This window comes from Diadema antillarum, unplaced genomic scaffold, assembly GCF_040938485.1.
Source record: "Diadema antillarum isolate AM-2024a unplaced genomic scaffold, OU_Dant_1.0 scf00000091, whole genome shotgun sequence".
Taxonomy (NCBI): domain Eukaryota; kingdom Metazoa; phylum Echinodermata; class Echinoidea; order Diadematoida; family Diadematidae; genus Diadema; species Diadema antillarum.
In genome coordinates this window covers 1,623,702-1,695,790 of record NW_027270980.1, presented here as the reverse complement: position 1 = coordinate 1,695,790, position 72,089 = coordinate 1,623,702, and the positions used below count along the sequence as shown (strand labels likewise).

Here is a 72,089-nt window from a genome sequence, read left to right as displayed (position 1 = left end):
ACACCGTAATCCCATCATCATTTATCACTTGTTTTCACTCAACCACGGACTCATATTGCTGACTCTGCGTATGATTGTCTGAACAAGGTAAAATGTAATAATGTTGAGTGGTCGTCATTGACGAATCATATCGACCAATATTGCTTTTTAATGCATCCGTACTCTTCTCTCATTACATAGGAGATACCATAGGCACATTTAAACTGTTTCACTGGCCGTTGGCAATCTAATTACGATGCTACATGAATAATTGGAAACGGTGGGATGATGACACCGGTACCTGCCCTGACAAAAAAAAAGTGTTTCATGAGAGAATATTCTCATAACAGGTACAACAAAATATTTGAAAATAAACAGATAAAATGGCTTGTTTTCAATGAGCTAAAGCAACCATGGCAACCGACCGGACAAAGGATTTGATAAGATTACCCAATATCGTGTACAAAAATTAACTATGAGTGAAGCTAATTTTCCTCTTTGACGGAAGAAAAAATTGACTGCATACAACAATTGTTATGATCAGCAATTCTTTTTTTTCAGTTATGCAATATAACAGGAACAGCTAGGGCAACATCAGTTATAAAATGTGTTCATTTCGGTTGTTTCCATAGTATGTAGCTGTAAATATCGCAGCTTTATAATCAATATGAAAAGAAGAAAACTGTGATATGATGTTGAGTATTATAACTAGAGATGCACTTTTAGTCATCACCGCATGTGTATTTATATACCCAGCGGCATTTGGTTGCAATCTTGTTACTAACTCACGTGAAGGTAAAGGCTTCATGGGGAGCGGTGCGTATATGATGGGACTGCCCGATGGTGCCATTAATTGAGTGATGATCGGTTTCAACTTGATTATGTCAATGAAATGGCATACTCAATATTTGTCCTTCAGTGCAATTAATCAAACTTAATGTACAACATGGCGAGACTTGATCGAATATTCTCCATACTGCATTGAGGCCACAGGATTGTAGAGCATGCAGTTCAGTCGTTAGTATGATTAGATTGAATTCAAGCATACTTATTTTTTTTCATTTTTCAGCTTTTTTTAAAAGATGGCGTTATTAACCCTACCACATGCAGAAGTGTTCTATTTGTTTACAAACAAAAACACACGAAAAACAACCAAACAAAAGACCTGGAGGAGGCAGGGCATTTTACTGACGAATGTTCAGTTCTAGATGGTATCCCTGAAGTCATGAGGCATGGTAAGACAAACAAGAAAATTAGTATTGAGTGATGAAAGTAATGAGAATTTAAAGGGACCGCATAGTTTTGGTTGAGACCTAATTTCAGGTTTCTAACATTTCTTGGTGAGATAATGAGAAACCTCGTAGAGCATGTAATTCCATGAGGAATTCAACGTTTATTTGATGAAAATTAGGTTTGAAATGGTTGAGATATCCAAAACAGAGCGATTCTAATAAAGTGTGGGACCCACCTTTTATCACGATCGCTTTGTTTTACTTTGTTTTTTTGATGTTTCAGCCATTCCAAACCCGATTTTCATCAAATAAACTTTGAATTCTTCTTAAAATGGTATGCTCTGTACTATTTCATAAGTGTTTTCTTGGTATCTCGCAAAAAGTCAAAGGGCCCAATTCTCATCTCCACCAATACTGTACACTGTAAAAACATCGGTGTTAGATTTAACACCATGGGTGTTAAATCTAACACCGATCAAACTTCAATAGAGGACCACACCCACAGATGTAGAAAATGCACTGTGATGGTGTTGAAAAGTGTTCACCTGACACTTCGTGGTGTTAATTTGACACTGTACCTGGTGTTATTTTGACAAGGTACTGGTGTTAATTCAAAAATGACACCACATGGTATTGATTTGATATTTGTTGGTGTTAATATCAATAAGAGACCACACCAACTGGTGTTACTGTAGTGTAAATTTATTTTCAAATTTTTTTCAAAAATCTGGTATTTTAATGTAAAATTCTTTATCGTCTTGTTTAAATTAAAAATCAACAAGAAGTGCAGTTACTAACAAACTCTTCAAAAAACAGTTTTATATTTGGAAATGACACCCGGACGTGTGAATTTAACACCATAAATGAGCACCGAAAATTTAACACCAGCTCGGTGTTCACTATTTAACACCGGACTTTTTGCAGTGTACCATCCGCTTAACCTCTATCGAGTGTAAACGCAGTTTAGACATGTCTCGCGCTTTGCAGTTGCAACATGGAATTTGAGCTCAACGTATTGTATGTAATAATGCTAGAATTAATACACTCTTGGTGCCAAAATCCAGAGTTTGGACTTTACCTTGTTTTGCAGTCCGCCAAATGCCCCCCCCCCCCCCCCCCACCATGGTTTTACCCTCTTCCTTGCTATCTAGAGTGAAACTCGCATAAATCGATCTTCTCGGGACTGAGCAAAACACATCGACTTAGGCGATTTTCGACTTGTGCGTAAGTCGAAAAAAATCGACTTACAGTTACACCACGCGTACATAATGTACATGTATGTTGTCTACTCTGGAGCCGAGAGCTGGAGCGGTGTGCCCGATATTTGCCCTTCAGCAAGACACTTTATCCACATTGATGCAGGCCACGGCTCCACACTAACTTTTAGTTTGGTGGCCCGATCGGGCCACCAAAATGATTGATTTTTATTTTCTGGTGGCCCGAAGAAAAAAACCCCCAAGCAAATCTAAATCGGTCCTACTAAACATAGAAAAATAAATATTAAGTATTACTGAAGTGATACAGGACGGTACTCACGTCTAGAATAAATGAATAGAAAATTTAATCATCTTATACCGTTATTCTGAGTTCTAAGATTTAGCAAATAGGCTTATAGATTATTATTAAAGTTGATGCCTATTTAGGTGGTCAAAATTTACGTTTGAAATGAGAAAATGGGAGCATTTGCAGACATTTGTAAACATCCGACATTAATTTTGTTTTAGCATCGTAAAGACCCAAAAGTTACCGTTATTCAATTTTGATTGTAAAAGCAATCATCCACCATTTTAACACCTTCCGGAGCCGAATGTTACCGTTAATCATTTTCAAATGTAAAAACAAGTAACCTACATCCATTTTACGACCTTACTGAGCTGAATATTATCCTTATTCATTTCCGAACGTGAAAGCAAACATCCGCTTTTTATTTCATCATCTAACTGAGCCGATTGATACCGTTTATCATTTCCAAATGTAAAAGACACAATCTGTTACTTATTTTAGCATCGTACGGAGCAGAATATTACCGTTGTTCGATCTTCAAATTCAAAAGCAAACACCCGACATTTATTTTATGATCGTAAGGAGCCGAATGTTACTGCTGTCCACTTCCGAAAGTGAAATGAATCATCTGACAATTATTTCAGCATCGTAAGGAGCCGAATGTTATACTGTTTTTCATATTCGAACGTCAAGGCAGACATCCGATATTTACTTTACCATCAAACGCAGCTGAATGATATTGTTATTCATTTCGAATGTTAAATAGCAAATGTCTGATATTTATTTCAGCTTCTTGATTATGGAGCAGAATGGTACTGCTATTCACTTCCGAACGTAAAAGCAATCATCTGACATTTATTTTGGCATCTTCCGGAGCCGAATGTTCCATGCTATTTACTTTCGAACGTTAAAAAAAAGCGAACATTCGGCATTTATTTCATCATCGTACGGAGTAGAATATTATTGTTATTCATTTCAGAACGTCAAAGGGATCATTCGACATATATTTTAGCATCTTCCGGAGCTGAATGTTATTGTCATTTACTTTCGAACGTAAAAGCGAACATCCGGCATTCATTTCATCATCGTACTGAGTTGAATACTATTGTTATTCATTTCCGAATGCCAAAGCAAACATTCAACATTTGTTTTAGCATCTTCCGGAGCTGAATGTTATTGCTATTTACTTTCGAACATAAAAGCAAACATCAGACATTCATTTTATCATCGGACGGAGTTGAATACTATTGTTATTCATTTCCGAACGTCAAAGCAAATATCAAACATTAACTCGCGTGAGTTCTTGCGTTACCTATAGTTAATGTTTACGAAACATCGTTAATTTGCGCTAGGGATCGTTACTCATCGTTACCATACAAACGTTAATTTTCCCGGTCGTTAGTTTGCGTTACTAACGATTCGGGTGAAATCGCTTGCGTTAATGAAACGTTAATGTTTATTAACGCAAAGTTTCTTTTGGTATATACTGTATGTAAACAAAAACTGGCGTCTCGTGATTTTGACAGTGATTTATTACACAATAAAATCTCATTCGACTTAGGCACAGTGAATTCAATGGTTTTTCCGTGAAAGTGTTCTTAGAATTTCATCGACTTAGGCGAGTATTCGACTTAAAGAATTCGACTTGTGAGTGAATTAATACACGTAAGTCAATGGGGAAAAATCGAGACTTTTTAAAATCATCGACTTGCGCGCCTGATTATTCGACATACAGTGACATATGCGACGTCGACTTAGGCGAGTTTAACTGTATTATGTATATATATATATATATATATATATATATATATATATATATATATATATGGAGAGAGAGAGAGAGAGAGAGGAGAAAGAGAAAAACAGTCTCAGATATTGGCAAACCTTTTGGCGGCCATTTTGGAGGCTATCTTGAATACGTCAAACCTTCAAGTTTCCAAGAGCTGCATCTTCCAGTTACGGATTCAGCACTCATTTCCACTTCCACTTTCAATTTATTTCTACAATTTTTGGGTTTGAAGAATACAAAGTACGAATGAAAATATAACAATTCCTTTGGAATTTTAGCAAAATAAGATTTTCTGAGGAAAATGAATTTTACGAACAAATTCACTAAATCATTCAAATGCAAAGTACAGTAGATTCTTGCATTTTTTCTTCCTCGACATGCTCCACGTTTCAGTTTGGGGCCATGATAACTCAATTCAATTCTATTGTATTGTATTGTATTCTATTCTATTCTATTCTATTCTATTCTATTCTATTCTGTTCTATTCTATCTTATAGTCCATTAATGAAAATTTGTTTTGTTCGCATCCATACACATTACATCGGTACATAACGATATAGAATGCATACATACAGAGTAATGAATACATGACGAACAGCACATAAATATGGTAGACATACTTTTAGAAATAAACAGCAATATAACATCGAACTCAATATCAGAGTATACATAATGCATGATATTCAAGGAAATTTCATCTGTATACATAAATCATAAGTCATGAGGTTTGATGAGATGACATCCCTTTCCGTGTGATAAAACCACGACATATATGAACTGAAGGATTCTCTAGGATTAACTCACATTTATTTCAATAAAGGGGGAAAGGTGAAAGTGCAGGGGGGGGGGGGAGGGAGGGAGGATGATAAAAATTGCAATGCATTCTTATGCCTTCTCTACTAAGTATTCCTTTCGTTTGTATACACCCGCCCATGTGATTGACATACTGTTTTTTGTAGCGTTATTACTGAACTTCTTACAGCAGTCGGTTCTAAGATCAGTGATTATGATCACGGCAAACTGGTATATTAGTAGTGTTCGTCTGTTCATCTGAAAATATCAGTCAAATATCTTTACGCAATTTGAAAGTGCCTACATTAATTATTTGAAATAAGCTATGCATTTGGAATGATGGTCACTTCACATAGAGCCATTATTTATAAAGTAACTCGTTAGATTTTTTTTCCTATATTCTAATATATTTCACAACAAAAAGTGATGCTCAACTCAAAATGTTTAAGCAGAGAAAGTGCACATTAAAAAATAATCCCATTTACCAGGTGATGACAATGGGTGATGTTCATTATTCTGAAGGCTCGTTCAATATTCCGAAACACACAAATTCCCTATACCTATACAGATTTTTTGATCCAAAATTGAATTAGGGTTCGTTAATTCCAACATTCATGGCGTTATTCCTAAGATTCGTAATTCAAAAAGAAAGAAGAAATAAGGTTCGTTAAACTGAAAATGCAAAGAAGGTACGTATATACACTGACGAACCTCCGCTTGATTATGAATCTTATTTCGTTTGTCCAAATTATGCACTCTGCTTATAATCTGCAGGCTGTTTCACAAGCTTGAAATACAAACATATGCGTGTTTTACAATCCAGTAGGCATTGGCGTGAGAACCCGATACTTGTCATGAATGCTTGTTTTATATGTGTCAGCTTCATTTTCTGCCCCCGAGAGGCCCACACTTGATTCCATCCAATTTCGTCGCTCAGCCGGATACTATGCCAAGATAATTGCAAACAGGAGCGTGTTAAAGTTATAGGATTGATTAATTATATTCTGTAGGAACATTGACTTCACATATATATACACAATGGAAATGTACTGTTTCGCTCACAATTTATGACCATGGTATAGCTCTACATTTTTGAAGAGAACACAACTGACAAAGCCTATAAAATTCATTAATAAACTGAATTAGTGATATTAATGTTTTGTTGATTAGAACTATTCAAAGTCGAAATTATAAAAACACAATTGAATTACTTAAAGAATCCTCAACCCAATCAATATCACAAATAAGTCACATTGATTATGTATTTGTAAACCAAGTCAAACCAATCAATATCGTTACAATATCGAAAAAGACTAAAGATATCATTCATACATGAATAGCATAATATATTATGTTCAATAATTCAATAATGCGGAGAGTACTTCGAATTCGAAATAAGAAGTGATAAATGCGATGATTAATAATGATGAAACGATTGACAACATTAAATTATTCTATTGATAATAACGATCAAGAAGTAACAAGTTCCGCTGACACTGCAAATGGAAAAAATGCAACAAAGGGATTGAAACCTGAATATACATGTGGATGAGTGAATGCATGCAGAATTGTTAGAAGAAATCATCAGCGAATTTTGAGGAAAATCAGACAATCTCTCAAAAACACTTTAATATGATTTAGTGTGAAGGTGTCTGCACAGGATGAGTAAGTCTACTCCAGTTCTTTATTTCACTACAGGAAGTTCTTTATGTCATTACAGGACAACGATATAAATAAAATAGGAAGATAATTCCGCAAAATCTAAATTCAATGAATGTTACACATTTCCTAGAATTGTTACTGACATTTCTTTCTTTCTTTTTTCTTTCTTTATTATCTATTCTTCTTGCTATTTAAAAGCAGTAAGTCAAGTGCTCTTTAATCATACAAGAAAAGTGATTTCATAATTTTCCTATATATTTTCTTTAAATCGTGTTCCATGCATGGCGTCACTCTTCCATAAATAAATCAACTTCTTATCTAACAAATTGACGTGAAAAAGTAAATATTGCGCAATAATCAAAATCCAAGACATTACAAGAATATGATGGAATCAAATATGAAATTGTGTACGCCGACTTGCGTTGATCTAGGCCTACATGATATCCGGATCATGACTTAAAGCCCAAACAAAGTTCTGGTACGCCTGCAAAAGTTGTCAAATTTCGCTCCCAAATGTGAACGTATGCTTAGGAAATGTGCAGGATAACGATATCATAACAAGATATTGGATGGGTAACGACGAAAATGCGAAATATTAACCAAAAAGGTTCAGTCTCAGTACTTACCCGAACGGGGTCAGGCTAGACTCGGACTCGGGGATAACTCGGCTTCGCTTTGACAGCGGGATGAGTTGTAATGGTTGTCCCTCTGATTGTACAGTGTTGTCCTATGGGAGCGGCCTGTATAAACTAGCGCTTCGTGTTCTGGCTACTCGCAGTAATGGTCCGAGTTGTTACAACGCGCGCATCAAAAACGGCTTGCGCGCATGCAAAATTAGTGTGCGCCTATCAAGCACCTCTAAAACAATCAAAGGCGCTTGATAAACAACAACAAAAACTCCAAAGACCGCGCGTCTCAGCATCGAGGACCGCGCGCTGTCATTTTTGTTTTGTTTTGTACAGGATTACGTTAGCACGCACTTTCCTGTCCATTCAGTTAGGCCTCATTTGGTATTATGCAGTGGCCAGTTAGAATGTGGCGATCACGAACTGCGTGTGAATTGTCTAAAGCAGGGTCGATTTTTCCCCGAGACCGAGTTAGTCTGGAGCCTTCTGGAATAAAAGTCGGTTTTCCTACTATTATTATTTTTCTCAAAATACTCCAAACCGACTCATCATTCCGGCCAACCGCGTCAGCCAGGTAAGTTTCTTAGTGGACTCTTTCGATATATTGCAAGAAAAAATGAAATGGCGCTAGACGGGTTCTCAAGCACTTACCGAAACTTAGTTTTCACTTTAATAGTGCTTGGTAAAAAGAATATGTAAATATGTCCAATATAATTATTCTACAATAATTCTTCTGCTGTTACTTTAGATGACGTGATACACGCGCTTACGCACGCACACGCACTCACACACACACTCACACACACACATACACATCTCCCAAATCGATATCTGTCGTTAACATAATCTGTTAATCACCGCTACTAAATTCATTATTAAACAAAATGTGTTAGAATGCACTTAATTCCCTTGAACTCAGCATGCATAACTTGTATGTTTCCATGCTATAAGGGTTGACGAGTCAATTGTCCACTGGTTGAAACCGAATTTCAGAGCATATAGGCATTCAAAGTCAGTTCAGCTGAACGAGTGTCCAAAATGGAATACGGATATCAGTTAACGAGGTTCTAATATTCATGTGGGTAGGAAATGTCCACATATCACATGTAAAATGACTGGCGGTTCAAATGTCGCATAGCCTAATAAAACAGTTATTATCATCATTGTTATTATCATATATATATATATATATATATATATGTATATATATATATATATATAATTATATATATATATATATCATTATATATATATTGTAACGAAATTCGGTGGAACCGATTCGATTTTACTGTTCGATTAGTATTTTTATGATCGATAGTGTCTATAACATAGAAAGGGGCACAATATCGAAACGTTGGACAAACGTTTCAAGGTGGTAGTGCATCATTATGAGTTTAAACATTTATTATTAGATATATGGTTACTTGTTTGTCATGGGCAAGTTTGGATTATTTTAATACCAACTCCGGTTTAGACCGATGATACATGCCGAATTATAGTAACCATGTACAAGAAATACTGTTAAAATATATAATTCTTGTACGAATTTTGTAACCACGTCAACATTGTAAATAATTTGAACGACTACTGCGGGTATTTTCCACATTTCTCACGGCCGTGCGGGATTGCCTCCTTACTCCGCGATAGGAGGAGAGGCATATAAAGTGGCCGTTGTGTGACATAGTCCGCAACAAGTAGCCCGTGTATGATACATTTCCAATGTGTTGTTATTGTTTGCTTCTACATGTAATAAACTGTACATGTGTTCCTGTAATGCTGACTTCACTGTGTCTTCTTGAGTGTTCTACCACGATACAACAGCTTGGAGAGTAGACGTACATGTTCGATCCTGAGAAGACCAACTAGCAAGTCATTGGATTTCGGGTATATTGGTAATGTGACTTGTCGCATAGTCCGTGCCCAATCCAAGTTCCAGTCGTCGTCATTGGATTTCGGGTATAATGGTAATGTGACTTGTCGCATAGTCCGTGCCCAATCCAAGTTCCAGTCGTCGCCTGAGGAAGTTGGTAACGGTGCGATACCAGCACTTTACCCCGTGCCATCAACGACACCTGTGCCACCATATGGTTGTGAAAGGTGTTCCACGTTAGCGTGACTGAGTTGGTAGCAAAAGTCGGTAGCAGAATTGGTAACAAAACTTGGTAGCAGAACTTGGTAGCAAGAGTTGGTAGTAAAAGTTGGTAACAAAATAAGTGTACCAATTCAACATCCTCTACAAAGTGACGCTTGGGAGTGACATACTTTAAGTTATGCTGAACTTGGTATGTGTGCCGCTTGTGTTGGTGAGCTACTTCTGACACAACATGGTAGCATATAGACTAGTAGTTGTAATAATTTAAAGGGATCGTTGTAAACTGCAACAAAACGAACCCCGCCTACTCGGCCATCCTGACACGGCTCGCGGAGACATTTGTACAAACAGTCAAATACACTCTCTTACTTCACGACGAGAAGGCGAGTTCGTCACACATGGTGTCAGGAGTGGGATCCCTATTTGTAACTTTTGTATGAATTAATGTAGTTAACTGTGTTTTCATTATGGCACGCGAAACGCCATTGTTGGAGTTGTCACTTTTGCTGGAGAGCAAGATCAGCGAAATCGACGACTTGATTGCTCAGGTGTCAGAGTCGGTTCGCAAACAAACTGGAGTAGCACCAACTTCGGTTTCTAACTCACGCTGCTCACCGATGACATTTGGAGGGCGCCTTAACCAGTCGTCACTGCCACCCTCACCAGTGGTGTCACCTCAGCTGTTTGGAGATGCGAATGGAGAGGTGGAGTTGTCAGCTCCGCCATCGGCAAAGCTACTCTCTCAGCAGCATCAAACTCCAATGCAGCAGTCGCATTCATCTCGTACAAGTGACCAGCCTGTTACATTTGGAGGACAACCAGATGTAATGCCACACCAGTTTGGCCTGAACCAGCGACGTCGAACAGAGCTCCGGGACCAGAGACGTCATTATGATGTTCAGGGCAACGGAACCAGCAAACCGGCCGTCATACCAGATAGATATGATGGCAAAGGACCTGTGCTGGACTATCTTTGTCATTTCGAAGCTTGCGCTGGAGTTAACCGCTGGACGGAAGTGGAAGCTCTTCAATATTTGGCTGCCAGCTTGAAAGGAGCTGCTGTCAAAGTACTAGCACAGCAGACGGGACGTCAGTTGACGTACCAAGAACTCGCGAACCGCCTGAAGCACCGCTTTGGACCTGTTTCGCATTCAGAAGTATTCCTGGCTGAACTGCGTACCAGGCGACGCAGACCGAAGGAAAGTTTGCAGGAGCTAGGACAGAGCATTCTCGAGCTTACATCCATGGCATATCCTGAATTCGAGGAAGCGGGCCAAGATAAATTGGCTCGAGGTCATTTTCTCGATGCAATAGTTGACCGGGATATCAGAATCGGCCTCTTCCGGGCTCAGCCTCGTACGCTCGACGAGGCAATCCAAGCTGCTCTCAACACAGAAGCCTTCCTGCGGATGGAGAGCGACCGTCGACAGTATAACCGAGTCTTGTTGTCACAGAAGGAAGAACAGGATGTGGCTGTGAAGGATGAAGACACTGCTGACAAATCCATGGGGGTGTGTGAAAACAACACCACTCTCATGATCGAAGCAGTCAGCGATCTAATAAAGAAGAGGGAGAAGGAGCAACCAGCGCCAGTGCCGAGAAACGACTTGGCATTAAAGACTAAGACACTCCCTACAAGCGAACAGGAGGAGGACAGTCAGCCTTCTGACAAGGAGGACACATCCAAGGAGGGTACGAATCCTCCAGACGACGGGTGCACACCAGCCAGAGAGGCATCCGAACCAGAGATATCTCACCCGCCACTACCTAGTTCCCCAGCTCCACTTCTGTCATCCACGTTCCAGAAAGGACTGTACGTGAAGTTGAACGTGAATGGGCAGGAGGTGAAGTTTCTGGTAGACAGTGGTGCATCGCAGTCATATGTCTCAGAAGGAATGTACCTGAGAATGAGACCCGAGCGAAAGCCACCACTTGAACCAGTGACAAGCATCGTTCGTCAAGCAGATGGATCTCGGTTGAAAACAAAGGGACATGCAACCATGGAACTTCAGCTTGGCTCCTGCTTGTGCTATGTCGACTTGGTAGTAGCTGACATAAGAGCTGAGGGCATCCTTGGTCTGGATCTCCTGATTGGTCTGGAAACCACGCTAGATTTCGAGAACATGCAGTTGCATACTCCATGGGTATCTCTCCCATGTATAAACAATGAGAGACAGAAATGTGCAGCAACGACAGCACCGACGTTGGTAAAAGGGACAGCGCCAGCCAACCTTACCAGCCTTGCTGAGGACGACACAGAGACCACGCCTCTCGACGAAGGTATAACTCAGAATTGTGTGCCGCCACATCTGGTGGACTTCTGTCAATGCAGTTTGACAGAAACTCCCCCAGAAAGCAATTCATCGGCATACCAGCTTCTGAGAGATGACTTAGAGGTGTTCTCTACAGGCCGAGCAGGGACACGTGTCAGCGTCAGCGCGACAGCACCAGTGGTTGCGGGAAAGCTACCTAGTGGACATCGCCGGTGTGACGACTCTTCCTCACCTGCACGCTATTCTCGGTCACCGGGAAGGCCACCTGATTATCTACCCCGATCGAGGAGCTGCTCACCTTTGAGGCACGCCCGTTCCTCTCGTCATACATCGGCTTCATTCTGGCACACCATGCCAGGGTGAAATGTGACATTCCTCGTGTCGACCTGTCTGCTGCAAGGGAGCAGCCAAGTCAGAAAATCAAACGAAGAGACTGTTGAACTCTTAAAAGATGAGTTTGCGACGAACAATTATTAGTCTGTGACAGTTGGACAGCTTTGAACTAAAGACTGTAGTTGTCTAATAACGTTGTTATAATCTGTACGTAGTTTTGTACAGAACAAGCGTACAGAAATGTTTGCAGTACTGTAGTACATTTTTGTTGTCATTTTTTGCTCTCTATGTGTTTCGGCTCCAGGGACGAAGCCTGCATGGGGAGGGAAGCCATGTAACGAAATTCGGTGGAACCGATTCGATTTTACTGTTCGATTAGTATTTTTATGATCGATAGTGTCTATAACATAGAAAGGGGCACAATATCGAAACGTTGGACAAACGTTTCAAGGTGGTAGTGCATCATTATGAGTTTAAACATTTATTATTAGATATATGGTTACTTGTTTGTCATGGGCAAGTTTGGATTATTTTAATACCAACTCCGGTTTAGACCGATGATACATGCCGAATTATAGTAACCATGTACAAGAAATACTGTTAAAATATATAATTCTTGTACGAATTTTGTAACCACGTCAACATTGTAAATAATTTGAACGACTACTGCGGGTATTTTCCACATTTCTCACGGCCGTGCGGGATTGCCTCCTTACTCCGCGATAGGAGGAGAGGCATATAAAGTGGCCGTTGTGTGACATAGTCCGCAACAAGTAGCCCGTGTATGATACATTTCCAATGTGTTGTTATTGTTTGCTTCTACATGTAATAAACTGTACATGTGTTCCTGTAATGCTGACTTCACTGTGTCTTCTTGAGTGTTCTACCACGATACAACAGCTTGGAGAGTAGACGTACATGTTCGATCCTGAGAAGACCAACTAGCAAGTCATTGGATTTCGGGTATATTGGTAATGTGACTTGTCGCATAGTCCGTGCCCAATCCAAGTTCCAGTCGTCGTCATTGGATTTCGGGTATAATGGTAATGTGACTTGTCGCATAGTCCGTGCCCAATCCAAGTTCCAGTCGTCGCCTGAGGAAGTTGGTAACGGTGCGATACCAGCACTTTACCCCGTGCCATCAACGACACCTGTGCCACCATATGGTTGTGAAAGGTGTTCCACGTTAGCGTGACTGAGTTGGTAGCAAAAGTCGGTAGCAGAATTGGTAACAAAACTTGGTAGCAGAACTTGGTAGCAAGAGTTGGTAGTAAAAGTTGGTAACAAAATAAGTGTACCAATTCAACATCCTCTACAAAGTGACGCTTGGGAGTGACATACTTTAAGTTATGCTGAACTTGGTATGTGTGCCGCTTGTGTTGGTGAGCTACTTCTGACACAACATGGTAGCATATAGACTAGTAGTTGTAATAATTTAAAGGGATCGTTGTAAACTGCAACAAAACGAACCCCGCCTACTCGGCCATCCTGACACGGCTCGCGGAGACATTTGTACAAACAGTCAAATACACTCTCTTACTTCACGACGAGAAGGCGAGTTCGTCACAATATATATATATATATGTATATATATATATATATATATTTTTTTTTTTTTTTTTTTTTTACAAAAGCGGCCCTTCTTGTACAACTTTTGTTACAGTTTTGGTGCAGTTCGTATATAGAATAGATGTTAACTTTTAATTTATATCAATGTTAAAATATTTCTCAAGTGTAAGATTTCTGGAAAAAAAAAAGAAGAAGAAAGAATACGGCGACTGATATGCCTCCACCGTAATGCATGGTTCTCCCAGTGGGTCTATAGTACGTCTTGACAATGTGTGACGACAGTTTCGATACTCTGCAAAATATTAAAATGACATGTTTGTCACATTTGTGTTGATTGTTTACTTTCCTTGAACTAGGTTTAATTGGATGAATGGCAATATTTAAGAGAGCATGTACTGTATTTGGTGATTTGAGGATTTGTGCTTGACGTTTGGCCCTTTTATGAGTCTTTATGCATTGGGTAATTTCCAAGGTATGAAGAAAAAGTGTAATTTAGGTATTAAAGAGTAAAATTTTAGCATCTTAATATGGCTTTTGACCCTTGACCCTATAAAATTCCCAGGGAAATCTCTATCAGGCAGGACATGCATAAATATGTACTAAGCTTAATCATGATACCTTGAGCCACTTCCAAGATATGAAGGAAGAAGTGAAATTTAGCATTTTCACTTGACCTTCGACCTTTTGGCAAAAGCCTCTCCAAGTGAATCTCTATTGGGTAATATATGTACATGTAAACACTAAGTTTCAAGACAAATCATGCAAGCATTGCACGGATATGAGATGAGGGAAATAGTAAAATTTCCAGGAGTTGACCTTGACCTTTGATCCTTGACCTTTGCCCACATGATCCCCAAATTCCCAAGATAATAATTGCCAGTCAGTACCACAGAATTCTACACATGTAGAGTTCTATGGTCAGTACATGCATATGTACTAAGTTTTATGAAGATACCTTGAACCATTTCCAAGATATGGAGGGAAAAGGTGAAATTTTAACATATTTACTTGACCTTTGACATTTCCCCTTGACCTCATGGCTCGAAACTTTCTCTAGAGAATCCTAATCAGGGAGTACATGTAATATACTCTGTCTCAAGAAAATACCTTCAGGAATTGCATAGATGGGGGGGGGGGGGTAGTTAAATTGTGAGCATTTGATCTTGACCTGTGACCTTGGCCATGTGCACCCGAAAGTTGATAGGTACAACTTCACCCACTCATACATAATAACAGCCAAGTTTCATCAGGATACTTCATACTTGTTTTGCCTTTTTTTTAGTTACGCTGTCTACAAAATTGATAACGGATGGAAGGACAGAAGTACGGACAGGCGAACAGACAACCTGAAAAAAAAAAAAAAAAAAAACATAATGCCTTCCACGATACTTACTGGCGGAGGAATTAAAAAAAAAGTTTCTCCATCTTTTAGTACTCGCTAGAGAAAAATATCAGTGTCCTTCAGAAAGGGACAAAATCAACAAATAAACTTAGTTATTTCTGTGAATTCATTAAAGATTATCTTTTCATGAGAATCATGTTGTCTTCACATGATAACGTCTGTCAGCATCTGATATTCTTGAATGAAGCATCTTTGCTGTGTTCTAGAGTCATCTGATGTTTGAAATGAACTATATACGACATTTAAACTACCTATGATCGACGTGATACTCTCATTGACATAAGGTGACTTAACAATTTCTGCTGGGTTGATGTCTTACTTGGCTATGTATATATTGGTCTTGGTTGGTTGACGTGGTTTCCCTTCTGACATTTCAATTGCAAAATGGACACTTCTTCTAATATATCGGACATTATTTTGAGCTAAAAAACAAACAAACCTATAATTTCGAAAAGACGTGATGCGGAAACATGCAAGTTATACTCATTTCAGCTGCCATATGATAGGCCAACTCATATAACATATATATAATGATACTTGTAGTCCGCGTGTTGGTACCAGTAGAGAAAAGATGACGAAGTAGAGTGGTAATGCATTTTGACAGTCCAACAGTGCTATTTATTCAGACCAAATTTTCGACGAATACATTCGTCTTCCTCAGGGTCGAATTGTCATTGTCGACCCTGAGGAAGATGAATGTATTATTTGAAAATTTGCTGTGAATAAATAGCACTGTTGGACTGTCAAAATGCATTGCCACTCTACTTCATCATCTTTTCTACACACACACATATATATATGTACTGTATATATATATATATATATATATACACACACACACACACAAAAATACTAGATGTTACAAAAAACATTTCCCACTTTTGATCCTTAATAGGTCGAAAACTATATATCAGATAACGCTGTCATTGATACGAGTACATGTAATAACTGAATACTGTACAATTTAGTTGAAGGTGATTTAAATAAAAAAGCATAAATCAGTTTCATTAAATCTATGATTAATTTCGAAGTTAACTTCCAGATTTTGGCCAAATTTGAGCCCTCTGTACAAAATTGAACTTTACATAGGAACCAATGATGTGTATGTGAGTGTGTGCTTACAATGACCCTTAACAATAGACATGAATACCACGAATACCACATTTTCAGAGCTCTGCTGACTAGGCTTCTGGACTCTTGCTCCAAGGCACATGAATGCTTTATTAATAATTCATGATGGATCACCCTGGGCACTGCTAGTCTGAATTCAGGGTAAAGGGTAAAATGCATTCTCATGAAAAACGTAAGCACATGATTTCATGTGCTTGCATACACTACATTTCAGCATGAATGAAGACTAGCTGTGATAGTGGAATTTCTCATGAATATGTAATAGAGCATTCAAACCATGGCTATTGTTCGGGACCATTGACTGGGTGTTAACCATACACTCCCATACACACCAATTGCCCCCTAAATCGGAACTCAAAAAATAAATCTTGAACCTAATGAAATTGAATTAGGGTTTCACTTTTGAATTACCTCCTAAAAATTTTTAACACTATTCAGTTATTCCTCATAATTATCAATGTCAGTGTTATCTGAGATATAGTTTTTGAACTATTAAGGGTCAAAAGTGGGAAAGTTTTTTTGTAACACCTATATAGTACAATGTATGCATAAGCAGCTTGCCATGCAGAGCCAACTGGTACATAGGCACCAGCTATAAATTAAAAATGCCTTCATTCATCACAAAAAAAAAAAAAAAATACAAAAAGAATGACAGTAGTAAAATTTTATTGATCTGTTTTACGTAATAAAATAGTTTAATATCAAATGAAATAATTCCACATGAATTCTTCGGCGTAAAATTAACATACATGTACATTAAAACGAATGTGAACTATACAAACACTTTCTCTGAATGTGAGTTAAACATCGCCTGTTGTCCAACCCATTTTTTTTTCTTTTCAAATACAGTACGGTCAAAACTGTCTACAGAGGCTACCCAAGGGAGACAAAACAATGGCCATTATAGATAGGTGACCACTGTAGACAGGGTCATTAACATAGTCTTTCACCCAAGGGAAATTGTTTTTGGTGGCCGTATGCAGCAGGTAGCCACTGAATATAGGTAACCACTAAGGCAGGTTTGACTGTAATTTTTTTTTAATGTTCTTTGTTGTTCCAATACGAACTGTAATATGAGGAATGTTCGCATGCATTTTAATTTTGCGAATTTTGCAAGAGCCAAGATTCACAAATTTAAAATGCACATGAAAGTTCTTGTCTACACTAAATACATTGACTGTTACAGGCAACTCACGAAAATTTCATGCCGCGAAAAAGGCTGTTGGCTCTAATTCACGAAAATTTCATGCCGCGAAAATACTGTATCGTGTTTTGTAATTGTAATTCGTACAATTCAATAGAAAGTCAGGCAATCCACAGGTAAAGTAAATTGTACTCTTAAAAAAATGTGTGTGTAGAAATACATCCTGTCTACCAGGAGATATGCCCCCTCCACATGAAAAAAGCTGCCCAACCAAAGAGAGAAACAAACAACAATAACAGCAGCATCAAAACTGACAATTACTCAACCCACAAGCACAGCCTAAGGTTGAATTTTCATGTAGCTGATGAAAAAACAGCTGAAAATTTGAAGTAACTTCCTGATGGTAGAATCCAGGCAGAAAAGAAGACAATGGTTTATGTATTTCTGTGTTTATAATTTGTCGATGAAAAAGCAGTGGGATGTGAAAATGTGCACACTCAGAGGCATGTAGTAACTTATGGACATTTGTATTGTCTGTCAGAACATTATCTAACAAGGCATTCTCTGATTACTTCACACTATGATGGTTTACTCATGGTCACATGACATTACAACATCTAACTCTCACTATGACTGTGCAAATAGAAAAGTATTACATACATTTCATGGCATTCATCACCATTTCTTTTTCTTTTACTTGCCAAGAAAGATGTGCAGTAATAAACATCCCTTGGAAAGAGGAAAGAAGACATTATCCCTCAATGAATGTGTGATATTGCATTTACAGGAGAAAGTAGTAGTTCCCCTCTAAAGTGGTCACATGAGGAGTCATGTGACAGACACAGCAGTCACATGACAAAGACAGGTACACCTGCATCAGTAGGAAGTGGCTGTAGCACGTTGATTCCCGAGCCTCAATATGTTACTACATCTGTAGTACAGTTGAGTGTATTATGGCCAAGTGCATGGATGCCAACATTCTAAACAGCACTGAGGGCTGAAAAGGTGTACTTTTGGCACAAAAACAGCATTTTGCCTTTCCTGCAATGGATACGTGTAGTCATATAATCTGGAAAAACAGCATTTTCCACGGAACCTGCAGTAGTCTTGGCAACAAACAGTACAAAATACTACAAAAAAGTAACAGCTGGCATCTCTGCACATGTCATAATGTACACTGCATTTGGTCACTGAAAATGCAAAGAATGAGAACAAAGGAGTAAAAATGTACCCTATAATCAAATTCTTCTGTCTTGGAAAGAGAGACTCCCACAACCTTAAGAGTAATGCACAGTTTGCTAAATCTTAAACAGGCATGCAGCTGCTCAGATCATTTCATTCTGTTTTTTACATGAAATTTGAACTTGACAGCCATGCAAATAAATATATTTTTTCTAGGTTAATGAATACAGTTATGAACAGCTACTCAAATTTTCTTTCACCATCATGGAAAAAAACAAAAACTATCTCTCTTGATTATTGCTGTACATTACATATGTAGTACAAAATGCATGAAAATAACATTACATTTTCATATCATTACATTTCCTACAATAAGAACCCAGGTATGAGAACTCGTTGAGACTGCCCTCCCCATCCCCCTGCCAAAGAAAGGTAGATGTATTTGTTATATAAAGCATCCAAAAGGTTTTTATAGTATTAAGTTACCATTCATTCTATCAAACTGCAAGTATACAAATTAATGCACATACAAGGCACTAACTTATGCACAGTAAAAGTATCTACACTCTGATGCATAAATCTTCACTCATAGAAGAGTGGGGTGTCACTCCACACCACAAAAGACTTTCACTTGCACCCCTCATTACCTAAGAATGGCCTGAGATTGAATTGGGCACTCGAGCAAATACTTGAAACCATCTTAAACACTTCCTCTCAAATTCTTATCAAGTTCAGCAGTTTTAACTTATATTGTTCTTGTACTTGTAAGCACAATAGGAACCTATCATCACATTTATTTCAACCATGCTAAATTTTGAGAAAATCAGTTTTGAAGTTTGTATGCAACCTACCATGCAGGAGATAAAGCATTCAAACACTATGATCTCAATTCACAAAGGTAGTTTAGATCTAATTCATGGAATATGCACATTTTTACTGTTCAACTGTAATCCTGAATGCATGCCAACATGTGCATGTGTGTGCCGTTTTTGGACCACAGACTAAATCTAAACCAAAGATTTGACTCTAACTGCCTAGAGTTGGGCCCATTGGGTCCATTCAAAAACCCACAGCAACTTGCTTCACAAGAGAAAAATTATAAAAAGTGTAGAATTTGTTATCATTTTAGGCTGCTATTTGGACCAGAAGAGAATATAAATCCTTGGAGTTTGTGAACAAATATCAAATATCAATTTAGTTTTCTGTGACTTTATTGGGTAACAGGGTGCTGGAAGGCTCTTGTTTGAGAGGGAAAAGCAAAGTGCATTGCAAATAAAGAGTTTGAGCACAGCCTTTGAATACACAAAATTTCAAAAGCAATAAATCACTGTTATTGCTGGATTTCCAAATCTGGAAAAGGATTCTATTTTTCAGCAATTTTTTCACATTTCTTGCTGAAGGATTTGTGAAAAATAGAACTAAGCAAATGTAAAGGCACCATTCCACTAAAAAATAGGAGGTGGGGATGAAAAGGAAAGTAAAATCAACCAATCAAAGTTAGTCCTGCAAATCACTGTGTTCTCAGACAGCATCTTAAAACCTCTTTAAAGTAGTCTCTTGAGTTACAGTCATGAGCCAAACAAGTTATCTTGTTGAACAGGGGACTTGAATTTCATAACAGACCCTACGTATACTGTTTAAGGGAATATGAAACCCAAATACATGTGAATTGAGTGAATGAAGCAATATTGGTAGAACATCAGTGCAGTTTAAAGGAAATCTGACAATCTGTTGACAAGTATAAAGAAAATATAAAGAAAATTCAACACATGTTATTTTGGCTGACATAATGAAAGAACACTTGATTTACCTCTTTCAGAAAGCAGGTGGAATTGAATTGAATTTAAATATCTTATCATCATCCTTTAACATAAGTCAGTAACAAGTCACGGAATGTGCTCTTTTATAAAAAAACAAAAACAAAAAACGAAATGTTGGGGAATTCTCTGTACATTTTCTTCATTGTTGTACATGCATAACATTACAACCTCTTAAAGTCTTCTCATCCAGTGATGGCGTCACCAAAACTTTAAAAACCCTTCCTCAAACTTCGCTGATGCATTCAACTAATATTGCTTCATTCACTCCATCCACAAGTTCATCTGGGTTTCAATCCCCTTTATAACATGGCCACATTTATTCCTTTTTGCCAGCATTTCAGGCACATGGAAGTACAGTCCAACCTCTGTTATCCGGCCACATCAGGACCAATGCCCGTCCATATAAGTGGTTTGGCCAGATATGGGAGAAACAATGCTTGTGAACATGTATACATGTACCTGTCGACCCAGTGGTACATACAGTTAAGTAGGTAGTGTGCACAGCAATAGCGGTGTAATCTGTGCAAACCAACTTAAAATCATCATGCATCTATTTCGCAAATTGAAACATTCAAATGTATAATTTCACAACATGTATCTGTAGGGAATATCAAGGTAAATTGTTTGAGTGTTGTAGGAGTTTTTCAATGAGTTTGAAATCACTTTATTTTTGTCTTCACACATGAATACGAGCAGATGGTAGCGAAATCCTCATAAGAGATGGCCAGATAATCGAGGTCGGACCGTACAAAGCTACCACAGCTATGAGGAATGTGTAAACATGAAAACTTTTTTTGAACTAATCCTGAAATTTTTTACTGCTATTTCTTCTTTTGTCTCTTCTCCAAGCCCGGCGTTGTCTGAGTACTGGAAGACTTCATCTTGCTTGGATTCGTCCTTTTTCTTCGCTCTGTCCGGCTAGGGGTGGACGTACCAGCTGCATCATGAAAGATAGAGAGATCGAATGGGTGGGAGGGCATTGGCCCCTCCTGATTCCCAATAGCACAATTTTGTTCCAATGTTATCTCTCCAACTCTTGAAAGGCCGTGGTGGCTGGTGGCCCTGGTGGCCCAGGGCCATCAAAGGTTGATGTCAGGCCACCAAAAATGAAAAAAATTATATCTTTTGGTGGCCCGATTGGGCAACTAAGTTTGAAATTGGCCTGTTATGTTTCCCTTTTATTTAAGGCTGTATCTCACCAATGGAAACGTCTCCGCGACATCTCCAACTTATCAGTCACAGCAGTTGCGGAGATGTCTCCAACATAAAAATGGCTTGCGGTCTCACCAAGGAGACGTCTCTGAGACGAGTTATGGCAGGTGTAAAAAAAATTCAAATATGAGGGAGCCATTGCAGGATCACCTGACTTGATCTAGGCAGGATGTCAGCACGCAGCCCCCCCCCCCCAAAAAAAAAAAAAAAAATTGAACATGTTTAAATTTCTTGCGACTAATTGGAGACTCCGTAATTTTCAGGAGACGTCTCCATTTTCAGGAGATGTCTTGGAGACGTCACGGAGATGTCTCTGCAACTAGCAAACTCTGGAGTCGCGAACTAGTTTCAAGCCTGGTGAGATACCCCCTTTAGCACCGCTACACTTCTTTTTCAAGCCACCAATATTTCCCCTTTAATTCTAAGTGTTCAGCCCTGCCATAGAATTAGTATCTGGGTATGCACACACTTATACACACACACACATACACACCATTAGCTGCTGTATAGTGAAAGTTTTGTGTCTCTCTGGATTTCTTTACCTCCTGCCACATTCTTTGGAGCTACACCTTTTCCAGTCTTCCCCGATGCCATATGTGACGACCTCGTGCCACCGCTCGCTGCCTTGGCTGCAAAAGCACACATGATCAAGAAATTGTTCAACAGCCTATCTGACCACAACCCCAAATGCCCAGTACTGTCTTGTAAATGACTTGGTGTTACTGGTATCACAGATGACAAGTGAAATATCATCAGAAAATTCAACACATTCTCACTTGTCTCAGGGGTGGATCCAGGAATTCTGTAAAGGAGAGGCGCCTTTGCGAAATGAAAGGGGGGGCACAAGAACACCACCCTATTTACCCACACCGATGAAAATCGGCAGGGGGTTATGTAAAGGGTTCCGTATGTTTGTTTGTTTGTTTGTTTGTTTTTTTGTTTGTTTGTTTGTTTGTATGTTTGTTTGTTTGTTTGTTTGTGTACAAGATAACAAGAGAACGGGTAAACGGATTTGCACGAAATGTTCAGGGAATGTTTGGATAATGACAGGAAAGAATCGATTAGATTTTGGTGATAATCGGTTGACCCTTGCAAATTCTGTGTGACCTTGAAGTTTTGACCCCATGGTATAGTGACCACTCCGAACATTTTCCGTTTCTTTGCGATTTTCCGCTACCATACAAATATGGCGCGCCATTTGATCAATAATGCCGATTAACTGTTCATCGCCGAAAAACACTGTTTATCGGCGATAAACAGTGTTTATCGAACGAAAAACACTGTTTATCAAGTGATAAACAGTGTTTATCGAGAAAAACTATGTTTATCGACCAAGTGATAAACAGTGTTTATCGAGGAAAAACTATGTTTATCGATCGACCGATAAACAGAGTTTTTTGTGATAAACACTGTTTATCGACCGCCGATAAACGGTGTTTATCGAGAAAAATTCAGATTATCAGTTGATAAAGGTGTGATAAACAGAGCTTCATCTTGATAAACAGAGTTTATCGCTCGATAAAGTGTTTATCGCTGATTAACAGTGTTGTTGGTCGATCGGCGCGCCATATACAAAAGCGTATCTCCCAAACGATCCGACTTCGCTGCATGCAACTCTGTTCGTAAGACGATCCAACTTCGCTGCTCAACACCATTCGTAAGAATTTCGAAATTTACGTTTATTTGAGGAACTATGTCCTTCTTGATTTATGAAAGTTCGGGGTTCGCTCTCCGTCGTCACAAACTGTCCCGTATTTGGTGATTTTTCAAATTAACATTGATTCTTTTTTTGTTTGTTTGTTGGAGGAGCATTCCTCAATCATGAAATAATTTTGCTCGGTCCCAGTCACACTGCACGATATGCGCACTCATTGTCAATGCGTGTTCAAGGCCGGTGAAAATGCATCGCGCTCTACCCTGTTGACGCAAAATTGCATCGCGGACGTTGCGGCGCTCGTTGGTGACCGAATACTGGTGCAGTAGATATTTGCATTCAACCCTTGCATTGAATAATTGCCGTAGGGGGCTAATTGCCCAGGGGGTACGTAAATTTTGTTTTTCTTTTTACCCACGCTGATGAAAATCGGCAGGGGGTTATGTAAAGGGTTCCGTATGTTTGTTTGTTTGTTTGTTTGTTTGTTTGTTTGTTTGTTTGGTTTTTTTGTTTTTTGTTTGTTTGTTTGTTTGTTTGTGTACAAGATAACAAGAGAACGGGTAAACGGATTTGCACGAAATGTTATGGGGATGTTTGGATAATGGCAGGAAAGAATCGATTAGATTTTGGTGATAATCGGTTGACCCTTGCAAATTCTGTGTGACCTTGAAGTTTTGACCCCATGGTATAGTGACCACTCCGAAAATTTCCCGTTTCTCACTTTGCGATTTTCCGCTACCATACGAAAACATAAAACTCCCAAACGATCCGACTTCGCTGCTCAAATGTTCGTAAGAATTCCGAAATTTACGTTTAGGCCTAGTTGAGGGACTATGTCCTTCTAGATTTATGAAAGTTCGTTCTCCGTCATCACAAACTGGCCCGTATTTTGATGATTTTTCAAATTAACATTGATTGTTTTTTTCATTGGAGGAGCATTTGCTCGGTCGCAGTCACACTGCACGATATGCGTGCTCAATGTCAATGCGTGTGCAAGGCCGCTGAAAATGCATCGCGCTCTACACTGTTGGTGCAAAATTGCATCGGGGACGTTGCGGCGCTCGTTGGTGGCCGAATACTGGTGCAGTAGACATTTGCATTCAACCCTTGCATTGAATAATTCCCGTAGACACTAATCATAGGGGTAATTGCCTAGGGGGTACATACATTTTGTTTTTCTTTTGCGCTTTTGTGGATACAATCGTACCATCAAAGATCGTACACTCATACGACCTTTGATATCATCACACTCTCGGCTTGCTATAATCAAAATATCCCGCAAGAAAACGGCGTATTTCTCGATTTTTAGCGCTTTTTCCGCGACCCGTCGCGTAGACAATACTCTTAAAACTGGACTTAATTCGCGCGCGCTTGGAAAAGTTCCGATTCTGCACTTTTGACTGTGGAATTTGGGATTTTCGATGGATTTTTGGAGGAGACTTGAGGACTTTCCTGTACGTGAATGAGTGTTAATACCGTATGTGTAATGATGTGATTTGCGTGTGATGTGACTGTAGAACCAAAGATCGTACACTTCAGTGTACGATCTTTGGTAGAACTCACTGGCTGGTGATAAAGCACACTGGCAATTAAGTGGCCGAATTCTGGTAGATGACCGAATGCACATTATGTTTACCCCAACTTTGTACTTAGGCGTGGGTCTGCCGCCTTTGACGGCCCCTCTCTAGTTTTTTTTCCTTTTGTTTTCACCAAAAATAACTGATCCGCCACTGCTTTTCTGGCATAATATTAGAAGACTTGCTTCTCTCAGAAGGAAGAGGGAATAACATCACCCTTAACGTAAGTCATAAATCAAGGGAACATATACAAGTCCTTTTCCAAAACAAAAACAAAATGGGATTTTGTGAAATGCTCTTTATATTACCTTCACTTGTTCTACGCATGATGACATCACAAAGTGAAATAGTCTTCTCATTTAGCGATGGCAGCACTGAAACTTAACAAATTTATTACTTTTAGGTGGATAGTTAGATTTCTGTCTAACTTTCACTGATGTATTCTACAAATACTGTATTGCTGTATTCACTCAATTCACACATATGTTAAAGGTGAACTTGTCATTTAAATACAATAAAACGGAGATCTTAGGACACATACTTCATCCGTAAAAACAAACAAACAAACAAACACACACAAATAAAAAAAAAAACATGTGCATTAGTCTTTGATTTTTTATTTTTGTGGATGCATGGGGGGGTGAGAAGATATCTTGTCATTTCTTTGACAAGTTTAATCTGTGAAAGCATAATTACATATGATTCAAAAAGATAATGGCAGTCTTACCCAAAGTTTTCTTCGGAGCTACTGTCTTTCTGGCAGGAGAGGGCGCGGCACCAGCCGGGCCTGCTGCATCACCCCTTGACTGTTTCCTGGCCCTGGTTTGAGATGTATCCTCCTTGGAGGGTTCCCTCTTTTTCTTTGCCGCGGCGGGCGCTTTTCGCGATTGGGCCCTCCCCCGGCCTGGAGACTGTGGAGCTCCATTCACAGCGGCCGACTGCGCCGCGCCAAAGTCAAAACAGGACCCTTCCTTGAAACCCTCCCTCTTCAGGACCTGCCGGCACAGCTTGCGCAGCTTGTTGTAGTCGGGTTCGGCCTCGTAACCCAGGTCAAAGGCGTGCTGGAAAAAGTCCCTGAGTTCAGCTGAGACCACAAGACGATGCAAAGTACATAAAGCAAGATGGAAGAGAAGTGCATGATGAGCTCCTGGGCGCCACAAGAGCTCTGGCTGGAAATCCAGCCATACTTCCAATGTTTTTGGTATGGTGTTTCCCCACGGTGAATATAAAAGTGATTGTGTCATAGTGACAGAGAAATCACAAAAGCGTGACACTCTTGAGGAAGCCCTGTTTACCTAACATGAAAGCATACATAGTTCCTAAGCAGCTGTAAATCACTTAGGGCATATATTGCCAGCAACAAACAACCTGCTGCATTGTTTTATTCCAAGTCACAACACAGAGATACAAAAACGTCCTTGAAACAAGCATTCTCAATAGCTGTATGTACAGCTACTTACAATTTGTAGCTTCATGATGCGGGTTCCATGAATCACTAATGGAAGGATAGTATGGTACTTAAACTTTGAGTCAGGGAAAAGATTTGTGGCAGTTCAAGTTATCTCAGGTCCGTATAGACAAGCTATAAACCAGAGAGGTTACGTAGCTTTTGAAATAGCAAAGAGTGGCTAAAAATTTTGTGGGTGACACATTATTTTCTCTAGCGACAACTGCTCCGGTCTTATTTTCTCCAAGGACTTTATAGGGTTAGGGTTTTGATAGGTTTTTAGGTCTCGTTTGATGTGAGAATTAGGATTAGGGTTATACAATGTATTTGTGGATAGAATTTATGTCTGGCGTAGCATGCAGATACATTGTATTTCATGGGAGCAATTGTTGCAGGAGCATATGTCATGGAACCCACAAATGGAGTGACAGCAATAGACCGGAATAGAGAATACGACTAGATGACTTACCTGGGTATGATGCACCTGCAAAACAGGTCTCCAGGAGGCTTCTTATATCCTTAGAGTATCTGCAAAGAGTCAATGTGACCAGTGTAAGAGTCAAGCTGGCAATGACAGACACATTCCACAATAGACAGAGTCATATCTGCCCCCAATAATATTAAAGTGAGCAGGTACGAGAAGGCTACATAATTCATTGTGTGCCCAGAAGAATGATTAAAAAGCATGCTATTCAAGGAAGGTGTGCCTGAAAGGACGATGCGTGTATGAACGGGAGGCGCATATTATATTAATGGGGCTTGCCAGCATTTGCATCATTTTTCTTCTTTCCGGCATGTGACAAATTTATTGGAAATTTAACACCAATGAAGAACAATGCAATGTTGGAACATGACTTGGTTGTACAAGGAATCACTGACAGCAGTCAGTCATACTTCCAGCATTTACAGCCAGGATTTATACAGAGGTAGATAGATACATAGATATAGATTGATATAGATATATAGATAGATAGATAGATAGATAGATAGATAGATAGATAGATAGATAGATAGATAGATAGATAAATAAATAAATGAATAAATAAACAAATAAATAAATAAATAAATAAATAAATAAATAAATAAACAAATAAATAAATAGAGTGAGAAAGAGGGAGGAGGTTTGCCCAGTAAGGAAGAGCTTAAGCGTTTGCTTTCACTTCAAAGTGACTAGAAAATGGAAAGTGAAGCACTCACTTCACTTTTTGAGTCATGACGTAGTTCAGATCAGTGAGTTTGTCCTCCCATGGCAGCTTGGCACACAACCACTGCAGCATCACGTAGGCCAGAATCTGAATATCGCCACGGCGAGATGGGGCTGGAATTAATGGAAAAGGAGGAAAAGGTTTTGGGAGAATGGATTGTCGTCCTTTTAGCTGTGACTTCCATACATTACGTTCATAAACATAACACAATAAATCAGCACGCACAATGAGAGCATTCAGGCATTTGAAAATGTCAGTACTAGTAAGATTTGACAGCATATTTCTTTCAGTCATCATGGAAACCATGTATGTTACCTGTGAACTTTTATGCACAGGTAACCATGAATAAATCATTATCATTCTATGAGTCAGAAAAAAGGGTTGACTTGTTCCAAGTGCATACCTTACCAATCCAGGACAGCAACTTTTTCCAATGCATCGCTGCACAAATCAAATTCTACGCATCATGTTTGTGGCAAAACATTCATCATGTGCTGAACAAATAGCCTGCATTAAAGTTATAAAGTCTAACTTGATGTGACTTGCAAACTGCCACTGTACAATGCTACACATTCCAAAGTCACAGCAAACTCATGAACATCTTGTTTTTCATGGAGACTACTACAGTTATGAACCACTTTTCCCTAAATATTGTCACAACAGAGGTCTGTATATGAAGGTCTTTACTGTACAAAACATAATGATCTAAAACTGATTACAGTAAGAGAAGCTATTTTTTCCTATTTCCAAAGGGGTAATAAAAAGAACTCTTATGGACACTGTTGTGAGGTCTGGTTATTTGCTATATCAATAATCTTTTTTTTTTCTTCTTCTAATTCAAAGAAAGGAAAAAATCATTGCTTCATAGTTATTTCCAGAGATTTGGGCACTAAGATGTGACTTGTCACATGTTACTGTATGTTTATACCCTGCACTCACTGCAACGTCAACAGGATAGAATAGCTGATATGAAACACGTGTGCTTATTTTCCAATAACATCTACACAAAGAACAAATAGCCTGCATTAAAGTTATAAAGTCTAACTTGTACTCACAGAATGGGCCTACACTTCACTGCCTAGTTTATATCTGGGAAATATCTGTTGAAGATTTGAGAGTTTCTTGCACTTGTGACTAAATATACAAAAATGCACGCCTGCACAGTCAACTTGAGCTATTAATTCATCATGAATATGAGCTCCTTTGCAACATCAAATTGCACCTTATTTCATACAAATGCACGTATAGTTCTCTTAATGAAGAGAAGATTTTCACTTGCAGTATTCTGCCCCATATACCCTTATCCTGTCAAATGATCATCATTTCAGATCACAGTCTTTTCAGATGAAACATGTTTTTAATGCTTGTTCTCAAGTGAGACGTTGAACAGCAAATCTTAATTCAACCTTGCATTGACCAATCTCAAAGAATGCATGTCAGTTTCTCTTGTTCCTTTTAACGCTTTTGTCTCTACACAACGAATAACACACTTTATGGTAACGGCGCGACGCTGACATACCAACTCCTTTGTGGGCATCAATGCTAGTAAACTCTGGTGTACCGTTGTGACCCTTCCGAGGGTCTTCCTTATAATCTTTGTGTTTTCCTTCGGGCCTGAAGCGGCTCGCCAGACCAAAGTCAACGAGGAACACCTGGGTGAGAGGATACCAGGAAAAGTATAAAGTATCATACAATAAAATGTATCAATTCATAGAAAAAAAAAAAACCTGTGTTAATAGAAAGATAATAATAATGATAATGAATAACATTTATATAGCGTAAATACTGATGTTTCTAAGCACATCGATCCGGGAAAAAAAAAAATAATAATAATTTTTTTAAAAAAGTATGACATTAAAATAAAATACAGCAATATGTAAATATAAGTATTATGATAAAGATCTTTCATTACAAACAGCTGTTAATAAACTGTTACTATGTTAACCATGTTAACCCGTTAATTGTAGCTGGGGGGGGGGGGGCACCTTGGAGGCTCATCTCTGGATTTTTTCCCCCCACTCTCTTGCAATAGCCTCTTCTTTCACCTTCCATCTTTCAAAACTTTCTTCTTTGTAATCTTCTGCGCATTTTGATTCCAAGTCTGTCGGGGGTTGGGCACACAGTTTGGGTGGCAGATTGCCATCACTGGTCACATGTCTACCAAATCATGCATTTCAGACATTTTGTAATTTGTTTTGCTATGCAAAGTGAGATGTCCACTTCTCCAATTTCATAAATCCTGGTGCAAATTGTGATAATCCCATCAAATGCTTCACAAATTACTATGAGGATCAATGACTATGAGACTATGACATAAGATACTTAGGCACGACCACATTTGTGATGATTTCCATCAATTTTGCCACAAGTGTGAATTTGTGGATGCACATGGATACTGAGAAATGGTTAGACAAATGAATTGAAGCTGGTAATGATAGATAAAAAAACAAATATTACTGTATTAGAAAACTGGGTATTTGTTCTCACTTTGTTTTGGTCTCTGCCATCCAAGCCAAGGAGTAGATTCGCACTCTTGATGTCTGCATGGGCATATTCACGGCAGTGTAAGTACTCCAGGGAGTCAAGCTGGAATGCAAAGTGACAGAAAGTAAGAACATCGGGTTAAAAGAAGAAAAAAATAGAACAATAACTAGAAATGTCGCTATGGCGACTGGTATGCCTCCGCAATAATGCATTCATTCTCCTAATAGGTCTAGATAGTACATGTGGACAATGTGTGATTACATTTTCACAAAACTGGCAAAATAATGAAATGACAAGTTTGTCACAAATGTGTTGAATGTTCACCTTCCTTGACCTTGGTTTAATTGGATGAATAGGAGAGCATGTATTTGGGGATTTAAGGACTTTAACTTGACTTTGACCCATTCATACATTTATGCATTCAGTAATTTTCATGGTACCGGTATGGAGAAAAAGTGCAATTTCTGTACTGAATAGTAAATTGTTACCATGTTCATCTGGCCTTTGACCCTAAAATTCATAAGATAATCACGTTCAGGTAGAACATGCATAAATATGCAGTAAGTTCCACGATAAATTGAGCCACTTCCGAGATATGGAGGAAAAAGTTAGTTCAGCACTTTCACTTGATCTTTGACCTTTTGACCTTTGAGGCAAAAAAAAAAAACTCTCTAGAGAATTTCTATTAGGTTACACATGCATACACCAAGTGTACAAAAAAAAATAATAATCCTGCTGGCATTGCATGAACATGAGGGAAATAGTAAAATTTTGAAGTGTTGCACTTGACCTTTGACCCCTGACCTTTGACCCCATGAACCCTACATTCTCTAGATAATCACTGCCAGTCAGTACATGTATATACTATGTTCCATGAAGATACCTTGAACAATTTTCCAATTTACAGAGAAAAAAAAAGCAGTTTTAATACTTTTACTTGACCTTTTGACCTTTGACCTTTGACCTCATGACCCAAACTTTCACCAGAGAATCTAAATTGGGTAATACATGTATACACTAAGTTTCAAGAAAATATCTTCAGGCATTGCATATATATGGTGGAAATAGTGAAATTTTATGGATTTGACCTTGACCTTTTGACCTTTGACCTTGAGCACGTGCACCCACAAGTTGATAGGCACAACTTCACCCCCTAATACACATACATGCCAAGTTTCATTAGGATACCTCAACAGGTTTTGATAGTTACCTTGTCCACAAAATTCATTACGGATGGACGGAAAGACGGACGGACGGACGGACGGACGGAAGGACGGACGGACGGACAACCCGAAAACATAATGCCTCCGGCACCACTTCGTGGCGGAGGCATAAAAAATAAGTAAACACAGAGGAACAAAGAGAGAGAAAATAGAAGCATAACTTACTGACATCATAGCTGCATGATCAGGACAACTAATTCTGAAGTGCTTAGGAATGCAGTATTAGTTTGGTTGATTTAGTGGTGGTCAGACATAAACACGAAAACTCTCACTTGGTGTTCAACTCTCACTTGGTGTTTCCATTTTACTTCTTTGGATGGTACAATTACCAAGCGTATCATATGCAGTGAACTTGAACATTGAAGTTACAATAACAACCACAGGTACACAACATGTTTCTACATATCCTATCATTTACATTTCACTGTGAACCAATGACATCATGATGTCATTTACTGTACATTCCTATCAATAACATCGTTTCCATGAAAACACATGGTATTCTACAATGTAAGATGCAATACAGTGTAGGTTCTTAGTTTTTGTTTGTTGTTGATGTTCCTCACCACCTTAACATCTTTTTCATAAATAGGCATACTCTTACAAAGCCACTATCTTAATATCCCTATAAATGTGCATTTAAATAAGTGGTGTTCAAAATGCATCTTTAATGGAGGGGGCAAGGGAAGGGAGAGAGGAGTTGGGGAGAAATAGAAGAAGAAGAAGAAGAAGAAGAAGAAGAAGAAGAAGAAGGCAAATAGAAGGAGAGGAAGAGGAGAAGAAGAAGGAGGAGGAGGAGATGGAGGGGGAGGGGAGATGACATGGCATTTCTGACCTTAAATCTGTGGAAGATCTTACCACAAGTCTAACAAAGGTAAGAATAGAGGAACCAACCACTGGTCTACAAATTGAGGTGAAGCAGCGTAACTATGCCCTTGTGTTATAGGATTTACTATCTTCATTCACAATATCTAAATATGATTCTTTGACAGCATACTAAAAATGCAAAAGTCATTTCAGCGTAACAATGTGGAATCGTTTGACTGCTCATTAATTATATCAACCAATGCAGCATTTGTGATTACAGAGATTTGACTATCAGGAAAGTGCATTAACATTCCTATTTTGTACTTGATGTTCCAAATATTCATTTTACTTTGGTTTGCTGCAAGCATGTCTAGGTTAATTCAGGTAATAAATGGTGCCATTTCAAAAACCTGTTCTACCAAAAAAGGAAAGAAAGAAAGAAATGGCTCCTAATACAAAAGACCCCATATTTTTTAAACAAGACATATTGTAAATAGATAGTGACCAATCATGGCGGGGGGGGGGGGGGGGGGGGGGGGAATACATGAGTTTGGCCAAGTAGTTCCAACTTGCAGGTTAAAGAAAACTGTAAACTGCCATTGTAACAAAGAAACATATCATTTGATTTCAAAGCCTGACTTTGGAACAACACAAGGAGTCAAGAATGACTCACGGTATATTTAATCAAGTGTATGCCTGCACACCTATCCTTGTAGAAAAAAAAAAAAGGAGGTGCATGCCTATAGCTTTTAACCAGAACGATCTTCTCTGGAGCAAATTGGGTTATCTGGTTGTCAATTATATCCCTTCATCAGAGCAGAAGAAGCAGAAGCTTTTAATATAAATCATTAATACATCTCGATGCTTTTAATCACACATGTCCACTAATGTAATAGCATACTTATTCCGTCTCTCTGGCCGAGTCTTGGTTACAAGAAAGTATTTGGGCAAAAAACAATACTCTTCTAAGGATCAACTCACAATCTGCAGGGCCAGGGCGAACACTGTCTTTGGCTTGAACCTCTTGCTGGCGGCCAGGTACCTCTTCCAGATGTCTTCCCCGAAACGTTGCATCACCAGGAAGCGATACTTGACATCCCCATGCTGATGGGAGCCGCTTCCACAGAGCTTGGGCACACCAAGGTGGGACAACTTTTGCTTTTTCTGCCAGGCATCGACTGCATTTGAATTTATACATAGACAAGATGAATGTGTTGCTTTCATAACTAGGGTCATGTGAACCATTTGAAACATTATTCCAACCGATTTGTACACCTTGACCCTAGAGGTGATTTTTGCCACATTTCATTAGAATTAGACCATGGGTTTGAAAGAAGAAGTCAAACTTGTGAAAAGTCTACAGTCACACACAATACACATGATAATAACTGACAATCTATTTCCAGCTTGTCTTTGACGTTTTGGGACTTCACTAATATTCAAATTTGTTAGGTTTGGGGTCATACATGTTGTAGCTCAGAGCTGTGTAAAGTTCCTAAGAGCACACCACAATATTGCAAGAGCAAAGGCTATCAGAGAAAGTGCACTGACCTTTGACCTTGTCAGACTTAACCAATATCAGAACTTGACTGGCATCCTGGGTGATGTACCTGTGGTATGAGTTTTGTGGTTTTTGCTTAAAGCTGTGGAAAGTTATTGAGAGGATACCTCAATACTGTGACAGCCGGGCCTTACAGGAAAAAGTTAATCAACATTTTGACCTTTGAACTGTGGGAATTCACCAATATTCGAACTTGAGCAGCACTTTTAGGTGATGTAATGTACCTGTAATGTGAGTTTGGTGGTCAGAGCTCAGAGCCGTGGAAAGTCTTTGACAATACACCACAATACTATGTAGTTCAGTGCTTATTAGGTAAATTTCATTTACCATTTGACCTTTGACCTTGTGGGACTTCACCAACATTCAAACTTGACTGTCATCTTTAGGTAAAGTACCTGATTTGGGGGTTAAGACCTTTTCTATTCTATATTTCTCCCGTTGTTTGAAACTCAGGCAAGGGATTTTATGAAGATTTAATACCTTGCTCCGGTTGGGCAACTCTCTGGTAACAGTGCAGCTCGGTAAATAGAGGGCCATTTTCATGCGGTTCCTGAAAAAAAAAATTAAAGTGTTTTTGACGAGGTAAAGAACAGCCAACTGGTGCACAGAACAAACATATAACACAGTTCCTGTGGCTTTTCAAATCAAATAGACATTTAATGCTCAATCATCCCTGTGAACAAGTTGGAAGGGAATACAACTGAAAAAAAAACATACTGCTGGGTGACTAATTAAGCAGAGAATAAACAGCCCAGAAAGTTTTTTTTTTTCTTTTTAGACCCAAAGCATTGCCAATATTGTGATATTCTACCTGTGGTTGTGATGCTGCCACTTATCAGCTATCAGAGATGTTGTGTCTCAAGAACACTCTCAGTTCACATTTTGTTTCTATGATCACAAATTCTACTCAAAAGAAATTTCCTTTTCTTTCCAAAAGCTTTGATCTTCTAAATCTCCCTATATCCACAACATAAGAACTAAATGTGTGCTTCTGGAATACACATGCCTACAGAAAATGCTCTTGACAATGAATGTTGATAAAGCTGCAAGAAGATAATATTTTAAATTAAAAACATTTTCAGTATCACTGATTGGATGACACATATAGAAAAATCATAATAAAAATTGTACAAAATACTCACAATTTTCACAACATAGGGGGCATCAGCACTGACTTTTCCTGCACGATTGACATCAGCTGTGAAAGAGAATATGCGAGAAAATTTGTTGATTATGTGGCGCTGATCATTTCTGCTTTATTCATCTCTGCAGGTGAAGCCATCATATCATCACTCTAAAAAAAAAAGTGTCTCATCCAGTTAAGAAAATTAAAACGAAACACTTTAATGATATACAGATATAGACGGCTTTTCACACCATTGTTGATATCACTGCCCCACCTGAGAGATCTCAACCTCAATGCTATGACCCTTGCATTGAGTTGAGATTCATAAGGGTAACGATATCAACAATGCACTGAATAAAGGCAGTCTGTATCTGTTTCATATACCGGACAGAACCAAATACAAATTTTACTCCTTTGATCTCAACTGTGCTAGCCAGTTCATTTATCAGGCACTGCCCAAGACATTTGCACTGGGATTGCATCGCACAAGGGTTTTCTCTCCCACTACAGAAACTAAGCATTAAGCAGTGCACGCTAAGTACGTATAAAAAATGGGTAGTTTAGAATCGTGGTGTGGTTTAGTACTATGAGGCAGTTTGGTTCCTATGAAGCTGCAGGCACTTGTTGGATTCATGTCCTTGATTTCAACCAGAGAGAACTGAGGATTCATCAAAAGAGGTATACAGTCAAACCTGCCTTAGCGGCCACCTGTCTTTAGCGACCACCTGTCTATAGCGGCCACTGAAAAATCCCCCGGAGAGAAAAGCCCTGTTAAAGACCCTGTGTATGGCGACCACCTGTCTAACGCGGCCAGCGGTCACAAATTTTGTTTCCCGCGGTAGATTTTAACCTGTCTATACCGGCCAAAAACCCAATGGAGCCGTAGCCAACCCGATAATTCAGCATGTTTTTCTGCTTTGTAGCCATGCGGGCAACGTTCAGTGATCGCCACCGCTGCATTCATCCCTCATTCAGCCATGATAATGCCCTAGTGTTAAGCTTTCTTCACGATAATACACATACTACTGTGCAACAATTTCATATACACCGGCATGGTTTAATGCATGAAATACACGGTGTGTGCATACGTACACACATACATGTGCATGTAAGAATACGATGATACATGTACAGTACATGTAAGCAGTGCACACAAAGTTGGATTTAATACCTGTCTATAGCGTCCACCTGTCTATAACGGCCACTTTTTCCGTCTCCCTTGGGTGGCCGCTATAGACAGGTTTGACTGTACATGTATAATCAATATTATCATCAACACAATAAGGAATCATATGATAGTTGATCACACCATCATAACAATCATTATCATCATCATCATCTTTCATAACACATTATTATAGTTATTGATGTATACTCAGTGACATTTGTGGCCCGAATTCACGAAGGTGGTACAAATGAAACTATGGTTTAAACCATGGACAAAAACCATGAAGCGCCAAGTGTCGCATGGAATATTTCGTTACAAAGTCAGTGATTTCATCGATGAAATGATTATTTTGTAACAAAATGACATTTTGTAACTAAATGAACATTTCGTCCACGAAATGATAATTTCGTTAATGAAACGGTCATTTTGTCGACGAAATGACCAATTTCGTAACGAAATATTCCATGCGACACTTGGCGCGCCATGGTTTTTGTCCATGGTTTAAACAATGGTTTCATTTGTACCACCTTCGTGAATTCGGGCCCAAGAGCTTAGAATATAATTGAAGGTGGTAGGTAAGTGCACTACCTCTATAAATGAGTCCAAATCCTCCTTCCCCGATAGGGCCTCCAAGCTTCCACTCTTTCTTCCTGGTGTCCTTCAGAACTTCTCCTTCTGGGAGAGGCTTGGGCATTTGGTATGCCCTCTTGCGGCCTGCAGTACATTTATCCAATCACAAGACAAAATAGAAAGCTGATGGAGATACATGTACATTAGTAATGTAAATATCAACACTTCCTTGGATGATATTTCCCAATGCTCCTGATGTGTGTCTCTAAGTTTTGTCACTACCTGAGCTGTTTTATGACTTACTAGAATGTACACTATAACTGAAGAAAATCCCCAAAGCAAAAACAAAAGCCCTATACAACAAATGAAAAAGAAGGGGGGGGGGGAAAAACAGTTCGAAGACCAGTAGACATATTGACTATCAATGCAGAACAATGACGAAGACTACTCTGATGGACACTGAAATAATGAAACAAAAAATTGTAAATGATGCTAGTTTCCATAATTATAATTTGACTAAACAGGTTAAACACTGAAATGCACACCAATATTGCTTTATTGTTTGTTTGTGTTTATGTTTGTGTGTGTGTGCGTGTGCGAAGTGTATGACTAGAATACATATGTATGTAATGTAGCCCTACAGAGGTCCATAAATGTGTAATACATGGCAATCTTTTACTCACAAAGAATGATTGCAAACAAATTCAAACAATTAGGGAATCTGACCAGAAATATGTCTGAAAATGAGCAAAGAAAATGGAATCCATTATCTTTGCTTATTGTCATTCAGAGTATCCTTGGCCTTGCATTACAGCAAATCATAATTAAATTTCTTTGTCGCTTGATCCTAGACTTTTGTTGTTTTAACCCGTTGAGGACGAGTCCCGAGTATACTCGGGCAGGTGTCTATGGGAAATGCATGTTGTAGCAAAATCAAACTGTCCTCAACGGGTTAACAAGATGGCAAAGGAAAGGGAAAAAAGGCAAAAAATTACATAGAGCAGCAATTATATAAAGGTAACATTAACATCTAAAAATTTGTCATTCTCTGACGCCATTTGCAATAAGTTAAACGTGGTATTTGAAGTGACGTCACGCCCTAAGCAAAAAGAAAAAAAGAAAAATAAAGAAAACAATGGATCATAATTAAATTGTATATTAAAACCCCTACACACAGTACATTCAAGGTAGGTATAGTGAGGTACCCACACCTTGCCAGGGGCCCGAATGCCGTCACCCTGCTTAAAATTGTTACGAGTGCACTGAACAATAATTTATGCCTGGGACAGTGTCACTTGGCAGGACTACCACAACCAAGCAAATTATGGTGAAAACCGAAGAGTTTTTCACGAAAATCCGAAATTTTATTAGGAATATGTGTTATAACTATAAGTACAGCTCTTATCATTACGGTCACCCGCACGCATCTTTTACGTGCATGTCTATGGGAGCATCACGGTCACCCGCACACGTCTTTTACGTGCTTTGTCTAGACTACATGGTATGAGAGCGCGGGTGACGAGTTGCGGGCCCTAGGGTTCCTTAGCGCACAACTATTCCGCATCATTCGTGTTCGACGACGATAGCTGCAAATTTCGGGTGTCGATCAGCGAACATGTGATTCTATTGGAATCTTCAGCATTTTTCCTGTATCATGTGAGTGAGATTTCATGGAATTTCAGTGACAATGAATATGTGATTCAAATAAAAATGTATGCATAGACATTCACTATCCCGACGAGGTGCGGGTCACCCAAGTATTATACAGCACAGACAGTCACCTTTGGGAGGCATGGTGCCCTGTGTTCCTTCTGTAGGGTGGATGGCACAAACTCCAGTGTATCAGTCTCACTGCTACTGCTGCTTCAACTTCAAGCTTCAGGTGGTGATGCTGGATTGTGGCTTGCACTGACGTATGTTGACTTGTTGCACTTCTTGAAGTTGAACTGGATAAATAGACACGTAAAGCCTGATTAACCTGTTTCTTAGAAGTAATTACATGGACATCTGAGACCTAAAATTCTCCTGTAACATTTAGTCTTTAAATTTATCCATTTCTATAATTCTTCTACACACTACATCATGACTAAATTGTCAATCATCACATTACATTCACAGTCACACGAAGCAAAAAGTGTCAGTGTCACTGGTAAAGTGGTAACCGCAGCAGCGACCCCATACGGACAAATACGTACCGTAAAGGTTACTGTGTTACAGCGCCCCGCGACGGGGTTAGTAAAGTGGTAGTGTTAGTGTCAACTATTTCTAAATCTATGACCCAAAGTTGATGTGATTCGACTGATTTAATATCGCAAGTAAATTTAAACTAATTCAACTGTCGTCGGAGCAACATTCTACAAATGTACTCACAAGACGTCTATAAGGTCTACAGGCTTCGAAGTCGAGGCAGAATGAAAGAGGTTCTCAATTATATTGGGTTAAATAAAGAGCTGGCTAGCTGTGCATTTGTAACACATCCACAGAACCGGAATAGGCCTATGCAATTTGCTGGGCATTCTCTTCTCTGTCGTCGACGCCGCGCCGCGGATCAGAGGATGTCAACTTTCCCTCAGCACTCTTTTTTTACATAGCGCGCCTTCTTTCGCTGACCTAACAAAACAGGATAATCAGCGTTCATGACTATAAGGGTGCTCGAATGAAGGAGCCATCGAATAAAGAGCTTGTTTCATTGCAGATTGTCAAGTCGTCAATTATTTTTCGGGGAGAATTTGATGCACAGATCGTGTGACTGTTAGTACAGAACATCTGGCAAAAAAGACTACAGTGGGGAAGTCCAAGAGGCAGAATTCACAACGAACAACAATAACAAAGCCCTAAAAAAATGGTGAGACTTCGGTGGTGAGTGATCTGAGCTGAGCTGAGTGAGTAGTAAACTAACTGAGCTGAATATTTGATAAATGTATAGGTCTAATAAATTGGTAGAAGATACAGAATGAAAAGTGCATAACCTTGACTATTACTAGTCTAGTACTCTAGATGCTAGAAACTAAATCTATCCATCGTTGCAACTCGAAAATTGCTAACTGTTGTGTTAGAGTTTTATAGAGTCTGGTTAGACTTGAATTTGACCGAAAGATCGGTCTAAATTTACTTTGTTATATCTCAGATATCTGGTCGTCGGGGATAGGGGGGTGTTTCACAAAGCTGTTCTTAAAGTTAAGACGGACTTAAGAACGACTGGTGATCAGTTCTTATGTACTATAATTATCATCAGAATCTCAATAATTCAGCACAAGAACTGCAACTCAGTCCGGGAAACCCGCTCATCTTCATGAGGACCGCTCCCGCGTACGAGGACTGCCTCGCCTCATGAGGACCGCCCCCACGCCTCATGAGGCCCCCAGGGGCCCTATTCACTTCTTATTCATCTCACATCTGACGTATAAATTGTCGCAACTTTGCACAGTGATTTTTTGTTACAACACACACACATGTCCACTATCCATGATGAAAAGAAGAAAAAAATCCTGTCTGGTTTTTTTTTTCAAAAATCGAGTTTTAGTCAACCAATGCAGAGTGCCCATCAAAACATGGGCGCCAGCGTGTTCGCACAAGGCAAGACTGCCGCACCTAGCGGCCTGATCCGATTAGTCGGATCAGGCCGCTAGGTGATCTTATCCGCCTCCTACGGAGGAGAGTGATAACGTCAATAATACACCCAATAAAAGACTCCTCCGGACAGACTGATCTTTCTGTCTACGTGCAGCAGAGCATGCAGCGAGTAGAGGGTCTAGCTAGTGAGTAGTATTAGATAGCTAGATTAAAATTATTGGAGCTCCAGTTAACACTTCATGTTTGGTCCATGGTGTCATGCTGGGCAATTGTGCACTTTATAAGGCCTTCGGTACCTCATTTGCCGTATGTCAAGGTGATATCCCATGAACCACCACGCACCGAGCAGCTGGCAAGCTTCTCTTGCTGTATGGAATGCCGTTTGACAAGTGATGACATAATAATAGAATGAGAGATGAATCAAAACTGGATGAAAGCAAAGAAGATTAGGAAGGAAAGAAAGAATTATACAGGTTCAAAAGGAAATGGAGAAAAGGTTTCATTATAGAACAACACATAAGAAAAAGATATTGGGAGGATAGAAAGGAAACACCCTTGTAGTTGGAAGGAAAACAACCCATGAGAGAAACAAAGAACAATTAGGCAGAAAGTATAGACCTACAGTTAAATAGGAAATTTAAAAAGTTAGACAAGAGGAAAACCACAAAGAAACGATTGATGGGAAGGAAGAGTTTACAACCGCTCACGCAAGACTTGGCAGAGGAAAAGAGAAAAATTTTAGCTTTTCAACGACACCATAGAAAAAGCTGCTGTCTCGCTACATTCAGACCAAGTGATCGACCTTTTGCATGCGCTGAATGTATTCGTACTGTGCTTGTGTACAGAGGAGCATTTCAAGTGGTCAAGATTTTCCAACAATTTTTCGACACTTTTATACTAAAAGTGTTAGCACTTAACGTCTATTCAACTTTGGAGACTCAGATGCAAGTATTTTAGGTTACTGAATAATAAGGGTGATTTTGTGCATGTTTGGAGATCATTTGACAAACGGGTGCGAAAGTACACAAGCGCTTAGTTTTGGTTAACATTGGGGAATTCAGATTTTAACTTTTTGCGAGATAATTTGTAATTCAATTAACGTTAAGGGAGACTGACAGAACCTACTGTACCTACACTCCTGTAGAGATGATGATGATGAAGGGAAAGAAAAACTCACTCACTCCTCAACCCTCACCTCTCTGCACGCTTAATAATTGCATGCTTTCAATTTGAAACCACTTATGAAATATTCAAGAGCATACAATTCTAAGTAAGAGGATTTCAGTGTTTAGGATCAAGATCTAAAACCCATCCCAGATCTAGATTCAAGATGAAAATTGGTTTTGAGATGGTGGTGTAATGCCTATCCAAAAACAAAGTCAAACATAAGTGGTCATAAGTGAAAAGAGGTGGGTCCCACCTTTTATCAGGACCTCTTAGTTTTGGATATCTCGGCCACTTCAAAACCAATTTTCATCAAATAAACTTTGAATTCCTCTTAGAATTGGATGCTTTTTCATAATTCATAAGAGCTTTTATCATCTCGCAAAAAAAGTGGGAAACCTGAAGCCTAGCCCCATCTCAGCTGAAACTGCATTTGTATACTAGTGAAATCCCTTTTTTAAAGTCTGGCGGCAGTACTGCTACTGTGGGTGAAAGTCATTCACAGTGAGAAAGACAGGTATAAATTATATCTATTTAAAGACTTCCTATTTTTTATGTAGACCACCTGACATTGTAGATCTAGGAATAGTAGGATTTTGTAGTTGCTGTAAAATTTAATGCTAAAAAATAACAAGAACAATATCAGAATCAGAATATTACAACCAATTTCTGCTGTGCCTGTACAACAACTAGTGTAACTGTTACATGTATACAAGTGCAAAGTGCAAACCATAGTGGCCTGTTGGAACAGCGCTTAAGTATAGTTTGTAATTTAAGTACAGTGTAATTCTAATGTGGTACCTTTCTCAAATACTTCCAATATCAACACACAGTTCAGTGCAACAGTGGAACAGTGTATTGAGGAGTAGCAGACAATACTACTAAGTAACAATATCGATCAAACCAGCAGAATCGTGAAGAATATTGGTGTGCAGTTCAACTGAAATGATGTCACTCTTCAGTGGCATGATGCTCAATAAATCAGCAGAGGCTGATGGAGAGCAGCTGGATGCCTCATCGAAGGATGCCCCACCCCAGGGAGACCCACCTCAGGGAGACCCTCAATCATGCCCAGATCAGAAACGGGTGTCTGCTTTTGGATTCCTGCATAGAGCCACAGGTAATTTTTCCCTTTATTATATGCATATATATATATATATATATATATATATATATATATATATACATATATGGGGTAAATTAACAATTTTTTCATTGTCTGTTGTTCTTGGTGTCATTAAAGATTAATTTGATTCAATATGCAGTCTGGTCTGAGCAAATAAAATGTGAAAAGAGACAGAGTGCTTGTACATGTATGCAGCTAAAATTGTAATTACTGTGTTTGTTTGTTTGTGCAGTACAGTGTCTGGTATTTTACAGGAATGTCTTTCAGTTTCTGTGTACAAAATCTCCCCTTTCTTTCTTTGAAGGTACCGGTACCTCTACCTCAGCACGGGACTCAGAAATTGAAGAGGCAGATGACCCATCCAGCAAGTTTGGTTTCATTACAGCCCAGGCCTCGCATTCCAGAGAACCTGTCCGCCAAGCCACTGACCATCAAGGAATAGGCCCTCCCACAGGAAGTGGTGTGGATGTCGACTTAGATTTTGACATGGACTTGGACTTTGAACTTGACCCATTAAGACCAGATCTTCAAAGCAGTGAAAGTAGACGGGATGGAAGAGGGTTCGAGTTAGAAGGCATCAATTTCTCCATTGATTTGGACCAGACTGACAAAAATGATTGCCACATCGGCTCTGATGTAACGGCTCTGCCAGTAAGACAGCCAAAGCAATGTGTTGCTGAAGTAGATGATGCTGATTCTAGCCTTGGACCTACAGCTGGAGAACTGAAAGACTCCAACAAAAGTGGAGTGCATGGCAACCCAAATTCTGATATCACTGCTAGTAAAGACGAGCATACGGAAAATGCCGGAAGAAGCAGAGATAGCAGAAACTTACCCCCAATCAATGATGGAGGTGTGGTAGGCACGAAACCTACAAGAGAAAACACTTTAGAAGGACATTCTGCAAACACGCTTGATGCTCCATCCAGCCAGTTTGGGTTCATCTCAAAGACCAGCCGTGAATGCTTGGAGGAGCGAGACGCAGTGCCAGTAGTGTGCCCCAGTTCGAGGAACTTTTACGGGGGCGAGAGTGTCTCCAGAAAGAATGACGATCGTGCTCTCGATGGAGTCACTGGATCAGCTGGAGCCACCTCTAGCTCCCTCTATGACCTGGATCTCGATATTTCTGACACGCTGGAAGTGCTGCAAGAAGCGCAAGCTGCTGCTGATCAACAGTTCAGGTGGGAAAAATTGACATCTTTGTCGTGATCAAATCTGTAACATATCTGTGGGGCCTGTGAATTGCCTCACCGACACAGAAAGAAAGAGAAATTTTATTTGGTTTTAGTTTTATACATTGTATGGTGAAAAATTTTGTTTAAACAGACAAGCTGTAAAACAAAACCAGAAAATATTTCTACCGTCTGACAAGCTGATTTGACCAGATGCTGGAAACAGTTCCAACCAAACTATCAAGTGTGTGATATTTGTTTGATTTTCCATTTGTTGTTTCTCTCTCTCTCTGTTTTGTCAAGCGTTTTGTTTCGTTTTGTCTTGTTGGGGGGTGGGGAGTGTACTCACATAAAATATAATTTATGCATTGTACAAACTTCCATTTTGTCAAGCTGATGAGAGTGAGACATTTGGCTTGGGTAGTTGTAAAGTATCCTGTGGCAGATCTACTCCATACATTGCAGTCGATACTGTCATATGCTTCATACATGAAGTATGAATGAGGATAAGAATCATACATATAATTATATTGATTATATGTTTCCCACTCTGCCATATCTATTTTGACATTTCATTGTTTTATTTGTGTTTGTAATGTCCCTTCCACCCCCCCCCCCCCCCCACATAACGTGCAGAAATAAAAAGTGTGTCTAGTCAAGAAAAGTAAGTACCGGTAATTGTGCATAAATTTGTGCGGTTACGATGACGCACTGTCCTAAGGTTATCCACATGCATTCCATTACTCAGAGGCAGGTTGTGCTAGTGAGTGGAAAGCATGGAAAGCAGTGAGTTGGCTCAGTCAGTAGCGCGTCTGCCTCACGATCAGGCTTCGAACCCGAGTCTGGACTGAGCAATGTTGTGTGTAAGCATACCATCCCCTCTAGCAAGAGGCAAAACACTCTGTCCCTCAGGTAGGACATAAAATGGAGGTCCCGTGTATGAGAGAGTAACAACTCATGCACGTCAAATATCCCGCTTCATTCATTCATCGCAAAGAGCAGGGTGTTTAACCCGGTGAAGTGGTCCCACCTCACATCCAACTGGACCCCATGGAAGATCAGCTTAATGTAGCTGAATATGGGCTATCCAGCCATCTTCTTAGATGGAAAATGAACAAACAAACAAACAAACCAACCAACATCACACCATGTGCACTATCTCTTGCCTCCATACAAACAGGTTATCACAGGAAGACCTCATGGAGCGGCTCCAGGAGCTGGGTAGGCAGCGAGTCCTGGCCATGCACGGCAGGATCAAGAAGCAGGAGGCGCTGTTCACATTGCACAGACAGCAGGCCAAGGCAGTGAGTGAGGAGGACTACCAGACAGGTGAGGGAGGCGAGGCCAGAGTTTGTGGCATCTCTGTCAAGAGCCTGGTGGTTTTGTTCAAATTTTCTTTTCTTTTTCTTTTTTTTTTCCTTTGGGAAGCCAGTGAATTAGCCCCAAGTTTGTAGGTCCAGTGTTTGGGTCGCATATTCTTCTAAAGGTGCTGCAAGGTGTTCATATGAATCAGGATATTTAATTCAACATCTCCCGACTCAATGTCGTATGACAGCCTCACTGGAAAGTATGGTCACCATTAAGCAACCACTTTCAGCATTTTCATTGGTAACTAAGGTACTTGTAATTTGCAAGTTTTGTATATTCTTTTGTGTTTTTTTTTTCAAGAAGTGAAGGCTCTGAAAGCAAGCTTAAAAGGGTTTGCCGGAAGTACAACAGTCTGAGAGCATACCCGATCGTACTTGCTGCATAATTCTTTTGTAATCAGTTATTGATAATCAGCGTATTGAGCAACAGCATTACTCACAGATCTACACACTGGATTGAATTGCATGGAGCTTATTGGAAAATAATACAATTGCCAGGGACACAAGTGATCATCATGTAATGTTCTACCTGTCCACAATGCTGAACAGGGACTCGGGGGAGGGCTCCCCTGGAGTAAAAGTTGTATGTATACCATTGAAATGATTTAACCTTTTGATCTCAAAATGGCCAAGTATTAAGGTTTCTTGGTAGACCTGTTCGATGTACAGTATTCCAAGCAAATCCCAAATGGTGGAAAATGAATTTTGAGCCCCTATGAGAACTACATAACACATGTTTTCGCTTGAAACTTGCAAAAGTCACTGATCAAACCGGGCCCTCTGCTTGCCTCCCAGCTGAATCTCTTCTGAAGGAGTGCCTCTCGTTGGAGAAGGACTTGGCAACCATTCCTAGCATAGTGCTCCACCGGGAGGTTCCCTTTCAAGACATCCTTCAGGCCGCTCGCGATGCTGGTAGAAGGCAAGAGAAGCAGGAGACAGACTGGGTGAAATCCTACCGGGACCTACAGACCCAGCAGGAGGACTTTCTCGCATCACTGAGGGAAGAGGAGGAAGGCGGAGGGGGAAGAGAGAGATGGCACCAGCTGGAGAAGCAGAGGGCTGAACTTGAGCGATCGATTGGGTAAGCAGATATCTGCACGTCAAAGCTGCTATTTTCCTTCTTTTTACTTCAGTTTGCACAGATGTATGTGCATATATGTTTGTTTTTAATCCACTTTGTGGTTTGTGGTGATTAGATGAATGAAACAATTGTTCTTTCCCCTCGGAACATAAACTATCTTTTCACTCGTCCAAAAGTGATTTTGCAAAGCAAAAGTAGATGCTCAATTATTTGTTTTATGTACTTGATGATGTACAAGTTATCCAGCTTAATGTAAAAGTTGCCCAATTTTGTTTCCTGTTGTTTCTGAAGTCAGCAAGTGGAAAGGAACCTTGCAGACAAATCTTACTTCCCACAGGAGAACCAGGGAGTTGTTCGATGATAAACATGATCATGATGTATTGACGCCATTCGTCACCTTTGTATTGGCCAAACATTGTGGAGGTTCAAATTGTTTTCAAAACATGGCCACTACGTGTGAAAATAATGATGAAGCAGTCAATTTATTGTTAAGATAAATCAAGGTATCATCAGTTGTTAATAACACAAACTTACATTTGAAATTTACCTTACAGAGATTTTCATAAATTTTATGGTTATCCTACATTTTCATGGAACACCAAGCTCTCGGAACAAAATGAAAACTTGTGGGGTCAAAGAGTGTAGCGTCTTTTGTATTGTACTTCTTCAATTGGAGAGTTCTTGTCACAACAAAGTTTCATGTGTTATGTACAAGGTGCCTTTTAGGAGCAGAGTCAAAGTTGCTCTTTTTTTTCTGTGTCTGTGTTTGTCACTGTACTTTTGTGTTTCCATTCCAGCCATGTGCAGTTGGATAGGGAGCATGTGGAACGGAAAGACGTCCAGCTCCAGGCACGTATCGATGAGAAAACAGCTGATCTCAGAGAAGCAAAGAAAGTGTACGGACAGAAAAAGACAGCAGTGCAGGTAATTTGATGTTTTACTCGAAATTCCAAAGTCATTATACCTGGGTTTTTTTAATGTACTTTTGCACCTGTGCAATTGTCAGAGATGGTCTTTGTGAGTGAGCTTGGAAATTAGATCATGGCATATTAGTATCAAATTCAATAGTAAGATTTCTACTATGATGTGATACATCATCTTTCATGAGTTAATATCACATGGAATTTGTTATAATAGAAAAAAAGATTGTAGCTGTTTATGTGTAAATGCCTTCTTCTAGTGTGAAGATTTAGAACAAGAAAGAGGAATGACAGGTCTAGGAAGTCTTGTGTTTGTGTGATAAAAAAAGTTTAACTTACTGTCACTCAATTCTCTGTTACCATACTGTGAAATTTCGAGTGTGATTTGTGTGTGATCTATTCATGCAAATTATACTGTATGTGTGTGTGTTTGTGGACGTAGATGGGCAATGGGAAAGTTCTTGGTCTTAGAAAGTTTGATGAACTCATGTCTGTTCTTCTGTTCTTATTGTTGTATTTGGGTCTTTTTTTTTGGGGGGGGGGGGGGGTGTGCAGATGGAGATCAAGGAACTTGAGGAAAGACTGTTGGTACTGAGGTCTGAAGAGACCACCTTAGATAAGGCCATTGATGAACAGGACAGGGCTATAAGGGCAGCCAGGGAGGAATTCAATGAGGAGCTCGCTGTCATCGGCAGGGAGAAGTCAGATCTTGGGGAGCAAGAGACTCGGCTGAACGAGGAGAAACTTGGACTTGACAGGCAGGAGCTGGCTCTGAGGGAGAAATCTCAGCAGTTTGAGGAAACGGTAGCACGGTGAGTTGTAGCAAGTTTCATTCTTTTTATGAAGTGGATTAAAAAGTGTAGCCAATCAGAAGCATTGAAATTAGTCATGCATGCTCTTTCTATGTGTTTGCTAAATGCATGAGAGAGCAAAAATGCTCAACGAGAAAAGCGTAACTGCACTGCACGTTATCCGTGTGGCAGATTACTGATTGCTCTGTGCAGCTGTGTACGTGCTGCATGAACCCAAATAATTGCATTCAAGGCAGATTGAAGAGCCCAGTATATTGCAATGCAAAGTTTTACCAGCTGATATCTAAGTGCATAGACCAGTTTTATAAAACAAATAATGCACAGGTTTAAGTTGCTGTTGTCAGTGGAAATGTCAAGCGTACTTGCATTCATTTTCAATTTCTCTATTTGGTTCCATGTGATCGAGGGTATTTGCATTGTCATGCAACATGCACTCGACTTTGCCTCGAAGGCATGTTTCACCATAAGATTGTAATTACCTCAAGTGCACTGCTGTACCCTCAACCAGTGCATTATTTGTATAATATCACTCTCACAATAAATGAGTTTTCCTATAAGCAGTAAATTCTGAAGGATTTCTCAGTATGCAACTGTACAATGTAGGTTATTTACATGATGGTATATATTTAAGAGAGAAAGGTATCAAAGACAAATGTATTTGTCAGTGCAGAACCTTCAGTCACCAATGGTTACAAAGGTACTGCAAAATGCCTTTGAATGAAAGTGACAGAAATATCTTTTTATCTAATTGGGTTTTTGTGTGTTTTTTTAATCAAAATGCTTGGATGTTCTCTGTTTCTCAGCCTTCTACACAAGCAATGTTTAAAGATACATCTTAATACAAAACTAGAAATTGTGGAAATGTTTCTGTTATCAAATTAGGTCATACAGAATATTTCCTTTTGTGCTTGATCCTGATGAAGACGTTCTGTATATGATTGATGTTCCCTGTGATATTTTCAAACAGTGAGGAGGATCTGTTGTGTAGGATATCTCAGTCTCTAGAAGCTATCATGAAGGCATCAGAGTTGAGACACAGTGTCGGTGAAGCAACCATCTTCCCAGACTCTCCCATCCAGCTAGAACCAAGTGAAGAAATCACAAGGTAATGTCAGCTGATCAATAGTCGGTATTGGTCGGTTTAGCTCAACAGATCATTACATAAGCTGACCAATTCTCTTGTGCACTTTAAAGCAGGCTATGAAGGGAGGTATGGTTAAGTTTTATTGCCATAGGTTCTTCATAGTATGTAGAATGAATTTTCTTCAAGTACCAACACATCTTCCAACTTGTTCAAAGTGTAATTAATGAGATCATTGATGTGAAAGAAGATTTACAGATTTAAGTTAGGTCAATGCCATGTAATGGATATATTTTGTGTTGTTCTACAACATTGGTCAACTCGCAAACTTTACTAAAATTAACAAGTCACGAAGATATTGCCAGGTGGGAAATTACTTACTTTTCTCTAGAAAAGTGATACTGATAACACTTTTTGTTGTTTTGTTAATGTGGTAGTGGATGGCAAATTCCACCACTTGCAAAATTTTCCTTCAAGTCCTTGTGTGCAAAATATCATGTGTACACAATATATGACATTTACAGTATCTATAAAAGCAAAGAATCTTGACTAATCTGTGACTGTGGATTAATTCTCCTTGATACCTCCTGAAATGTTTTATTCTTTTTTTTTTTCTTTTAGCAAGATGTGCATTTTCGTACAGATTGCTGAAGTGGAATAGGTCCTTTCTGCAAACAAACAAGAAACCTTTGGTGTCTTTCTTATTCTAGAGGAAATAGCATAAAGATCGCTCACTTTGCTTGGTTTGTGCATTGCAGATGTAGCTGAATTCTCTTTTTGTTATTGTTGTTGTTGTTCTTTGTCTTCCAGCCTGCGTAACTCACTGACAAAGACCACCGACAAGATCCAGTCAACGAGCGCTGGAATACTGTCCAACCAGACCAGACTCACATCCCTAAAGAAACAGGTGATGGATACGGAAGACTACATAGCAACTCTACAAGGGGCCAAACAGCTGGCTGTTTCCAGTAAGTGGGTTTTCTTTTCCCTTTACATTATGCCATTCACTTAATTGTCTCTTTCTCTTTTTGCATTGTGATCTTTGTAGATGATTAAACTAATGATTTCTTTTAACTGTAGCCAAATAGGAACCCAAGTTAGTTCACTTGATTATGTAGTGGGAGAGTGCCTGACCTAATTGCCCTGTTTGCAAGTACTTATCAAACACTAACGTGTTGAAAAAATATTCATACCCCAGTATCTACCTCTTTACTATGTGTGTAAAGTATAGTATTTTGAGAAGAGATAAAAATGTGATGCTGTATCCGCCTATGTGCAGCTTTGTATTCACAAAGCAAACCCAAACAAATCAGTTTGTCTTTCTAGTGGTGGTGTACGTAGCACCACTGCTAAAGTTTTGTGTGGTATGCATCACCCGAGACTGAAGCGGGGCACATTGCATCCCTTGTTCCAGGCAGGAACTTTGGGGAGGCCAAGCGACTGGCAGAGGAGATACGGGTCAAGATGGTAGAGGGCCAGTCCCACCAGGCGAAGGTTGAGGAAGTCTGCGAGCACCTGAAACAGGAGAAGGCCATGGTGGAGGATCTGCAGGAGAAAGCCGAGGAGCTGAAGGCAAGGGTGTTGGACGCCGAGAAGCGATGGGGTGAGCCTAAAACCGCATAGATTTCGTGCTGTCCTAAAAACAGAGCATGTCACTTTACACTTGTTGGTTCAATGGCTGCCTTTTGTGATAATCACAGAGAGTTGAATACATGCAACAACTGTATTTGTTTAGCATGAGTGTTACAAACTACTCACAAGTTGCTGAGCTTGTTGCATGTTTGCTGAGATTTTAATGAAGAATGAGAAGCTACTTGGCATGGCAGTTGGCAAGGATGGGAAGTACTGTTGGAGAAGGCATACCATTCTCGCTTCTCATGAAAGAAATTTGCAGCAGATGCAAACTTGCAATAATGAGCAGTTTCAGTGCTTGTATTGCTGATGGCTGGCTGCTATCACATACAGTAGGAAGATAGCATTCTTACCATATGTATGCGACACCCAATGAAAGAACTCATGTCAATGCACACATGCTCTCACATGCCCACACACACAACACACACACACACACTCACATTGTGTACAACCAATCAATTTCAACACTGCATCTTTACTTTTTTTATGCTGTCGTCACTGAGCATAGAAACTTGTAACATGTTCATTTTGCTATTCGATTCAAATATCCTGAGAGTGTATGAATTTCTTTACAAAACTTAATAAGTAATGTAATATCTAGATCTTTTATTTAGATCAGAATTCTGGTGAAAATAAATGTCTTGAAAGCTTTCATACACATCTTTTATCTTCAACAGAAGTAGACCTGAGGGACTATGCCTTACTCATGATGAGCAGCATCGAAGCAGCGCTAGAAGAGTCCAACATACCTTCCTCCAGCTATGGCCCTTCTGGCACCCTCAGCGTCCAATTGCTGGAGATGGAGAGGCAGGTCTGTGGCCTCCTGGTAGGGTGGCTGAGTGAGCGCCACGGCCTCGACAGACCCCCCATAGTTGAGGCTGTGATTCAATCAGTGGAGGAGTATGAGGCGGGCCAGAGTATTCTTGTCCATAGAGAATCAGAGGTAAGAATTTGGTTCCAGGTATTAATGATAATGATAATGATAAAGATAATGATAATGATAATGATAAAGATAATGATAATGATAATGATAAAGATAATGATAATGATAACAATAATAGAATTGATAATAATGATGATGATGATGATGATAATGATAATTATGGTGGTGATGATGATGATATTAATAATGATGTGGATATAGCTAGAGAGGACTGCATGTAAGCATTTGCCCAATTACCCATAGCAAATAACTTAATTTGCGTTGGGGCAAACCATTAGAAGAAATGTCAAATAAATTGCAGACCTTTTCGTGGGCTAGCAGGTATATGATGTCATATAGACTTCATTCATCTTTAAGGGCAATGAACTTTTGAATGTGGCCAGTAGATTGCATGAATACTCCAATCCTGCTGCTTTAACAGGCAAGTGCCTGAAAAACGTGACAAAATTATTGTTCACACATGATAAGTGATGGTTGTCATTATTGAGAATTTCCAACTTGCTGCTGAAGATATAAGTTGACACTCTGCTGAGCAATCAAATACACATATGCATACTGTCGGAGTGTCCTTTCATTGTGGTTACTTGAGAGTAAGCTGTTCTAAACTTTTCCCCTCAAGAGCCTTTAGCCGTAATTCCATTCGGCAATAATGATTTCAGCAGTTTCTTGAGAGTGCAAAGTAGGAGGTAATTCACCCCACTTCTACATCCCTTAAATTCATTCATCCAGCACACTTAACTTTCGACATTCGTGCTGTCAATATTCACACTTTCGTCATTTTGGAACTGAAATCATATAGGTACACACAAACTACCTTGAAGGAGCAGTATTTTGCCATTAAAATATGAAAAAAGAAAGAAAAAAAACTCCCTCCACAAAGCAAGTGCAAAGAGACAAACCAGAAGGAGTTAACTGAAAAGTCATCTTTTAGTCTGGAATGGGTTATCATGGAATGGGAAATGTTACATTCTGCTTTTTTTTTTCTTTTTTTTTTAAGACTGTGATATCTTGAAAATACTTGTCCTTCCACATGGACTAGTTGTTTGATACAATAATATGCTCTTCTCCTGACCCAGGAACCAGGGACAGGGAGCCTAGACTCCCAGAGCGATGGGGTGAAAGCAGAACTTCAGCAGCTGGAGGAAAGACTCCAACAGGCAGTGGACAATGAGAATTACGATGATGCAGATATCTTTTGCATTAATGTGGCAGTGCCCAAGTATTTTCTGTATCAATAATGTCATTGATATGATACATGTATATGATGGAATCTAAAGTTTGAAATGCTTCATGGTTTGACCATAAGATAATGTCTCGAGTTTTGCCTCGTAAATCAAAGAGTTTCGTTATTGGCTGACATGGATCACTAACCCTGAACAAAGCTTTACATGGACATCATCTATGTGTGACTTACGGTTCAGGCTTCAATCCAAGCAAAAACAGGTTTTTAGATCACCTGAGCCGAAGGCTGAAGTGAGCTATTGCAATCGCTCTTCGTCCGGCGTCCGGCATCCGGCGTCCGGCGTGGGTAAACTTTTTACAGTTTTATCTTCGTCTTGAAAATCCCATGACCAATTTTCACCAAACTTCACAGGTAGCATGCCAAGGGGGATGGGATCTCCATTTGTTCAAATGGGCACCATTGCCCTCTTGGGGGGCTCCCAGGGGGGCCCACCCCCCCCCAAAAAAAAAAAATAAAAAAAATTAAGGAATCTTTAAAAATCTTCTCCCCTAGAACCAGAAGAGATAGAGCAAAGTTATTACTATGAGTATTACAAGTACATTGATGACTGTAGTTTCAAGTTTGTTCATGGCGGAATCAGGGGTGCCCCCCTTGGCACCCAGGGGAGGGGTCCAAATGGGGGCCTAAATTGTACATTAATCATGGACAGTACGTGTTGATAGAGCATGCTTAATTCCAGCGTAATCTGATAATCTCTTCATTGTTGTTACTCTGGTGGTTTACATCCTGTTTTTTTGTCCCATTCATCGCACAGCTAGTATGGTTTGTAAAGATAGTTAAGCGCTTGAGTAGACCCTGTACTTCAGAGCCTCTTTTTTCAGTTCACACTTTTCCAGAGTGTGTGCTTTCTTTCAAATGTTTAGATAGGTTAGAAGAGTCCATTTAAAAAGAGTTATACATCATTTTAAAGCCTAGAGGCTGCTCTTTTAGAATCTGCCCCTAACTAAAAATCCATGCCTGGCAACTTTTTGTTGGTTTTTTTTATGCAGGGTCACATAATGATATGAATTGAAGCCACTTTAAAATGCCTTGCATTATGTTGCAAAAGTCACTCTCATACAAGCATTTTATCTTCAGTATCAATTTACAAGCTAAAAGAGGAAATCATGATGACTACAAGTGGAATTAATGAAATTCATTTTTTTTTCACTTTGACTTAAGTTTCAGTGAGCCCCAACACCCCCCCCAAAAAAAAATGACTTTACCCTTTGTTTATGAACAATATTCTTTTTTTTTTTCTTTTTCATGGGTTGCCTTCTTGCTGTACAGATTTAGTTTCAATTTGAGTTCTATGATAGACCTGTTACTTGTTGGCTCCTTGACATTTGCCCTTACAGCGCATTCAAGAGAGAATTGAGCAACTCCAGGCAACGGGAGACAGGTGACTCTACACATCTTGACACTTGGCATCCCATCAAGAAGACTTTGAACTTGCTAAGAAATGAGATGTGATGACACACATCCTCCTCTCCACCTCTGAGGGATATCTGGGGAAAAAACAAAGCAAAACAGTACAGAACGCAACTGTCGTGCTCAATATTTGTGTGATTTGAATTTCCTTCTTTAGGTTATGTAATACAGTGTACTCCCGTTATAACGAACAGGGTTATAACGAAATTCTCGTTACAACGAAGTAAAAATTCAGGCCGCAAAGTTATCCACTCAGTGTAGTTTTATTGTTCATTTGTTCAGTTATAACGAAATTTAGATAAACGAAAGAAAACTGCCAGTCCCGAGGACTTCGTTATAACGGCAGTCCACTGTAACTGGGCCCTGTTTCCCCTTAAAAGTTGCAATGAATGATAGCAACTCTTGCTGGAATGGCAAGCATTATGGTAATGACAAAAATCCAGCTTTCTGATTGGCTGCCGCTATGGGAAGTTGTTTTTTCCAGCAAGAGTTGCTATCCTAACATCTTTTATAAAATGGGACCCTGGTGTTATTGTAGCAACTCCAAAATGGTCACTGGGCTTGGAGCAACTTGACACTGCCTTCTTTAACAAGCCAAGTTCTTGCTCGAGAAGAAAACAGCAATGAATGTAAGGCCCGCCGCACACTATACGACTCACGACCTTACGACTGACAGACTTTGGATCTGAAATAAACAAGCGGTGTTAATTCTGAGGATATTGCGATTTATTTCGGATCCAAAGTCTGTCAGTCGTAAGGTCGTGAGTCGTATAGTGTGCGGTGGGCTTTAGGCATATGTGACCCTGCACCTCAAAACACACAAAAAGTCGCCAGACATGAATTTTTAGTTAAGATCATATTCAGAAAGAGCAGACTTTAAGCTTTAAAATGATGTATAACTCAAATCAAATGGACTCTCCTATCCTATCTAAATATTGGACAGAAAGCACAAACTCAGGAAAAGTGTGAACTGAGAAAAGAGACTCTGAAGTACAGTCTCTATTCAAGCGCTTAATCTTTACCAAACCGTGCTGGCTGTGCGATGAATGGGACAAAAAACAGGAAGTAAACCACCAGAGTAACAACAATGAAGGGATTATTAAATTAAACTGAAATTAAGCATGCCTCATTAACACATTCTGTCCATAATTAATACTAACTTTCAAAGCAATAGCAGTATCCTTTCAAAAGTTATTAGAGTTGAAAGTGAAGAGTGTGGACAAGGTTTTTCAGAAATGAAAAAGGGATTCTAAAGACACACCTAATCAAACTATTCTACCAAAAATGTTCGAGATAAACTGCTAAAAAACACACTTTCCTGCCCGTTTTATGATACCAAATTTTAGCATAATGTAAAAGAAGACGCGCTCTTTCAGAAAATATGAAAAAGTCAAGTTCGGCTAGGTTGACCCATTTCACTTATTTTCAGTCCTCACGCAAAATCAGTGTGTGCGACTTTATGTTCGTTTTGAGGTGCACGGTCACATATGTGGAATGAGGAAAACTGCAGAGACCGACTTGATGCTGACAACATGTTGGCTTTATGGCTTTATGTAGTGCATCTATGGCTTTAGTGTATACCTTCTGGCAGTGTAAAAAGCTTTGAATTCTTTGTGTCATTAAGATATTAATGAGAAATATTGGTATATATGTGATAGGAAATGCAAGTATTTTCCTGTTTATAGTACAAATGAAAGATATATATTGTGTATTTTGTACCCACATTTTGTGATAAGAATGGTGGTGCTATGACCTGCTTATCTGAGATGTCTAGATATTAGCAGTACATGTATTTAAACTGTAAAAAGATGTGCATCATTCACTGTATATTCAAAGGGCAAAAATACCTCAAAAGGGAAACTGAAATAGAGAAAAGTGTAAATTCATTGCATTTCCTCAGTGCTATATTTTTAAGCACAGCTAATTTTTCTTCAGGAGAGGTACCATATTTTGAATGCTCCAACCAAAGAGTAATGCACTTTCCCAAAACTTTGAGATACAAACAGTGTAGCCATTTTTGGTGGGGCAGGTATTCACTTTCACAGACTGTGCTTACACATACATGTACACATTGTGAAGGATTGCAGAGTACCTGACCATTGACACTCACTGAAGCAAAACTAAAGCCCGCCGCACATTATATGACTCATGACTGTACGACTGAGAGACTTTGAATCCAAAATAAATCACAATAGCCTCAGAATATAAACAGGCTTGTTTATTTCAGATCCAAAGTTTGTCAGTCGTATTGTCATGAGTCGTATAATGTGCGGCAAGCTTAACCTGCTCTTCTTCATTGGTCAACAGTCTCATATGGAAGAAGAAGAAATGTTGCTCAGTGAGGCCCATGAGTGATATAATTATAGCAAACCTCGCATAAATTATCAGGTATTTTCAGTAAGTAAAATGTTTTTGACTACATTGTACTGTAAAGCAAGATATTTTCACTGCTTGAAATTTTAGTGAAATGGAGCCGACAGCCTTATTCACAGCATGACATTCTTGCGCATTGCCGCTGGCATTCAATGCATATATTGTAGACAAGAACTTTTGCTTACGTTTTAATTTCGCGAATCTTGGCTAGCTAAATCATAATGCACATGAGCATTTCTGGTTTTACAGTAACAATCAAGGCTCTACAAGAATGCTCCATCCACGGCAATGTGGTTTAGTGCTCTGCAGCCTTAACTTACACCTGCGAATCATTATGTTGCATATAGATGCTCAAAGTTTGTGTGTGATCATTTCAAGTGCAATAGCTCTGTGCCATATCAAGTGAGTACTGCATCAAAGTCGATAGTTCGTTGACTTCTGCGTAAGTCAACTCTACGCAAGTCTACAGATTTTCTCCGCTCCTGTGTATGCTGACTTTATGTGAAGGTTACTGTATTGAATCTGTATCCCCCTTTGACAATAGTTGGCTGCATCCAGTCAATACTAGGATATAGGAGAGCAGATATTTTCAGCGTCTCCCAGAATACTGAGATAAGAAAATAAATACTAGTATTCAGTAAGGGTGGCAAAGGGTTGTAAGTGAGCATTGTTTTGACCTCTTTTAGGGTTATGCAAACAGCGAAAAAACAAAGAAAAGGATAAAGCTTTGTGCTATAGACATCTCTTTCATGTTAACGCAGTGCAATAGTGACATGGTGTTAGTTTTGTTGTGCATTGTTTTTTTACGTTTCAGTCGCAGTCAGATTTAGAATTATGCAATTGTTGGATATGGGTGTCATTTTATCAAAAGGTATAATCGATTGTAAATTCCCTTACCACACAAGCTGCCATAGACATGATAGAAATCAACTACTGAGTATATAATCGATTACAACTCTTCATAAAACAGGACCATGGTATGACATGTATATCATACTGTGTACGCATGATAGGATGGTAATTTCATTATTAAAAAACTTGTCTCTCATTTCCTGTGCAGGCTTGCCATGTTTCCATACACGGTATAATTAATTTAGTACTGGTTACTGGTACAATTTGCTGGCAAAACGCTTTGCAGTCCCTCTGCTTTCATGATATCTTCTAGATGTCGTAAAATATAAACGTTAAAAAGATCCGCATTGTTATGTTGTTGTAATCATTAACTAAAGCATTTTAAGCTTAGCAAATTTTACACAAATTTTTTAGGGGAAGACCACAAATTTTTTCTTGCCACTTAAAGGACAAGTTCACCTTCATAGACATGTGGGTTGAGTGAATGCAGCAATATTAGTAGAACACATCAGTGAGAGTTTGAGCAAAATCGGACAATCCGTTAAAAAGTTATGAATTTTTGAAGTTTCTGCTCAGTCACGGCTGGATGAAAAGACTACTATAGCTTGTGATGTCATATGAGTACAACGATATAAAGAAAGAATAAAGAAAATTCAACATATTTCCATTTTTCTTGCATAACAAAAGAATACTCGACTTCTCTCTTTCAGAAGGCGGGGGGAATAATATTTCCCTTAACATACATCAGTAGCAAGTCGGAGAAATGTGCACTTTATTCAAAAAGTAAAGTTTTGTGAAATTCTCTTTTTATTTTCCTTATATAGTTGTACGCATATGACATCATACACTGTAGTAGTCTTCTCTTCCAGCAGTGACTGCGCAGATACTTAAAATATTCGTAACTTTTGAACGGATTGTCCAATTTTCCTCAAACTTTCACTGATGTGTTCTACTAATATTGCTGCATTCTCTCAATCCTTATGTATATGAAGGTGGACTTGTCCTTTAAGGATAAAGTTTGATTAAAATATATATGAGTATTGAATATCAATAATAGTCTCCAGTGATTTGTCATTTATGTGAGTGATATTGCAAGTTTGTACCACACAATAACTCTCATGCACACACACAACTAAACACATACACAAAACTATAAGGAACTCTTCATTTCTGTATTAAATGTTAAAAACAAATGTTTATTTCCTCTACAGTAGATTAATCAAATACTGATTACAACCAAAACTTAATGGGCACGGAATACAAAAAACAGGAAATGTAAATTTTTCATTTCGATCAGCTCATGAGGAATACATTTACAAAAGACGTCCTGTTGTTCTCCCACTGAATCTTATCGATATATAAAAGAACAGTGATTTCATCTGTACTATGCTTGTGACTTACACATGTTTTGGGCATGCCTACGCAAAGCCAAGGATGAGAAAATTTAAGACATTGCAAGTGAATACTAGGAATATTTGATGAGTCAAGCTGACATATGCCTGCAACAATTAAAGAAAATACAAATCTTCCTCAGAAGTGGAGTCCACAAATACATAACATGCCAACAAAAACTTGAAATGAGAAAACGGTTGAAATAGTTATACAGTAGGAAGATCTCTAACTGCAGTGTCTAGGAATGAAATACTGTATTTCCAGACTGATCATATGACATGTTTGCACTTATTAGGATTTTAAAAAACAAAAACAAAAAGTAATAAAAAACATAAGTTTTTGCAGTTAAGAAGTACATAAGACTCAATGATCACTTTGAATGTCACCATCTCATGATCATGACAATTTTCCACACAAATACTACATAATAATTTCAAGTTAAAAGATATAAAAATATGCATAATTAAAGCCTTATCACAAGTATTCAAGAAAAAAAAAAACTTTTCTTTCCATAGAAATCAATAGGCACTGTCAATTACAGTGTACAAATTACCATGTCACTTCCAAAATGGAATAGTTACTGAATTCATCATTTTCTAAAATACTATCTAATTCGAAATTTCCTTTTATAAGTAGTACATCATAACCCTGCAGCAGGTCCTATTCATTTGCTGTTGTTTCTATTCGCCTACCTTTTGCTGCCTTGTGAAAAGGAAGTTACCATTTGGTCAACACCCACTTAGCTTTGCAAATCCAAGTTATTTCACAAGGTAAGGATTCTGGGTGTGCTTTGATTTACCAGCAATACACTGTACCACAGTGTATATACCCAGAGCAGTTTGTGGTTCATGATTACAGTGATTTGCTATAAAATTCATTGACTGCCCTCTGTTAGTCACACAAGCTTCATTGGAAATATGCTGCTCCTTTTATTACACCATCCATCAAATCTCATCAGTAAGCCAGTAAGCACAGCTTTGAAAAAGGTTTGAGAACATGAGCATCTATGTGAAGCAGAGTTCCAATCTCCAGCTATGTTAATGGACAGTGATTCATCTTTGACAATTTGTGCCTAGGAATGCATGCTAGTATCGGGAAGCAGGAATGAATTGTGACACGGCAGGAAAAAAGAATATACTGTATATAATCATATATTACATATTCTTAACTGGTTGAAATTAAGATGAAATCACAGGTACTGAATACATATTCACTCACATGATATTCACATCAATACACTTCAGAAAAAAATGAATACAAATAGATTGGCATGAATACTAGCATGATTAATTCATTGTTGATACGGGGAGAAGAGGAAAACAGACAAATTCAGATGGGTAAGTACATAGAGGTGACCTATCAGAATACATGTACATGTACGCAAGCACACGGAATACACGGCGACTGAGAATACATGTAGGCAGCACATATGGATGGATACGAATGATTTGTACACATTACACGCATTCACATTGGACACGACGCAATTTCAATTTCTAGTCGTTACGGACCAACGACTACTAAAACGCACCTGAATGGTGACACATTTCAATTAGTCATTATGGACCTATGACTAACCACACCTGGATGCTGACACATTTCAATTAGTCATTATGGACCTACGACTAACCACACCTGAATGCTGACATATTCCAGTTAGTCATTATGGACCTATGACTAACCACACCTGGATGCTCACAGGATGCCCCTGAAGGGAGCAGGTTCACAGCAGTACTCTGAAAACTGACATTTTGAAATACAAGTGCATAGTTCATGGCTTGGAAAGTGTGGACACCCTTGACCTAATGACCATATGACCAAGGTAGTCGTCTGTCATTATAACTGCGGCATTCATTCATAAACTCTACCTTATTCTGTACAAAGCAGTAACGGTAACGTAGATGAAAATAATAATCTTCAGAAAGCACCATCCAAACTTTCTAGTCCATTTCAAGTACACATATCCTCGTCTGCATCTTTTATTATTGAAAATGACCATGTTGCTTATTACAGCCACACGAAGACAGCTGTCATCCACTGAGCTTAGCCAACACGTTCCATTTTAAACATTGTTAAGAAAAGACAGGAATGTTACTGATTTTCCACCATACCCCCTCCCTAAAAGAAAAGGAAACAAAGCAAAAACACCCAGACAAAAATAAACTTATCATTACATGGTAAAAATGACATCTGTTTTGCATCCTCTGACACAGAAAAACAAATTATGCTTGTATCCCATAATGATTCAATCTCATTACTGTCATGTCATGAAGAAACATACTGCAGGATTGAATTAACTTGTCAAAACACATACAATAGGCATTAGTTCACCCTATGTACATAATACAATTTTAAAAAAAAATGTGCTTAATGCCATTTCAAACTCTGTACTGTACAGCAAAACATTAACTTGCTTTTTAGAAAATCTACAATATACTTTCCAGTTTTCCAGCTACAAAGTATACAGAATAAATAAGATCCAAGATTAAATAAATGCTACAGAAACATTATGTACACAGATGAGAGACCAAATAAAAAACACATTAAAAAAGTGAATTTTCTATTAATAAAGAGTACATACTTTTCAGTACATATTTACCATAATGATCATACTGTGCAGTGAATAACTTTACACGCAACCTTCCCACTTGACAAAACGGTACTTTGAGCAACATCATCACTGATCTTTTTTTCTTTCTTTCTTTCTTTCTTTCTTTTAATGGCTGTTCAGGAAGACTGGTTAGAAGGCACTGCTTTGTTTTGTTTTGTTGTTTTTTCCTGCTTTTGTATTCAATTATCTGATAAAACAATGTTGGATTACAAAGAGAAAATAAAAATACAGAAGTGGATTCTTCCTTATATGACACAGAAACATTGGCTTACTTCAATATTACTTTCATTTGGAGGCAATGTTATGTAGAATTTGTCATTCATCTGTAATACCAGAGTCCTCAAAAATAACAGGACCATTTTGCTACCAAAACTACAAGTAGAACTTCATCACTTATGACAAAGTTTCACTTGTGCAACATACACAAAAACAGCAAGCACATTGTTCTATTTGTTTTCCTTTTGTTCTAATATTAGACAATTTGTGTGTTCCAACTTCAGGAGCATATGCTTGTGAGCTCCCTTGCATTATTGGGTTTGTGAAAAAGCATAATTCATTGTTATGGAAACAGTTGTCTTGTCAAAAGTCTATAATCAGCAGATCAAAAGCACAGGTTAGGTTGAAGGACATAGAATGTGCTGAACAAACATGTGGGGGGGGGGGGGGAGGAACTTTCTCGGCGTGTATTGTCCTTAAAACCTGATGTGTGCACAGTAGACCTTGATGGCACATTACTATGACACCGCATTAGTGGCACGCTCGCATAACCTAACCACGGTCTAGAATTGGTCAAAGCCAGAAACACAGCAGCAGTGGACTGCCAGGGGACACAAACTACCCATGAGTAAACAGAAGGAACTTCTCATGGATGAATGCATCTGCACCCTTTAGACCAACACACATTTTGCCATTTCACAATACCACACACATCTATTTGCGTAAATTTCTGAGGCCAGTTTACATTCAGGCATCAAAAGGGAAAGCAATTGGGTGTAGTTTCACTTCCAAAATTAAAAAGTCCAAAGCCACATTTGAATATGACTTCCTTAAAATGGATAAGTTTGTTTGTTTGTTGTTGTTGTTGTTGTTTTTTTGTTTCGGCTACTTGTACACTTTTTCCATATTTCGAACTGACTGGACGTCTCTTATACTTCCTTGTGTTGTGGCAGTAAATAATTGCATCCCTGTTTGCTTAACAATCATATGAATATAGCGGTCTCACAAGTATCGTGGTGTAGCTTGAAAATGGCATTTGAACAGTTATAGCTATATGCAGTTTGTACATAACTCAAAGCCAACATGAAGATGACAGATATGACGACTTGAATTGTGCAACTAAAGAGACTTAGCAAATACACCTATGAAGGATAGAATACATCACTCAACTCTTCTCTCAGGATTTTCATGACGGAATTGAATCACGGTTGGTGAATGGAATACAGAGTAACAAACTGGCAAGCTAACACTTTAAAATGAAAGTATGCTACAGTTTTTCATCACACACACATACACATTTCGAATACATCAGAATTATTTACAAGTATGAGTTGAAATACATAGTAAAGGAAATCAGAGAGGCTAGACCTGTTTCACCGGATTGAAGATTTCCCTCCTATCTTCTTGCAGACATCACAGAAAACCAGCCCATTTGATTCCATGTACAATTATGTACATTCAGAACATGTTCTAAACCAACCCCCCCCCCCCCCAAAAAAAAAAAAAAAAAAAATGCATCTCATACAAACATTTACAGGGCTTCAGTCAAAGTAACTTCCTTTAAAATTACCAAAATAGATAAAAGCAAACCGGAGGATGGGACAAAGACTATCTTCGAGACCCCTAAAACGACGGCTTTGTGTTTTGCCATCAGTTTTGTATTCCTTATTTCACTTGGTGAATGAGCAAAATGCTTTCATGCCTATCCAGTTCTAAGAATGTCTAATGCAAGGTTTATGCACAAGAAGCATTTCTTTACCTTACTACCAGTAATTATTATTGTGCAAAAGGGATACTGGAATATACAGTACTCATCAAAAACTGTGAATCCATGAAGTAATAAGCATACCCTCAGTCCAACTAATGTAATTGGAGTTGGGTCAGCCTCTAATAATAAAGCCCTCTAAGATATTTCTCTTTGGCATCATAGCATGCATCGCATGAGGACTGAGGTGACCCCTACGCATGCACATCATTTGTGAGACTTTTACAAATACTGTCTCAAGATTAAGAAAAAAAAAATTCCAGCAAATAAAAAAAAAAAATCAAGATGGAACATGCACATCTCCTTGGATTAAGAGTAAGGGTTGTCCATTAGTACCATGACAAGAATGTTCCTTAGAATTACTCTATTCCATATAAGAACAAGCAAAAAATTTTCACTGAAAACTAGACCAGTGTTATTAGTACCGAGTACTTAGTAGCAAATTTTCTGCCCAGCTGCATCATTAGACATCAGGGGTGATGACTCTTGTTAGATACTGACGTTTCGTCTGTTTAGAAAATAAAGAGGGTGGGAGATGCAGGACAGCAGAGGGGTACACCAGAGATGAAGTCCCTCCTTAGAAAGAAATAAAGAGGAGGAAAAGTACAAGAACCAGGCCACGAAAAGTCGCTGATGCATACATTCATTTGTAAAATTCATACCCTGGTTGCCCACTGTCTACAGTATGATAAAGTATGTCGCAAAGAGTAAAGAGTCGGGGAGGACAAGGCTAATCAGTTCTTGTCTGAATCTAAACCTACTGGATCAATTTTCTGTTGCTCCTAATTCTGTTGGTCACAGACAAAGTGTTCCATGTGAAAGGGTGCCTACACTGTACAGATTAGATCAGGCTGTGACTGCTTGGCAGGAAGTACTTCTTGGACTCTGACACAAAACACCAAGGCAGAGGCAGGGTAAGACGTAACGTGAATCTAATCAGTCTACTCCATGCGCAATGAGACATAGTAATGTAGTTAAAGCTTGAAGTACTAATGGTTCACTGACAATTTGAAATGTGGTAGTACACAAATCCATGATTTCTTACAGCTGAGGGGAAGAACAAGCAAATCTTGTCCTACTGGATACACACACCCAGTTTGCTCTTGATAATCTCTGGCAAACTTGGCAAAGCCATGTTGTATAAAGACACCTGCAAACAAAACACTATCATTGCATAATGGCACCACAGATGCACTGGTGCTCACAGCTCCATTACAAAAGTGTAAAAGAATATAAGTAAAAACAAAAAAAAACAAAAAAAAAATCAGTAAAAACCCAAGGCAGCAGCGGGACAAGATGATGAGCAGATGTGTGCACTTGGTGGTAATCACTTCACATATTCTGTGACAATCATCATCAGAAACAAGCTTGCTAGCCTCCGACATCCCAAGTTTAAACATTCAACACTTCAGTTTTTCACGGTATGTTGGACAGTCAAGCTTGATTCTCCAAGACCATTCACGAAGAGAAAAGATTTCGTGCCGCATGATATAATAGCACAAGTCTCGGCATTTACCAGGTGTTCACATTCGAGCATCGACTGGCATTCCTTTTTAACAGAAGGAAGTCAAATGAACACTGCAAGAACACAGGCCAAGATATCGATAGTTGCTAGGATCATCAGTGCTCCCTGTCATTCAATAAACTTCACCTCAAAGTCAGTGAGATAGATTCACCAGCTCACACCTATCAATGTCCAAAACCAAGCGGTCACAACGAAGACAGAAAACTCTCATACGTGTGCATTTTGTCAGAGCATATGCCTTTAAACACCTAATCAGGGAGCCTGTCCAACTGAGCAAGAGGTATATCCAGGCACAACCTCTTACATTTGTGGTCTTGTCATCTTGTTGCAAAATATCCTTGAATAGCTGGCATGGGACTTGTCTATTTTTGCCGAAGCTGCATCATGGTAGGCAGAAGGGAGGAGTTAGGGCCGCACTGCCTCAGGAACGGGTGCTCCAGAAGCTCAAAGGCAGACGCCCTCTGCGAGGGATCCCGCACCAGCAGCCGATCCAGGAAACCTTGAAGGCGGGGTGAAACCTGCACACACACCAAAAAAAAAAATTAATAATAATAATAATAAAAAATGAAAAGAAAAAAAAGATGAGGCAAGAGTTAATCACAGACTTTTTCACATACTTCAAGAAGGCAATTCAAGTCAAAACACTGCAGAGTTTAGCCCTTCCATCTGGAAGCTATCATCACAGTTTTGGGGGATGGGGCATTTAGGAAGGGAATGAGGGACAAAGAGGTCACATGTGGGATTGAGAAAAGTTATCCTCTCATCATCCGGCATCGACAGGGCTACAAACCCTTTCAAATCAAAATCAAGGAGATTCCAATGAGCAATCAAGAAGATGCTTGTGTATTCTACAAGCAACTCAAGAGGCCAAAGTAAAATCTATACCAAGGAGGCTTTTGTATTCTGTTAAGAGAGAAAAATACAGTTTTCAGAGAGCCTCCTTCACAATCAGCTAGTCTTGGCAGCTGACACCTGGGACAGTTTGAGGATTTATAACAACCATCACTCTCTAACATCTATGAAAAGGAAAGGAAGGAGACTGATTGGGTTGCTTTAATACCTTGTGGGTGCTCTTCAGCTTGGGTGGGGGCATATCACGGATGCGTCTCATGGCCTGGAGGGGCGGCTCGTTGAAGAACGGGGGTTCTCCATCAACCATCTCCATCACCATGATGCCAAGAGACCAGATGTCAACCTGGGAATCAAACATGGAGTCACTGGATAGCTTAGGCAACGGCACTTTTAGAACCAATTATGAATGGAATGTGTCATCTGCTACGATGCCCGTAGGGAAGGCTATACAGGGACGAATGCAGCAATGCCAACCTCTGCAGATCAACACAAATACTGAACGCGCAGTAAAATGGCAATTTGAAGACTGTATAAATCCTACTCTGCTTGAACACTGAGAATATTGCACATATTGGGCATGCTAAACCAGACATATTTCTTAGAATGAAAATCATGTTTTCCAATATTTGATGATGACAAATCACACTACATATCATTCAAACATACTAGTTGGCAGCTCCTATACATGGCACATTGCAATTCTTCTTACATGCTAGCATTTTGTCCACAGGAGTGGTCAATATGTGAGAGACACTTGTTCCTATTTCACAGTTGTTGTTTTTTTCAACAACACTCAGAAGTGTGCCAATATAAGGGGAAAAATACACAGCCATTTTTTTCTAACCCTTTTTTTTTTTCATTTCTCTAGGGCAGTGTGACCTAGTATGAATTGTGGGTAAAGTTGTCAAATGTAATACTACCTCAATTAAGTGGGGAACTACCAATGAAAACTTAGGAAATCTTATAGTGTAGCGCAAAAAAAAAAAAAAAAAAAAAAAAGCTGCTGAAAGCTGCTGAAAGCTGCTGAAAGCTGCTTATCCAATAGTGGCAAGCCAATGGAGTAAAATGGAGCCAAAAGGAGCCTGAGCTTTTGATCCTAGCAAAATCTTAATCAATGACAATCAAGTAGGGAAAGCAATCACACATAAAGACGACATACAACAAGTCAGTGGAAGGCTAGGGACACAGAACAAAGAAAACAAAAGGAATGGGCTAGAAGTCAAAGGCAGGGAGCCCATCAGGTAAGGGAAGGGGATTAGAGAAAGGGGGTTGACAGACAAAAGGTAGAGGAGGACCAGTGATGATCCCAAGGATAATAGGGGGCAACCTGTCAAGGATGAAGATGAATAGGGAGGCAACACCAAACAAGATAAGGAACAACAGAATGATAAGGAATAGGAATAGAGTGAAATAGCAACAGTTGGCTTTCTCTACTCCTTTTTCATTTTGCCTCTAATGAAGGTTGTGCAAGGATAGAAAGCTCAGGCCCCTTTCGACTCTGAAATCTTACATTATGAAAAAGCAGAATACAAGTTGGAGAGAGCACAAAACAAAAGAGGAGATCTATGGAGATATTCCATCCATTTATTCTATTCTAGGTCGCCATAAAACACAAATAACATCTGAAGTAATTTTCTTGAGACTACCCTGCCCATAAAGAGAGAGAGAGAGGAGGTCTATGAACAATGTTGACTGCATCGCACGAGATGTTGGGCATGAAATAGGCGACATTAAAGTTGCAAGGTATTTTGTACTTGATCTTGGATGCGTCCGTCAAATACTTGTAGTAGAAGCAGTATCCAATTAATAAATTCAAACAGACATCAATGGCAGGTCAGTAGGATTTGTTAGCACAAAATAAGAGTTCAATAGAGAGATGTGGCATTGACATTTTATTAAATAATCCACAATGACAAATTTGTCAAACAATGAACATGGATATTCATGGCTAGAGGTGAAAGTAAATCCTACCTCTGTGCCGTAGGGTAGCCGGGAAATAACCTCAGGTGCCATCCAGTATGGTGGTTCCGACAAGAGACTTCCTCTTTGGGGTGTCTGACGAAATCTGGGCGCAGAAGCCAAAATCTGACAGCTTCACCTGGAATGAAAATTGGCCAAAGGTAGATCAACTTTTGCACGTGTCCATCAATACTTTGGAGGTAAAGGATGGCAGTCTTGCCATAGAGTATTAGCATCCTGCAACTTTAAAAGCTAAGGTGAGTGTTATGCAAAATCTGATTTATATTAGATTATATTTACACGTTGTATGTTTTTTTCTTGTAAGGCTGCAACCGCTGAAGAAAAAGATACAACAAACTTTGAAAAATTTTCCACTTCCAGAAATATCTTCTACACAATTCATTGTCTTAAATAGCAACATCATCACTACTGCAGCAGACAGTCTTACCACTTGAATTATTCAAATAATTTAATAAATACAAACACTAATGCATAAACAAATAAATGAGAATTAGCAATACATCTCCTAGACTTGGTAGAAATTGTCAGTCATGAGATGATATCAATAACAACAGGACGGAGCAAAATGATGGCACAAAGGATATCAAATGATAATGATACAAAGAATGCTAGCAAAGCAAACTGTCATGGCAACACAAACAATGACGTCATGCCGACCTTGCCATCATGTGTGAGGAGGATACTGTCGCTCTTGATGTCGCGGTGGATGACACCCTGCGAGTGGAGGAAGGCCAGAGCCTTCAGGATAGCTTGACACACATAGGCCACTTGCTCCTCTGCCATGCGTCTGTTTGGGGGAAGAGAAAAGGGATGCATGTCAGCCCATCACATAATAGCATTGCTACAAATGAAGAGTTTGAATGCAAAACGAGTTAACTCCATTCTTGCTAGGTTGAGATATTTGCAAATAAAGCTGCTAAAAGAAATGAAAATAATAAGAAAATATGGGATATTTTCTATTGTAGCTTTAAGATTATTTCTCGCTGTTTTGCAAGTGAGGTATCACCGGAAAGGTTTTATTTTGCTCTATCTGATGACGAACTTACTTTAAAATTTTCAAAAATGACCCTTTGCCCATTTTGCAATAAAACTCTTCAAATCCTCGTAGGCACAGTCTGATATGAGATGGTCCTTGCAAACAACTCTACTTTCCCCTTTCTATAACAAGGCACCTCCTAATGACAGCTGGGAACGTAGGAGGAGATTAATTTCTTGCATGCTGTGGTCCATCTATCTAATATGCTTATGGCAGCAATCATAGAAGTGAATGCATGCAACACACAAATGGAACCAGTCCTTGCCTCTTGCACATGTACAGCTGTATGATGAATGATAAATGATTGATAATCTACAATTACTTCAACCATGAACAACAAGTCGTGATAAATGGAAACCCTTGAAAAATCATAGGCAGCTATGGGTATTAAAGCTTCAATGGTTTGAGCAGCTCCAGTGAGAGTGACCGTACCTTTAATGAAGTGCAGCGTGTAAATCACATGCCACGCACATACCATTCAGTGTCTCTCCCGTGCCTGTGATATTTATCTTCTTATCAAATTAGAACACCTGTCCCATGATCATCATTCCTCCATTACTTCTTATGGTTGAGTGACACTTGGTATGTTATAACTTGTTAAAGGGATGATATGGTTTTGGTTGAGATGGGGGATTCAGATTTTAACTTTTTTTTTTTGGAGATAGATTAGAAACCACTTATGAAATATCAAAATACATAAATTCTAAGAGAAATTCAAAGTTTACTCGATGAAAATTGGTTCTGAAAATGGCTGAGATACATCTAAAAACAAAGTGATCCTAATAAAAGGTGGGTCCCACCCTTTATTAGGACCTCTTTGTTTTTGGATATCTTGGTCATTTCAAAACCAATTTTCTTCAAGAAAATTTGAATTCCTCTTAGAACTGTATGCTCTTTAATATTTCATAAGAAGTTTCTAATTATCTCACGAAAAAGTTGGTAACCTGAAACCTCATCTCAACCAAAACTTTACAATCCCCTTAAGCTAAAACAACAAAACCGAAAAGCAAGCAAATCTCTCACATTCCCAAACTCCCACAGGAATAGAGCATGATTTGTAAGTGGTATGAGTTTATCGACAGCACATAAAGTGTTTTGAGAAATCAGAGCTGGACAATCCAAAACATAACTGTAATCCGATGACTGATGGTACCGATGGCACCTAAGCCAAAACAGCTGATAACAGGATGCATTAGCTCGGATGGCAGTCTTCTCCTTATTTAAACTATCTCACAACTGTCAGTCCACAATACACTGACTTGTCATCATGTGCAGTGTAGTTCTCAGTGGCATTGTCAAGGTTAATTGAGACTTTAGCAAGAGCCCATTCATTTCCATCTACTGGTAATACGGAAAAAGAACTAAGTTTCCATTTCTCTACAGCATGTATTAAATTTGACACAGTTCAAATGCAACACAGTCCAAATCAGAGAAAGTGCATGACCACATTTCACTAATCTAATCAATTCCCAGTAATCTTCACTATATTTCTCTTTAAAATCATATAGAATTTCAGTATTTTCGGTCTCCATTTCAGTTCAATTATCAGTCCAACTTTAATATTCGCAATTGTAGCTTGCATTTAATATCTGACTATTTTGTTATGTTTTTCATAATTCAAATTTCATATGTCATCTTTAATCAACATTCAATCTTCATTCATTCTCATGCTGAAAACATGACAATTTCAGCTCTTGGGTTGCTAATCAGGAATTGATTTTGCATGATATGAGCTATTACTTTATCTTGAATTTGACTGTCATGAAAAGTGCGTTGTTGCTCACCCTGTGTGTGTCACTATGTCCGTCAGAGCGCCCCCTTCCAGGAACTCCATCACCACCCAGAGCTCGTCTCCCACCAGGAAGCTGTCGTACATCTCCACGATGTTGGGATGTTTGTAGTCCCGCATGATGACCACCTGGATTGGATGATTAAGTGATACCTTACAGCACACTCTTGTGGTGAATCAAACGTTTAAATGATTTTTGTTTGCTCACGTTAGGACTGAATGTAGCAACTAGTTTGATTACACTTCGATAAATTGCATAAACCAGCTTTGCTTTGGTTGCTGACTGAAAATAATTTGCCCGATTATACTCCTTGGTTTGGACCTTATCCCAATATCTACTGGGAATCTTTTGTTGTTTCTATCATAGCCCTGAATACTGCCTCGTGAGCATGCCGCTGTCTCACTGAAATTTTCTTTGTATGCCACAACAGTGAATATTTCAAAAAAGACCAGAGAGAAGATGTAAAAAAATCACGCTTTCACATGAAATACACATAAAAATCTATAAAGGGGAGACACTCCCATGATTGCACCAACCTGATGCTTGGTTACAACTAAAAATCCTTAGTCCCATCTACCAGGTATATCTGAGGGTGAGTGACGTAGGACAACGTCCAGGAGTACAAACATGCATGTGTGTCTGAACAGGATATACTGTAACAATGCGTGTCTGTGTCTGAAACAAACCTCATTGAATAACAGTTCTCTCCTCTGCTGTTTCCGGAGGTCCATCTTCTTGACCGCCACCTGTCGTCCGCTGTGCTGCTCTGTTGCAATGCACACGATGCCCGTGGACCCCTCCCCAATCTTGATGAAGTTCTCTAGCCTAGTTGTTGGGTCGCCCTGGGTGACCACCATCTGCAGGGCGTTCCGGAACTGCTCGTGGGACACCCGCTGCTCGCCGGGATTCGGGGTGGGGTTGCTAGGCGAGGGACTCATGCGGGGGTTGGAATGTGGCGGAGGATACTGCTGGCCCGGAGGGGGAGGTGGGCCGTGGCTAGGGTGCTGCTGCCTGTTTGGTGGTGGCTGGTATCTCCCCTGTGCATCAGGATGGTGCTGCAGGAGCAACATTTAGCAACATGGTGTTAGCACGTCATACACGTAATATATAAAAAAAAAAGGATTTCACATCAATTACTAGTAAATCTAACATTCCTTCCTCATTTAACCCTAACTAGGCCGGGCTATTTAGGGAGATGATAGAGCCAGGGGGGGGGGGGGGGGGGGGGGGGGGGGGGGGGGTCGCGATCGCGACGAAAATTGGCACACACATTGCCTATGATGTTATCTAAAGTACCATGAAGTTAATTTTTTCAAAATTGTAATTTACACTAAATCATGCTAATTTATGCATAATGATGCATGAAATCAGACAATTTGGTATAAATCACTAAATAAAGCTCAAAACAGGCACATTTTTCTGTTTAAATATTCTTTTTAGTGTCCTTAGCAAATGTAAGAGAAAAAAATTGTGCAATCAGAAAAAATTTCCTAAGTATTTTATTGTTTTTTGAATTTCTTATGTATTTCTATGTTTTTTCGACTTTATGTTTTTCATTGTTTTTTCGATGAAATTTGTCGACATTGTTCCGAACAAGAAAATATGTT

The 72,089-nt window shown here is 39.1% G+C and overlaps 3 protein-coding genes across 3 annotated transcripts in view; 1 reads left to right on the top strand and 2 right to left on the bottom strand.

Moving 5' to 3' along the window:
- Window positions 1–19,033: 19,033 nt before the first annotated feature.
- LOC139718221 (serine/threonine-protein kinase VRK1-like) lies at window positions 19,034–39,090 on the bottom strand. The gene is made up of 13 exons (XM_071629700.1): window positions 38,934–39,090; window positions 38,345–38,509; window positions 36,582–36,707; window positions 34,842–34,897; window positions 34,180–34,249; window positions 33,120–33,316; window positions 30,112–30,210; window positions 29,144–29,276; window positions 27,617–27,737; window positions 26,889–26,947; window positions 25,700–26,056; window positions 22,284–22,370; window positions 19,034–21,466 (listed from the first exon to the last, which is right to left on the bottom strand). The coding sequence occupies exons 2-13, from the start codon at window positions 38,355–38,357 to the stop codon at window positions 21,351–21,353; spliced, it is 1,434 nt and encodes a 477-aa protein (XP_071485801.1). The 5' UTR covers window positions 38,358–38,509; window positions 38,934–39,090; the 3' UTR covers window positions 19,034–21,350.
- Window positions 39,091–42,248: 3,158 nt separating this feature from the next.
- LOC139718220 (uncharacterized) lies at window positions 42,249–54,132 on the top strand. Its single transcript, XM_071629699.1, has 12 exons — window positions 42,249–42,420; window positions 42,731–43,607; window positions 44,779–44,927; window positions 45,761–46,046; window positions 46,844–46,970; window positions 47,522–47,778; window positions 48,746–48,883; window positions 49,670–49,827; window positions 50,274–50,462; window positions 51,172–51,437; window positions 52,514–52,656; window positions 54,018–54,132. Exons 1-12 carry the CDS (start codon window positions 42,249–42,251, stop codon window positions 54,130–54,132), a joined length of 2,877 nt encoding a protein of 958 aa, XP_071485800.1.
- Window positions 54,133–63,035: 8,903 nt separating this feature from the next.
- Window positions 63,036–72,089, bottom strand: part of LOC139718251 (serine/threonine-protein kinase PAK 6-like) — a 15,558-nt gene continuing 6,504 nt past the window's right edge. The window contains 7 exon segments of the mRNA XM_071629733.1: window positions 63,036–65,342; window positions 65,885–66,019; window positions 67,648–67,698; window positions 67,700–67,774; window positions 68,314–68,443; window positions 70,477–70,610; window positions 71,169–71,537. Coding sequence (XP_071485834.1) covers window positions 65,187–65,342; window positions 65,885–66,019; window positions 67,648–67,698; window positions 67,700–67,774; window positions 68,314–68,443; window positions 70,477–70,610; window positions 71,169–71,537 — 1,050 coding nt within the window. The 3' untranslated portion in view covers window positions 63,036–65,186.

Coding starts and splice junctions, on each gene's coding strand:
- LOC139718221 (XM_071629700.1), bottom strand. Junction 26,948..27,616: donor GTCATGACTCAAAAAGTGAA/GTGAGTGCTTCA, acceptor GACTCTTTGCAG/ATACTCTAAGGATATAAGAA. Junction 22,371..25,699: donor AGCTCCGAAGAAAACTTTGG/GTAAGACTGCCA, acceptor GTGCTTTTGCAG/CCAAGGCAGCGAGCGGTGGC.
- LOC139718220 (XM_071629699.1), top strand. CDS start 42,249: ATGTCACTCTTCAGTGGCATGATGCTCAATAAATCAGCAGAGGCTGAT. Junction 42,421..42,730: donor ATTCCTGCATAGAGCCACAG/GTAATTTTTCCC, acceptor CTTTCTTTGAAG/GTACCGGTACCTCTACCTCA. Junction 52,657..54,017: donor ATTAATGTGGCAGTGCCCAA/GTATTTTCTGTA, acceptor TTGCCCTTACAG/CGCATTCAAGAGAGAATTGA.